At 37.9% G+C, this 72,089-nt stretch overlaps 2 protein-coding genes and 1 non-coding gene across 5 annotated transcripts; all 3 read left to right on the forward strand.

Annotated features, from left to right (window-relative positions):
- The first annotated feature begins 12,559 nt into the window (after positions 1–12,559).
- LOC148740788 (roundabout homolog 3-like) lies at positions 12,560–33,398 on the forward strand. Of its 3 annotated transcripts, XM_088736441.1 has the most exons (9): positions 12,560–12,656; positions 13,176–13,230; positions 27,789–27,950; positions 28,055–28,387; positions 28,752–29,048; positions 29,248–29,559; positions 29,924–30,226; positions 31,341–31,480; positions 32,050–33,398. In XM_088736441.1, the coding sequence occupies exons 3-9, from the start codon at positions 27,830–27,832 to the stop codon at positions 32,218–32,220; spliced, it is 1,677 nt and encodes a 558-aa protein (XP_088592567.1). In that variant the 5' UTR covers positions 12,560–12,656; positions 13,176–13,230; positions 27,789–27,829; the 3' UTR covers positions 32,221–33,398. The 3 variants fall into 3 exon arrangements, with proteins under 3 accessions (XP_088592567.1, XP_088592577.1, XP_088592573.1); XM_088736451.1 differs by lacking the exons at positions 12,560–12,656; positions 13,176–13,230 and adding an exon at positions 16,770–16,827; XM_088736447.1 differs by lacking the exons at positions 12,560–12,656; positions 13,176–13,230 and adding an exon at positions 25,460–25,547.
- Positions 33,399–33,893: 495 nt separating this feature from the next.
- Trnas-aga (transfer RNA serine (anticodon AGA)) lies at positions 33,894–33,967 on the forward strand. Its single transcript has one exon. It is a non-coding gene; the product is annotated as a tRNA-Ser (tRNA).
- A 12,601-nt stretch (positions 33,968–46,568) lies between these two features.
- LOC148740790 (roundabout homolog 3-like) lies at positions 46,569–52,277 on the forward strand. Its single transcript, XM_088740943.1, has 7 exons — positions 46,569–46,743; positions 46,874–47,206; positions 47,612–47,908; positions 48,108–48,419; positions 48,786–49,088; positions 50,211–50,350; positions 50,913–52,277. The coding sequence occupies exons 1-7, from the start codon at positions 46,623–46,625 to the stop codon at positions 51,081–51,083; spliced, it is 1,677 nt and encodes a 558-aa protein (XP_088597069.1). The 5' UTR covers positions 46,569–46,622; the 3' UTR covers positions 51,084–52,277.
- The last annotated feature ends 19,812 nt before the right edge of the window (positions 52,278–72,089 follow it).

Below are 72,089 nucleotides of genomic sequence, written 5' to 3' on the forward strand. Positions count from 1 at the left end.
GAGTTAAAATCGCCAGCAAGGACCGTAGGTATTGAATGGTTAATCTTCGAATGCAGGCCATCAAAGAGCTGATCCCGTGCAGGGTTGCAATTGGGGGCATAGAGACAAACCACCCTAAAGACCTTTTCATGAAAAGAGAATTCACATTGCAAATAGCGACCATCAGCAGACCAAGAATTAAGGAGAGAGAGACAAGCACGATAGAGCACGACGCAACCACAGGAATGGACAGAACCCGGAGCTAACACAGAAGAGAAACCAGACAAAGAAAACCACAAAGAACATTCAGCCCGAGTAACACAGTGCGTTTCTTGAAGGCAGACAACGTCAACCTTCACAGGGAGAGATCGCAACCACTGCACGAGACCAATCCTTTTAGACTGGTCCCGGATACCATTACAATTTAACGTAAGGATGGAAAGAACCATCACAAAGCATGAAAGAAACATCATCACTTTTTCTTAGCCGCACGACTTGCGTTAACCCTAGTAGCAGCCGAAGGGCCCACAGGCAATTGAGGAGTGCCCGGGGTCCTCTTAGCTGGACGGCGCCAAGGAGTCGAGGAGGTAGAGGGCCTTTTGCGTTAGCCAGAGGCCGGTGACATATTCACATCCTGAGAGTCAACAATGGAACCCCAGTCCTGAGGCTCATCTACATTGGGTAAGGTAGTATTTTCACTATTTGCATTAGGTTCATTTGCAATTTCATTAACTAAGATAACTTCCCCATTGCCAGCGCTGGCCTTATCGTTAATTATATCACTACTTGCATTGTTAATTATTTCACTACTTGTATCATTAATTATTTCATTATTTGTACTACTTAGTATATCACCATTGCTCAAAACACCCTGAACAACCGACGAGGTGACACTAGCAACTTCATCCAACTGACTGAAGTGCTCGTCATACAATTTAACACCAGACTCCGAGGAGTCTATATCACTAGAGGGAACACTAGCCCCTTGACCAGACACAACTACAATTGGGTCAACAACATCCTCATTTAAATAACCTTGAGAATCAAGTGGGCCCTGCGAGGCAGGAGGAAAGACATCACCACACTCCATCGCAGTGTCCACAGGCTCGGGAGGGGGGGTCAGCAACGTTAACATCCGTAGCAGAGAGGGCAGAAACTTCATCAACTGAACCAGCTGGAGGAGGGGGAACAACAACATCCGAGTCCAAAGGCTGTACCGCCTCATCACCAGGAGCTGCCACACTTGGGACAGTAGGAGCTGAGGCCTTGTTCCAGGCGTCGGGGCAAGTCCGAGCGAAATGACCTTCTTTGTGACACCTTAAACACCTGCCTCTATCAGGGCATGCTGCAGACTTGTGTCCAATCGCTCTACAAATATCGCAGCGGAGGGGCAGGCCACGGTACCAAACTTTTCGCACCATCGATACAATTCTAGAACCAGTAGAGACATCGGGCAAGCCCGGCCAAACCTGGTGCCTAACGCTTTTAACTACCCCATAACCTGACAGAGCGGTAGCCACCGCATCATTTGGCCACTCATAAGGGTACCAAGAAACCACAATATTAGTGAACTGGGGGGGAGGAGGGCAGGCTCTATGACTGAGCACTTAACCCCATTGAGGACAACAGAACCCTGTTCTTCAAAAAACAATTTAGCCACGCCCTCCGTAAAAGTGACCCTGGCTATACGGCCAGGACATTCTTGAATGGAAACTACTTTATGTTGTGATTCCACTGCAAAATAGTCATTGATGTACTTAACCACCTCAGATTGTAAAGTTCCAGCGGGGAAACCAGTACACCGAATGTCTATGGTCTTCTCCAAAGGCGGAGCCATGGAGAAAAAAAGAAAAAAGGGAGCAAAAGGGCAAAGCCCAAAAAGCCCCAAACGGCTGACTCACCAAGTTCGGACCCACCAAAAAAAACAAAAAATTGGATGGGTGACGAACAGCGAAAAAAGAAAAAGACAACTGCAAAGCTTTCCCTCCCGGCAGGTACTCACAAGTGCAGAAAAGGCAAAAACGACAAGATACTTACAATTGTCCTGACCAAAATGACCTCCTGACAGAAGAACAAAACCACCAACAAGAAAAATCCCGCGTCATGTGGGGTCTCGTCAGTGCAGTTTTTTTTTATGTTTAAGGTGGACGGCCGGGCCCCCGATGAAGGGAGGTGCAGTGCCCGCCGACCTACATGTCTAAGCCCAACCCATGGCAGGCGTGCAATGCCTTAGGGATGGGGTCCACCATAAACGAGGGTCACCAGACGCCAAACTCGCTGGGGAATCGAACCCCACCTCACCTAAAAATTACACACTCACTCCAAGGAAGAACGCACTCACAATAATAATAATAGACCAAACCGATAATAATAGCCCCTAGCCAGCCAAGGGGTGGCACTGGAAAAAAACAAAACGATAATCATAGCCCCTAGCCAGACAAGGGGAGTCACCAGAAAAAATCAAAACAATAATCATAGCCCCTAGCCAGCCAAGGGGAGGCGCAACAAAAACCAAAACAGCTAAAAAGCAAACCGAAGAGAGTCACCATGCGCGGATGCAATGACACCACGGGCACACCACTGCCGATAGAACACGCGACGACGCCTGTTAGAGTTGCACCGCCTGAAGGAGACTGGTAGGTAGTACAGTTTTTTTTTTTTGTTTAAGGCGGACGGCCAGGCTCCCGTGAGGGCGGTGCAATGCCTGCCGACCTAAATGTCTAATCCAAACCCGCCGCCAGAGTACAGTTTTTTTTGTTTTTCAGGCGCCCCCGGCCACGGACCCTTTAGTGCAATGGTCAGTGCTGCAACGGCCGGACGACATATATACTTAACGGAACCGGAGTGCAATGGTTCCGCCGAGTAACGCCTGAAGGAGGGTACACCAGTACGCCAAAATCGCCCAGGAATCGAACCTGGCCCCCCGGAAGCGCTCCCCGCCCAACGGGGCACCTGAACAGTCGGGGTGTGCAAGGACTGCTGTTGGGTAACGAGTCCCATAATGCAGAGAACTACATGCTATGAGACCCTAACCCGCGTCAGGTAATACACCCTTTCCTCCCCCCTCCCCTCCCCCCTTACACAATTTCTTAACTATCTGTTTGCTCCCTTATGCTCATGTATAAATGTGTGTTCCCGTTTTTTCTTGCATAAAAATGTGACCCTCTGTCCATTTACTTTAGCCCCCCTTTGAATAATGCCACCTCCTTATTTAATATCAATGCCAGAGTACAGTGCTGAACCCAGAATGGAGGAGAACCGAGACGGTCACCCCAAACGACCCAACCTTTGTGGTATCGTTTAAGCCATGCCAGAGTGCTCCAACTAGAGTAAACTGGCGAGCATGCGCAATTGCAGCAGCAATGACTCATCCTAGATAGAGTGCTCAATTTAGACATGAAAGCAAAGCTTTGTATGCCAAAGAGCTATATCTAACTTCCTCCTAGAGAACAAAAAAGACAACAACAAAAACAACAACAAAAACAACAACAAAAACAAAACAAAAGAAAGCTTAGAGGGTATTGACTGACGAAATAGAATCTCAATGTTTTCGAGATTACTGTCTGGCATGCTTTATTTGCTTTATTTGCTTTATTCGAGCACAAGAAGCCGAGTGAGGGCGAAAATTCTTTTGCTATTTTTATGGGTAGATATTCGATAAAAGGCAGCGATAAGATCAGTAGAATTAGATTAACCATCGGCAGATCACAACTTACACCGGATAGGAAACTGTCCGTGAATATTAATCATAATCTTGTAATCAGGGCGAAAGACAAAGCACTAACTCCTCTTGTTCAGTTATACTCATGAATACGCGTTAGGAAGTAGGCATCCCTGCGGATGGATCAATGAATATTTAACATATATTATTTAAAATTAAAGCAAATGCAAAGAGGTCGAAGCTGGTGTAATATGAGAGTATTATGGATCATTGCAAATTAGCCAAAGTTGTGATTTTTTTTTTTAGAGTCTGTAATTTGGCTGAGTGTATTGTGTAAATACGATTCTGAACAAATATGTCTATAAAAATCCAGTTAGTTTGTTGATAGAATTTTCTTAAAGCAGAAAAATGCCATCTTTTCCTCCTCGGCGAGAAGTTTGGGGATTCCAGTCGAGAGTTTCTGAAGTTCTTTCACTTTAATCGTGTAGCAAAAAATTAAGGTATGGAGCAACCAGTTAGTTAAAGTGCATTTGAAATTTTAAGTTTTGATAAAGTTCGAAGAATTAAATCTCTGTCCTATTTGTTGCGTTTAAAGCTTCCTCATCATTTCCTCTACGAACGCTTCTAACAAATCAAAAATCTGGGAACTCGCCTGGTGTGGCGCTATTCGACGGGAGGGGAAAATATTTCAGTTTTATTTGGGTTCACAGGCTTTTATGACATAACTTAGACACAACGTGCGCTCTGATCGGACAAACATCTGCGCGTCGTGGTTTACAAACTTTTCTCGTGTTTTCCGGTTTATCAGCAGGTAAACTGATGGAGAGTGGGGTTTGTCGCTTGATCCTTGACCAATCAGAGCGCGAATTTATGCTATAATATCACTTATGAATTCGCCATAAATTCAATTTATCAAACATTGGCACTTTAGAAAGATGATGACGTTATCATTTATTCATTTGCCCACCCAAACGGCCTTTGGCTCAGAAACTTGGGTTCCCAGGCAAACTGATTAGTCGTGTTTGTCGTTAGAGCCCTTTGCCCAGCTTACCTTATATATATCTAGAGTGAGATGCGTCAATGCAATAACGTCAGCATTTCTTTTGAGCAATAAATTTTTATCTATTATATTCCGTTGCGAGAGCAACGAGTTACTTTAAATAGCTGCGACACTTTGCTCAGAGACAAATTGTGTTGGTGGACTCTATGCCCCAGCCAAAGCCACGTTACAGTCAATGGTTGAGTACAACAAGCACAAAAAATTCTACTACATTGCCGCTTTTCCTTCTTATCTTGAGTTTAAATGCCGGCAGCACTATTTGACAATTTGACTGAACGATACAAAACAACTGTACGGGTAGGGTATCATTCTTAAACCACGCAGAACAACGAACATACTATTTTTCTTATCACTATATAGTAAGAAAAATCTCTTTTTAAATATTTATCGCACGACACATGAGGACATTTCCCCCTCAACCATATTTCATCTGGCTTTGCTTAGGGTTGGAGCCGTTTTTTCCAAATGCTTAGTGGCCACGGTCTATCTTATAGTCAAATTGTCATTATTACTTTAAAATTCTCAACTACCATTAATCATACAGTAAAGGTGTAAACTATCATAATAATAATAAATAAAACTGATCAACTAAAAAGGAAAATGATAATACCTATAATAATAATAGTTATAATAACAGTGACAAAAAATACATAAAAATGCACAAAGAACAAGCAAGCAGACACACGGGGCACCTTCTGCAAAACACAATATACACGATAAGGATAAACTAAGCTTTATAACATAGCGCGCGTGTTTGCCCTATATAAGTCCTATTGAGCCACAATGAACAACATCTTCATTTACGCACTTCCGTGCGTAAATAAGATGACGTGAGCTTTTTTTTGTTTTGTTTTGTTTTGTTTTGTTTTTTTTTTTACCTGGCTACAGAGTTGCCGTCCTTTTAAGTTGCAGTGCAGTTTTCCTTCCCTTTAAAATCTGGAAGAAACTAGCTAAGAACTGCCCAATTTTTGAAGTTTGAAGTTGAAGTTTATTTATTTGTTTAAGCAGGTTGATTAATTGGCAGCTGTAATAGCTGATGTGGACCTGCTGTCCTAACCCACCCATCCCATCCCAGGGGAGGACATCCATCACACAGTAATCTCGTGTGTGGGAAATTAACGTCTCCTGCCCCAACCCTGCAGGAGACGGGACCTCCATTTATTCGTCCCTATCCGAGAAGACTAGAATGTCTAACCATTTCTTGATGTTATAGAAAGGTAGCAAATTCTTCTCAATTATTTTAAGACCTTGAGTGTTGGTCCGGCCGGGGCTCGAACCCTCGACCTCCCGCACTACAGTCCAGCGCTCTATCCATTGAGCTAACCGGAAGGCGGTTTCTATCGGCATTGACTTTTTAGGTCCTGATCTAACAAGCAGAAAAAAGAAAGCCGAAAAAAACTCGCCCGTTGCACGTTTCACAAATTTGTTGGACCGTTGAGTTTTAAAACATTCTATAGTGACACTTGACTTCATTTAGCTTTGATTTTCTCCATTTTTCCCGGCCATTTATTTTGAGCTTTTTATTCACAGTTGTCGATTAACTGGATCAAATGCGCTCGCTTAAGGAGGCTCGAAAGGGTTTTCAACAATTAACAGCAAACGCCAATCAGTAAAAGATATCAGGACTGTCAAACTTATCATCAGGATAATAACTCGACATATGCATAACACTATGCTAGGGCAATCTGTTAAGGGGGTTCGTCAGGCATTATCTGTTGCCATGGCAACAGTACAGTAGTGCTAAAAGACCCTCTAAAACTCAGTTTTTGAAAGATATCTCAAAAACCAAGTCGGTGACCTGGTTTTTTTTTTTCAAATTTCTTAAACATCATCACATTCTCTACCTGTATACACGATATAAAAAAAAATACCTAGTAGAACTTGAATGATTTAGGAAAATGCTGTTTTAAAATGTAAAAAAATTGCCACTAGATAAATTTTTTTAAAATTTTCTTCAGGAATGCGTAATGATGTAAATAATTTGTATACAAAAAATCAGGGTAGGTCACCGAACCAATTTTCGAGATATTAGTTCATCAACTTAGCAAGGTTTATTTCCGGTTTTTCCAATTCTAGCTTACACTTTTATATCCGGTCACGCGTTTTTAACTATACCGCTGACTCACAGGCTCATTTTCGCGAGGACGAGTTCGTGTACGCGCGATTAATCGATGGATGCCCTCAGAGCGGAAAAAATCGTTCGTCCTGAAGATGGATTCACATTGTTTTGTAATTTTACACCTTCCTGAAAAATAAGTCATCATTTGAGACTCAGACTGCTTACTGTTACGACAGTTGGAAATGAACTCCGGAGAGAATTCTCTAGCGGAATTCGATATATGATGACAAGTTGATTTTGCAGATGGCGCCAATGCCAGTACTCCATTGAGGCCGGTAATGTTGAGTTTATGTATATGAGCACGATCCTTCGCAGTAAAGCACTATTTGAGCAATAGTGAAAATCAGACCTGAAAAAAATTTCAGGCCTGTACGGGATTCGAACCACTGACCTCTGCGATACTAGTGCAGCGCTCTATTCGAATCCCGTACAGGCCTGAAATTTTTTTCAGGTCTGATTTTCACTATTGCTCAAATAGTGCTTTACTGCGAAGGATCGTGCTCATATACGTCTCATAACCGCAGTTCACACATATGTTTCATATGTTTGTTGTTGAATGTTGAGTTTCTCGTACACAGATTGTAGTGTAACATGAGACAAACCAGCATCTGCCAGCTTCTGGACCATGTTTGTTGAAAGATGAAGCTTTCCATCGAACGTCTGGATGGTATCTTGTCGTTGTTCCGAGAAGATGGCTTGATCGAAGGCCTTATTCAGCGATGCACATGCATTTACCATGATTGACCGATATAATTATTGTTCATGTGCAATTTGAAGTGGAGGAGTGAAAATAATTTGTAGTTAAAAGAATTTGCTTTAACGTCTTCCAGATTGTCATGAGTGTCAAACTCAGTGGAAGTTAGGGTTTCGTATACGTCAGTAATTTGTTGGTCGTCGCAGATTTCGCGAATTTCTATAATTTGCGAGGTACTAGAGGTATGAACAAGACTTGGCTTCATTTTTCTTTTTTTTCTCTTTGCCACTGTCATAACCGTGAACTTTCATTATTCCATTTTAAATGGAAAACAAAACAAATTTTGCAATCCTTTCTTAACAAATGCGAGTTTGCCTTTTCGTAGTTGTAATTTACAGTTTATCGAGGGAAATATCAATCTTTCTCACAAGTTTAAGATGAATATTTTATTTTAATTTTACCGTCTGTAGTTGAATTAGAATTAATTTAAAGTCTCATCTACATTTTTACGATCCCTTGTTTACTGAAAATTATGTTTATTTTTATAGCAACATTTCCAGTTCTCCATTTCTGTTCATTAAACTGTCGATGTTTACAATCCTGGATCCAAGAATGATTTCATTTTCCTTTTCATCTTCCAGTGAGTTGTTTAGGAAAGTTCTCGGTCATTTCATTTTATTAGGAGTCAAATACAATGCGAAACAAATCGTAGCACTCAGAGGTATCCACTTAAATTTCTCGCGGAACAAAGTAAGACCTACCGAATGCACTCGACACGACTTTATTGATGGGGTGTCGACTTCACCATCCTCCTTTAGCTTGTTAAATAAAAATTTTTTGACCACTTTCGGCAAGAACCCTGCCATCCGAACATTTTCCTACCAACTTTCAAAAAGTAAACTTTCCATTTTTGTTTCTCAAATAACCACTTCCGCTGGAAACAATAGAGCTAGAGGTACCCGGCAATTTTGAAACGCTCATGGCGGCCATGTTTGTTTACAACTCGCCCGCGGATCTGATCGCGCGCGCCATCGCTTATTTCTCTCGCGAGTAATAAGCTTGCGTGTATCTTGGAATCCATTCTCCCCGCGGTCAAAAAAACCCTTTCGAGCCTCCTTAAACCAAAGGTTAAATGTGGCCTATTTTATGGCCAGCCAATAAGGACGTTTGTTTACTTTTTTGTGCGTTGTGCGAGTTTTGCACTCTATCACAATAGAAAAGATTCCTCGCACAGATCCTTGTTGTCGCTCTGTTATAAAAGAATCTGTTCATGCTATTAGCTGTGCGTATAACGAATTATGGATGCACGCGGGAAATCTGGAGAGCTCTCAAAAAGATAGAGTAGCACGAGGCGCACCAAACTTTCCGCGTGCATCCATAACTCGATAAACGCACACTAAGCATGACCAAATTCTTAAATGATAAAGCGTACAAAGGAAGGGCTAAGGGCATAATACATTAACTTATCCAACAAAATTTCGTGATTAATTAACACTGTCTAGATTTTAGATTAATCGATGAACATCCACACAGTAAACTCGATATTCATAACAAAAGATAAGATGTTATAAGTAGAATTAGAATATATTCGGTGGAGTGATGTTTGAAAAACCCAAATAAATTATCGCAGATTTTCTCGGGCTTTTTTAAATAGTCTAAAAGGCGATTATAAATGACTCCTTGCAACATTTATGAAATGAAACAGCCTGAACTACGGAAATAGGTCTATGATCAGTAAAAAAAGATATGACACGCATTTAAATAAAGATATGACATGAATAATTTCCATTTGATCGGAACAATTACAGAAATCATAAACAGATTATACAAGAGTTAATCAAAGGGCTGCAGATCATAATAGCACAATCCTAAACAGATCCATCGAAATATTGTTACACCCTGCAGCTGTTTCATACAGAGCACAAAGTGTTTTCGATAATTTCCTCATTGGATTTTCTTCCACAAAAAAAACTAAGTGAAGGAATTTAATGATAGAAAGGAGTCTTGGGACATACAAGATGGGGGTCATTATTAGCTTGGCTAGGGAGAATATAGATAGTGGCTTGGATCCGGAAGATCTTAGTTGCCAGGCTTAAATTAGATGATAACCCTGTATATCGCGTTTGGTTTTGAGAACCCCACTGAATAATTTCGAAGAGAATTTTAAGACCATTGATTTAGCATTTATACTAGTGCTTGTATCACTAAAGATAAGAAAAAAAGCTTTCCATTTTATTTCCACATCCTTCAAATAATTCGATAGTTATACACATGGTGATGTCGTGTACATATCTGAGAGGACCACCGGTAAGCATTATCAAGTCAATGGCTTTCGTTTCTTTATCTGTCTGGAATGCTCATATTCTAAATATAGAACGGATATTCATTCGCTCTTTTCTTTTCTTTTTCCTTTTTGGTTACTCCAAGTGTATTCGTTGATTTTCCATAATTCTGTTCCGCTTCCAAGATCTTTTTAGCTGTTGTTTATTCCAAAGTTTGAACATTTTACTAGTAAGGTCAGTAAAACGCTCTCACTCGTTGAGTTTCGAACGTGGTTTCGGGCGATTTCGTCCGTTTTGGGAATGTTTTGTCATGGGATGAGACGATTCGCAGAAATGTATATTCAACATTGATTTTTGATACGTAAACATGTCCATTATTCAATATTTGATCAATATTCTTGCTCGCTAATGACACTTCATCCATCGAGCGTAGCAAAGGGGACCTCTATTTATAGAAAAGGTGAACTACTGCGTTCCCTTGCCTTGTGATAATTTGATTTTGCTTCGGCAGACAGTTTCATCGAGATCATGATAATAGGTACTTGAATTTAGAGGTTTGGAGAACACTCACGTAGCCAGATCTGCTTACGGCTACGCCTCGAGTCGGAAAATCCTACTCTCCAGTTACCTGTTTGTTGGGTAGAAACGTGCAACAAAATTGTCTTCCCAATTTTTACTATGATGTAATGCTCGAATAGCAGGATCACGTCAAAAACTGTGTTATGGAGTACTATAAACGTACTGGACTCTTAAAGTTTCTGAAAGTTTTTAGAAAATCAGGAGATGCGAAAGATGTTCTAGAATTCTGTGTTGTTTATCGAATTTTCTAGAGCATTCTATCAATGACTTGTTTGTCTCGTAAAACTACCACGCGACTACCACGCAAAGTTTCCCGACTAAATAGACTTCGTAATTGCAAACTAGGACTGGATAGCCAGTACCAAGTAGTAAAGGTTGTTAATGTTATTGTCGGCAGACTGGACCTATTATTCGAAGCTCGATTCCATAACACTAAGTGAGATTGTTTTCGTTTGCCGTGTAAATTGATCCGGTATTGAGTCTGATCGAGTGGTTTTAAGAAGATACTTCAACCGAAGAAGATACTTCAGATCACAGCAGTGAAACTGGAAGGCTCATGCCAGACATATGCCTTTATAAAGGAAACATGCGACCCTCCAAAGCTTGCCTATAACAAAGCCCATATTTTATAGCAGCTAGACTGCTATAATAATTTCTTTTCCATTTGTTTGTTGCTGGACTAGAATCGCCTACCGCATAACATCTTTGTTGGCCTAGCATGCGATTAAACATTGACAGAGTGTCTTGTGTTTCAGGAATGGTGATGGAATAAATTTTGCATCACATGCTATTCTTAACAGCCTTTACATGTGCAAAATTGGCAAAATTTGTTTAAAAAAATAATAGTGATAAAATTGTAAGAAAATATCGGGCAGATAAAACTCGGGTTTCTTAAACGGGATCGCGTCCTTGATAGAGAGCCAAATAGTTAGCGGCTACCTCGCAATGTTAATATACCTCCAGCTTCTAGTATGATTCTAACTTGAAGTCTTCCTCGTTAAAGCTGTCCTGACTGCCCTTAAGGTCCCTACTTTCTCTTTTGTAACGAACATTCAATTCCTGCATTTGTGGTTTAGTCTCATGGAAAGAAGTATCCTTAATCAATTCGAATGTTTTCGTTGAAAAAGAATAGCTTGTTTGTCATTGGTAAAATGATACATGGATGTCCGTTTTTCGTGGTTTCCGGACTGGCAGTACATCTGTCGAAATGTTACGACCCTCATTGTCTGAACCCAATCGTTAGAAAATGATTCAAAGACTTATTTTGCATATTCCCATTAGATATCAACCCTGAAAGCCACAAGATTCTACACCGAAATCTATAATTATAATTCTAAAATTATCGACACTAAACGCCGCTACCACCAACGCCTTCGTTTGGGAGCTTGGCCCACACTCCTTTAAATCGTGATGATGGCGACTCACTAACTGACGCCTATTTACACCTCGTAAGAAAAAAGGGCAGCAAATTAGTGGGCAGGTAAAGGAGCTCTTCTTGCAACGATCATATCACTCCCGATGAAGGCACTAGACAGTGTCGAAACGTTGGGTCGATGAATTGTGATTTTACCGGTTACATTTATGAAATCTCTAAATCAGAATAGCATCAAACCATGTCTGATTGTCCACCTGGTTGTTGTGTGAACTTTAAATTATATCCCAAGTCTAGCTCATTACTGAAGTTGCAATCTAAATTTCTACAAATCTCTATGATAGTAACATCTGGTAAACACCATCATTGACACGATAGTCGATTTTGAAACGGAAATCTTGGAACGAGATCACAAGCGAACATTGTAGTCATAATTAGATGCGGAAATTTTAGGATTATTAAAAACTTTGTTGTCAGGAAGATCGCCATGCGAACTTAACGGAAAGTGCACGCAAAGGAAGTGAAATTCTTGTGAAGTTTCAAATTTCCTATGAAACTGTTTATTCGCAGAGTTTTCAACAACAACGGACGGTTCCAGAGATGTTAAGACAGTTGTAGCGAAAAGTGTAACAGCAGATCGTACCATGATACCTTTTCATGCGTTCTTATTTCTGAAACGCAAATAGAAAATGACTCTCCTTTTCCTAATTACGTCATTTGGAATCTTCGAGTCGATGTCTACAACGGAACTTCTTTTCCGAAAACGCGTCTAAATCTATGTAAAGTGAATTGGGAAGGTGTTTTTTTCTGAGTCGCACAGCGATTGGTTCATAATTTCCATACATCATGGCAAATAGAGAAATTTAGGAATTCAAAAGACTGTTGTAACAAGGTGAAAAACTGTCGCAAGGTAAGTCTTTAGCTGAAATGAGATTCACGAAGTGCGATAATATTTACCGACATTCTTTTTAAGTAGGTGCATATCAAACGCTGCACATCTATTTACGTCAAAGGTGTCTTTGTTTTATTTTTAATTTCTCATTGATAAACAGTTTACATGCTTCCAGAATATTCGGAAGTATATGATAAAGCACTATTAGATATAAGAATATGTAGGATATCTAAAAAGTCGACGTAGAATCCGCTGAAGGCTGCCACTAAAAATCCTCGTTCGTTCACTGTTCTTTCCAACTCGTCGTCCCCAAAGTAAGGTTATAAATATTTTTACCTTCTTTCTCTAGTTATTGCGATAACCCTATCATCTTGAATTCCCAACGCGTAGTCCTGTCTGTAACGTTCTTGTTTGTCAAATTTGTCACATATAAGTAGAATTATGTTCTCTTTAAGTGGTCAAATTAGGCACAATGTCAAATGTTTTCGTATTACTTTCGTTTTTTCTTATCTTACTTAATTGCTTAATTCTCTCTAGCTTTGTCACAGAACGTTGAAGCCGACAAATTTTTTATCACCTGTCACACTCTAACGTAAGTAGCACTTACTAACTCATGGTACAAATATTGCTGCTCTCACTTTCCATTTTATTGCTGCAACAAAGATTTTGAAAGGGAGAGACTACGTTTTGTCTCCCTTGCGAATCTACTCTACGATCATTCGCGAAAAGAGAAATGAAATCGCCCTCATTTCTGAAAAGTTCTTTTTTATCATAGAGATTACTTGAATCGTTGTTTTCAAGTTTGTCACAGTCATCACTCCTAGAAAGAACATTCCTCGTGATTCGGCTACTTACAAACATGATTTATATATCTTTAAATGTAAAACATAATACTGATTCTTAACCACTGCTCCATGCAAGCATCGATGGCGAAAATGAAATGACAAGATAAACCTTTTCGTTTACTGAAAGATGGCGAAAATTATATAAACATTTACTTTACCAACCTTGTCGAGGTATACCGAGTAGATAAACCTTAGGTAGAAAAGACTACATTCATAATCAAGCATTGCTAAAAGAGGCAACTAAAAATTTGTTAATTTTAAAATTTCCTAAACTTGCCGCTAACGGTGTTCACGGAGACAAATTCGCATAAAATCTTTCGAAATCTTTAATCAATCCCTTGTTGATATCGAGCGTAGTACGAGCTGAATGCCCTCAAGACAAACATATCTGGCAGGCCAAACACACCAGAGAATTTGCGGAGCACTGAGGCGTAACATTAGCTTTCTGCGTTTTTCAGTCGAACGGAGGAATGAATCCCGCCGTCAAGGTAGACATTATGCCTGCCTAAAAATGTGTTGAAATTTCCAGGACGTTTTTAGAAGTAAAAACACGGTCTTAGAGACAGAGTCAAGCTTCAGATTGAAAAGTTGAAATCCCAGTTAAAAACTGTCTTCTAGACGGATTGCCGCACCCAAACACTCACGATAACGGCGGTAAGTGACACGTAAGTGCGAGACACACTAGGAGCTGCTGAGATACCAAACGTCATTAAAATACGTCTGACAATTTTTTTTTTGGGGTGAGCCATGTGATTTGGTTGTACGTTATGTGCTAAAATTCTGGGTATCTTATGACTGTTTTTACCACAGTAACGTTTGCACAGGCTCTGGCAAATGCCAGCTTTCATAGTTTTCTTTTTTTGAATTGTGTTTCGCTAGTTTTGCCCGATATATTTTGAATAATTCACTAGGTGATTGTTATCTTGATGGCAGCTTCAGATTGACAAACGTTAAAATTGATTGATTGATAACTGGTAGATAAAATATTCTTTGCCAAAATTGCCAAAGGTGAAGATGCTAACATTGCGTATCAGCATAGCAATGGCCTCACTAGTTAATAAAAATTTGCCTTCCCTCCAGGAAAACGTCTTATGCAAATCATATGACAGTGTGTTTGAAAAGCTTCCTCTTCATTCTTCATTCTTGAGTAAAATCTAAACGCTAACCAGAACTTTTAAATTTATTAGGTTTTAAAAGCGTACCCAAAAGATCGTCTTCAACTGACAGTTGGTAGAAAGTTTGTGATTAAATTTGTCCAGAAGAACCCCTTTAAAAGGGATAAGGCCTAAAATTAGGTTAAAGAAAAAACAGCAAAATGTCCGCTTCCTGTGCCTTTTTACTGGAGCTGGCGATGCTCAATGCCGTCGTGCTACCGTAACAGGCAGGAAGATCATAAGCGAAGATTTTTGTGGTCGTATGTGCATCTATTCATTCCTAAATGAGTTCCTTTGATGAACCGGCCGAAGTTTCCCGCTTGAGTAAAACCTAAACGACATAAACCGGCTGATAACTTTTAGACAAATTTCAAAATCGTTGAAAATGTCGTTATGTTTGAAACAAATATCTTGAAATTGCGTAATCGAAAAATACAATAGCAGGATGAATCGTCTTTTTACAAGCTAGCCCTAATATGATGATTAACAATTATTCCACGAGCGCGCGTTGGATATGAATTGATAGATAGCCAACGAGGCGCGTAGCGCCGAGTTGGCTATAATTATCTCATATCCAACAAGCGCGAGTGGAATAATTGTTTTATTAAAAAAAAACGCCCCCAAGATATTACACAAATCTTCTCGACTTTATTTTGTAAGTAGAAAGCCGATGTTACAATGTACAGATATTAGATTATGGTATATTGGCTCATATCTCATAATGGCTAAGCCAATAAAAAGTCTTGAATTGCATTATCCAATGATCCAGTTTTTAATAATTTCATTTATTAAAAACTGGATCATTGGATAATGCAATTCAAGACTTTTCATTGGCCTAGCCATTATGGTATATGAGCCAATATACCATAAAATACGATATGGTAAGCGTACGCATAAGCTTAAAATTGAAAGGGAGCTAAAAATGTAATAAAATTTAATAATTTAATGTAGCGTTTTTAATAAAACAATTATTCCACTCGTGTTTGTTGGATATGAGATGATTATAGCCAACGAGGCGCGTAGCGCCTCGTTGGCTATCTATCATCTCATATCCAAGGCGCGCTCGTGAAATAATTGTTAAATATTCGTTGTGTATGATAACAACAGTTAAATAATTTATGCCTATGAAAATGGAAGCTTTTGTCAAAATATTTACTCAGCAGTCAAGTTTTGATGAAAAAAATAAGACAAGAGACAGAAGCTTTATTTCAAGAAATGCTAAATATGTTATGTAGAAGCGAGCAATGTCATAATTACTTGCGTGGAAGAGACCCAGTCAAGAAATTCACCATCTTCCGTGTGAATCGTTGTTAAGGAAAATTTACGGACAAAATTTACCTTTATATTCGTATTGCTTTTGTGAATGGAAGTATTGTAGGATCGAAAACTGATTTTGTCACTTTTAAGAAATGAATGTATACCTTTTTTTTCCAAATCGAGTATCATTTTTCATGTTGAGCTCCTACAAGTCGATTTTAATAGGGACGGAAAGGAAAAACCATCTCGAAAACTTTTAAAACGTGCGGCGAAACGGGAACTTTGCAATCAATAGTGGTAAAAAAAGCTTCTTCTAAAGGCACATGTTTCATGACCATTGAAATAGATTCCAAGTTACCACGCGTCTGTTTGTTAATATAGATCACACGCAAAATCAAAAGAGTGGCATAACACGCACAACAGGCCCACGGAATGAGGAAAAAAATATTTTTAGATTGTAGATCTGTCCTCCAGGCTATGATCGAAAGAAAAAATTAATCAAACTTCGAATATAGTTAAGTTTTTCATACAATGGAAGATGTCTTACGTTAGCACAATTGGATTTGAATGCACCAAAGTTTAGCTAGATGATAGAGATAACTCCTCGACTAATGTTATTTATTTCTCCGTAAAAAAAAAATGCAATTTAACATGATGGAAGGACAGTTATCGGCGTCCTTCGCTCTGAAATGATTTGCTTCCCCACGATTTCGTTGAATACAATCAAAACACGCAATTCTTGCGTGCTGGTGACGAATAATGCTTTGAGGAATTCGCGTGGGATAATACTTCATGAAGCACGTAGCTCTTAAAAGTGATTTACGTTAACGGAAGTCACTAAAAGTTATCAGGTCAGCTCGCCTGCCCATCCGCTACCATCAATAAACGGTTGGCTCATCACTTCGTGTCTTCTTTGAACGATTCATCACCAAAGTAAGATTTTATCCTTTTCCTGTTTCTTGTTATTAATCACAGTGACGTTAACCTTAAAGGGAAATAGCTAGGGATGGCAAAAACAGCCACCTATAGGTTCCCGCTTCTGGTCAAAATAACATATGACCTATAGAATAAAAATCAGGCTTTGTCAACAGAACTGCAAGAGGCTATTAAAATGTTTTGAGATTAAAGATGCTCGAAACGAATAAGCGTTTACTTCAGTGGCCGCTTATTCTAGAATATTGACTGATATATTAAACCCTGAGCCTTCAGGGGAAAATTTCCTTACCTAAAAAGTTATTTTTGTTTTTGTACATATTTGGTTGATACTGAATATGAACCTGAAATATGAATCTCAATGACTGCGACTAATGGATGCGCTAAGAGTTTTCGTCCCGCTAATAACTCCCGAGAAAGAACCCAGAGAAAGGGAAAACAAAACAATCAACGGCTTCATCTCTTTTCGCAAGTAACTTCATTTCCACGCATGAATTCACCCGTCAGTTTTTGACCAATCTGAGACAAGATCATTGAAGCATAGCGAAATAATTTTCCGAAACAAAATAAAAAACGCATTGAACGGTTGGAGAGGGAATTTATGCCCTTTATACATAAACTACAGCGTTGAAAATGTTATAAAAAAATTGGTTTATGTGTCAACTATGCGTTCATCGAGACTTGAAACACTTGGGAAGTTTGGAGAGCATTCAAGAAGCTAGAGTTGCTCTCGGCAACTCTTAGGCATTTCTTAGGCAACTCTTAGGCATCTTTCGTGCTCTCCAAACTTCCCGCGTGCTTCAACTCTCGATGAACGCACGCTAACGCATGAACCAATTGTTAATAGTGACTATGTGCGAAATACCAAATCGTACTTTACAAGTACTGAACCCAATAAAAACCAATTACAGAAACAGGATATTTACTATTAAAGTTGCTTCTGTCAGTATCATTATCCAATTCGCTGTTGTTAGCGCCACCTTCGAAATTGTGTTCGCGAACATTCTTGATTTTTTCAGGAAGTGAGGTGTTCGTCTCAGCGTCATAGTTTGTTGCTAAATCGGCCGTCATAGTTTTGCCAGTATTTCGTAGTTTGAACTCACATATGGCTCCCTTGTTATCTCGTGAGAACTTGTATGAACTTTCCATATTTGGCTAGCTTTCAAGCCATTTCGAAAACAGTCGACATCATTGCATGTGGGATGAGCTTAAAAAACAGGAATCTTTGCAAAGCGGTCTTCAAAGCGGCATCGTCAAATCAGCTCATTTTATCCAACTTTAAAATTTGATTAAATCGCACTGAATCATTTCCCCAAAAAATCCTTTTGAGATCGAAAAGAACCACACTTCATCTTTAAAAAAGTCAAATTTTCAGTCGATTATTTTCTATAGCACATAGTTAAATAACAGGTTACTTTTGACCTATTTTTAATCTTGTCAGAAGAAGGTGGGATAATTTCAATTACGTTGTGTAAATAAATGATCAAGAATTGCTCAAATTGCTGTCTAATTATGTATTGATTTTGTTTTCAAGATTTGGTAGTTTTTATCGGTCCAAGTGTTTTCAATTCGTGGCGCGACGCTCCGAGATTCGTCTGAAATTTTGAGCTTCAAAAGTGGCATTTGGACGAAATTCAACTTTTGTTGATTTTTGTCGAAAATAAATCGATATTCAGCCAAACAAAGTATGCAGTGCTTTGTTTCACCATAAGGCCTACCTAACTTGAGAATATGAGCCGAATCGATTTTTCGGCTGTTGCCACCATATTTTGAAAATACATATGATGCACGATCCTCGCAGTAGATAGCGCTATTTAAGCAATAGCGAAAATCAGACCTGATAAAAAAAATCAGGCCTGTACGGGATTCCAACCACTGACCTCTGCGATACTAGTGCAGCGCTCTACCAATTGAGCTGACAGGCCAACTGGGAGCAGGCCGTTAAGTTGATTCGTAATAAACCCGTGAAAGTGATAAATGAGATAAAATGAAATATATGAAGTTCATATATTTTGTACTGCGGTATTAAATACATATGATGCATGATCTTCGCAGTAGATAGCGCTATTTAAGCAATAGCGAAAATCAGACCTGAAAAAAATCAGGCCTTTACGGGATTCCAACCACTGACCTCTGCGATACTAGTGCAGCGCTCTACCAATTGAGCTAACAAGCCAACTGGAAGCAGGCCGTTAAGTTGATTCGTAATAAACCCGTGAAAGTGATAAATGAGATACAATGAAATATATGAGGTTCATATATTTTGTACTATATTTTGAAAATGTTCGATTTTTGGCCACATTTCCTCTTAACTGCAAATCGTAATCTTAATCCTGCAAATCGTAAGCAAATTTTAACCTTTTATTTTTACTAGTCTGTTTCTCTTCTTAACCGTCTGACTCTGTACTAAACACCATATCATGCTAAATTGTTTTCTATTGTTTGGTTCAACCATTTTATTTTTTCACACAACTTCAAAGCTCAATGAAGGTTTCGCAGCCTATTGTTACATTCCAAAGACAATAGCTCGATTTTCCTCTGAGCTAAACCAAAAGCATCGCTGCTTTCGCATTCCATTTTCCTGCCTCAGCAACGATTTTTGTTTTTAATAAAATATTCAGTGCGCAGCCAGACATGTTTAAACATTTTTGGTAAAAAGAATTAAAAAGTTGACACTGCCTAAAAATATACTTTTTCAGGACGTTTCGCTTACTACGGTTGCCTTCTTCGATCAGCAAAGATAAAAATGCAAATGTCCAAAGGCGTCCTGCATGGTATATGTACACGATGTGTGATAAAACTAAATCTCGAAGGAATTTTGTAAGTGTAACATTAGTCTCTAGAGTATTCTTAATGGCTCTAAAAATTCTTAATGTTTTCGTATGTGTATGATAGCGCTATGAGTCCATTTCTAGCGTTCCAATCTCGCACGGGATGCCAAGATTCAAGGATTAGTATTTGTCAACACGCTGATGACCTGTCAACAATTTGAACATTCTCAAAATCTCTTTGATGATAGTGTTTAGCCAACAAAGAGTTTTCATCCAATGTTGCTATGGCCTGTGTCTGTTCTTTGAAGCGTTCTTTTTAGTTTTTAGCTCGTGTGATGTCTCGCCAACGCTCTAAATGAACACATAACGCTATCAAACATAGACAGCAACATTAGGAATTTTTAGAGCCATTAAGAATACTCTAGAGACTATTGTTACACTTCCAAAATTCCTTCAGTCACCCCATCGACTCTGGTATTTGAGTTGGAAGAAGGAGGGACTTTTGCTCAATTCCCGAACATCGTTTGGTTATGCAGCCTACTTGTTCCTTTGCAAGCAACAGAATCATTATCTCTGGATCTGTCTTTTGTTTAATTCGATCAGCTACGGGTTTTTTTAGATTTTTTTGATGTTGTTTTGTTTCCTTTTTTAATCTTTCTTTTTAAACCCTTGTCGCCTGACCGATTTTTTACGGAAGCCGAAAGGAACAATCCAGATATATTTTTCAAATCCCGAAAAATATTTCAAATCGCAATATTTATTTTAAACTTACTGTCGAAAAGTTTGACAAATCCAAAGATATTTTGCAAATCCAAAAAAAACAGTTAGAAATCCAAAAAAATATTTTGAAATCCAAAAAATTTTGTGTTAAATAGGAACACTAAGAACTGTAGTACGATCGAATCAGCGCGCGTGGCGCAATCTGAAAGCAATCAAGACAACTTAACGATCGAGACAGTGAAAAAAATAGCTGTACATCTACAAAGGCGAACGATTTAAAAAAGACGCAATCCCTGATGTGCGTACTCATTTTAAACAAACTGAGAAATTTTAGTATACACACTATAGTTCCTGTCACCCACAAGGATTAATTATGCATTCAGTCTTTGTTCAATTAAAACAATAGCGATAACAATAGAACTCCGCAGAGACTAGCAGTCTTTGTTTTCAAAATTTGGATTTTTTTCCTAAGTCTTTTTTGAAACAGGGTAAATTTGGCGCGTTTTGGCTTTGCAAAACGGAAAACTCAAGTAATTTTCTAGAGGTTTTTAAATTTGAAATATAACTGAATGTTCAGTTTCGCTTTGAAAGCGTAAAATTGGCCGGAAAATAACGTTAAGTCTACGGTCAGGCTTTGAAGTTTGTCAATGCAAAGTTTAAATAAATGTTGTGTCTTACCTGTTCTTGTGGTTTTGGTTGATTCTTTCATTATCCTTTCGTGTCCTAGTGATGAAAATTGTTCGTGAAGGCCGGTGCATACAGCGATGCAAAGAAACCTTTGTATCTAGTCTTTCTGGACTTCACAAAGTTGGGCGATATGTTCGATAATGTTTCCAAAGGGATCGTTTTCGTAGTGCTGACGCCACATATATTCTTGTAGGTAGCCATCGAAAAGTCCTTTGGATGTTCCTGTTTGGGGCAAACCTCGCTTGATTCCCCACCATGTATTTTCGATACCCTGTGTGGGCGCACCGGTGAATTCCGGCGCATTGAAGCCATTCCATCGCAACGCTTTTTTGAACATCGCCACTCGTACCCGTCTCGCGATGAAGCACGTCGCGTCCAGCTAACTTCATTGCTGCACCCAGCTCGAGGACATTTTACCAACGTCACAAGCAGGTTGTGATCCTTACACCTCTGTATGCACCGGTCGTGATCCGATAATATTCGAGAAAGTCTCCCCATCTCCGAGTTGTTGTTGTTGTTCTTCCTTCTATCTTCTTCTTTCGTTGATGTTATTAGAAAGAGGTATGAATAAATTTTGTTTTTATGTGGTATTTGGCCAATCGTAGAGAAGAAAAAATGCATTCTTTAGTGCAAAGGGGACCTTTGGTGCATTATATCAATGCACATATATTGTTATGAAAATTTTTTTACTGAAAGGTAAAAGAAAATTTAGCTTTTGGAGAGGAACTCCTAACTAGTTTGCGTAGCATAGTGGTAAGGCTATGGTTTGATAATTGTCTGATAATAACGCGTTGCCTGAGGAGCGATGGTTCAAGGCTCAGCAGAACTGCCAACAAGGTAAAAAGGAAAGGAAAGGAAAGAAAAAAAAAAACCGAGGAGAAGTTAGGAACAAAGGGTAGAAAGGAGAAAAACGTGAGAAAGGAATGGAGACGAAAAAGCCGCTTTCAATCAATTTCTCTTTTATTGAAGCAGTAAGTACTTATTAGTAATGAATATATGCTAAACCCGTGGGAATAAGTCATTGTCTTAAAAACAATAGGGTGCATACATAATTAATGGCATTGAATGCATAATTAATGTATGGGGTTATATGGTACTCTCATGTGTCCTTGTCATTCCTTTCCACGTCTCGAAGGTGTTCTCGGAATCGGTCACCTACTTTTCTGCCTGTTTCGCCGATGTATATCTTTTTGCAATAAGTGCAAGTTATGCAATAGATTACACTGGTGGAGGTGCACGTGAAGTGATCGGTGATGTTAATGGTCCCGACATTTTATCAGCGTTGTGAATGAAAGGACACGTTTTGCATCGTGCACGAGCGCATTTAAAAGTGCCTGGTTGGTCATTAGTCTGAAAAGAACTTCTGACCAAAAAATTGCCTATGTTTTTGTCGCGTTTGAATGAAATGAGCGGAGGCTGCGAAAAGATAGTGCTTGTCTCTGGATCGTTTTGAAGTAATTTAAAGTTTTTAAGAGTGATGGATTTAACTGAGTGGTTGTGAGGGTGAAACGTGAGAGTGAATGGAATGCGGTCGGAATCACCCTTATGCGACGTTTGTAGTGCTGAATGTCGATCAATAAGTTGCGCGTGGTGGTAACCCGCTTGAACGACAGAAACAGGGTAACCACGTTTATCGAAAAACTGGCACATTGACTCTGATTTGTGGTGGAAATCAGAGTCATCACTGCATAAACGACGAAGTCTTAGAAACTTCTGAATGAAGGTGGTTTCTTCTTTGTAACCCATAGTGACGTAGCCTTCTCTTAAAAGTCCTCAAGTTCATTGAAATCTCATGGTATTCTGCCAGAAAGTGAACAATGGTTTCGTAACGAAATCCCTTATTAAAGTAATGTTCTATAGCCAATCTTTCGCCTCCCGCGCTGGACGAGACACTTTCCTCTTCACGCCATTTTAGTGTTCCACAACAACGGCAGAATGCTTCATTGTTCCCACATTCTCTTCCACGTTTATGACAGAACATGTTCTAACCTCGTTCCGTCGTCATTTTGTATGCGGGATGACGCGGGATATGGCAAGAAAACGCCGGTGTAACACTGGGTGACTGCTGGCGCAAATAGCACGTGAGAAAATGTTTTTTCTGGATTTGCAAAATATTTTCGGATTTTGAAAACATTTTTTTGGATTTCAAAATATTTTTTTGGATTCGCAAAATATTTTCGGATTTTGAAAAAAATTTTTTGGATTTCTAAATATTTTTTTGGATTTGCAAAATATCTTTGTATTTCTCAACCTTTTCAAGAGTGAGTTTAAAATAAATATTGCGATTTGAAATATTTTTCGGGATTTGAAAAATATTTTTGGATTGTCCCTTTTCGGCTTCCGTAATTTTTCCCACTTCACGAGGTCGAGGCGATTAATACCAACGATGATACAAATATTTTTTTACCAAAAATATTTACACTTAACTGAAAATGCAAATCTCGCATTTTTCTCCTATTTAACTGTGTTTCGCTCATTTTTCCCGATATATTTTGAATGATTCACGGGTGGTTGTTATCTTGTTCGCAGCTTCAGATTGACAACCGTAAAATTGACTGATTGTTTACTGGCAGATAAAATGTTCTTTGCCAAAATTGCCAAAGTTGAAGATGCTAACATTGCGTATAAGCATAGCAATGGCCTAATTAGCTAATAAAAATTTGCCTTCCCTCCAAGAAAACGTCTTATCAAGTATGTCAGTGTGTTTGAAAAGCTTCCTCTTCATTCTTTTTTGTCAATGCTAAAACCCTCAGCCAGAATTTTTAATTTCATTAAGTTTTGAAAGCGTACCTAAAACATCCTCTTCAATTGCTAGTTGGAATGAAGTTTGTGTTTAAATTTGTCCAGAGGAACCCTTTTAAAAGGGATAAAACCTAAAACTAGGTGAATGCAAAAAAAAAAAAAGCGAAATGGCACTACGTGTGCAATTTTTGCTGGAGCTGGTGATGCTTAAAGCCGTCGCTACCATAACAGGCAGGTGGAAGTTCGTAAGCGAATTATTTTTGTGGGCGTATGTACATCTATTCATTCCTAAACGAGTTCCTTTGATGGGCCGGCCGGAATTTCCCGCTTGAGTGAAACCTAAACGACATAAGCCGGCTGATAACATTTAGACAAAGTTTCAAAATCGTTAAAAATGTCGTTATGTCGTCATGTTTGGAAACAAATATATTGAAATCGCATAGTCGAAAAAAGAAAACAACAGAGTAAATCATCTTTATACAAGCTAGCCCTAATATGATAAGGTAATTTGGTTATATCAACTAAGTTGAAATTATAATTTGGCCACCGTAACGAGTTTAAAAGCTGACGTTTCGAGCGTTAGCCCTTCGGTCGAAACGTCAGCTTTTCAACTCGTTACGGTAGCCAGTTTGTAATTTCATCTTAGTCGATATAACCAAATTACCTTGTTACCCCCAATGACGAAGTGGGGGTTACAAGGTAATTTCTTTGAAAACTTTCAACCTTTTATGAAAATGGAAGTTTGTGTCAAAATATTTACTCAGCAGTCAAGTTTTAAGAAGAAAATAAGACAAGAGACAGAATCTTTATTACAAGAAATGCTAAATATGTTATGTAGAAGCGAAAAACGTCATAATTATTTTCGTGCAAAAGACCCACTTAAGAAATTAACCATCTTCCGCTTGAATCGTTGTTTAGTGAAATTTACGGCCAAAACTTACCTCCATATTTGTATTGCTTTTGTGAATGGAAGTATTGTATGATCGAAAGCTGATTTTGTTACTTTTAAGAAATGAATGTCTATCTTTTTTTCCAAATCGAGTATAATTTTTCATTTTGAGCTCTTAAAAGTCCATTTAAATAGGGACGGAACGGAAAAAACCATCTGGAAAACTTTGAAAACGCGCGGCCAAACTGGACGGGAACTTCGCAATCAATGGTGGAAAAATAAGCTTCTTCTCAAGGCGCATGTTACATGACCATTAAAATAGATTCCAAGTTACTATGCGTCTACTTGTTAATGTAGATCACACGCAAAATCAAAAGAGTGGCGTAACATGCACAACACACCCACGGAGGAAAAAATATATTGTTAGCTTGACGTTAATTATATGTATGTCCCCTAGGCTATGATCAAAAGCAAAAATCAATCAAACTTCGCATATAGTTAAGCTTTTCATACAGTGGAACATGACTTACGTTCGCGCAATTGGATTTAATTACACCGAAGTTGAGCTATGTGATAGAGGTAACTCCTCCACTGATCTTCTTTATTTATCCGTAAAAAACATGCAATTTAACTTGATGGCAGGGTAGTCATCGGCGTCCTTTGTTCTGAAATAATTTGCTTCCCTACGATTTAATTGAATACAAATCAAACACGCAATTCTTGCGTGCTAGTGACGAATAATGCTTTGAGGAATTCGCGTGGGATACTTCATGAAGCGCGTAGCTCTTAAAAGTGCTTTACGTTAATAAAAGTCACTAAAAGTTATCAGGTCAGCTAGCCTGCCCATCCGCTACCATTCAATAACTGGTTGGCTCATCACTTCCCGTCTTCTTTGAACGATTCATCACAAAGTAAGAATTTATCCTTCTCCCGTTTCTTGTTATTAATCACAGTAACGTTAACCTTAGAGGGAAGTAGCTAGGGATGGCGAAAACAGCCACCCATAGGTTCCTGCTTCTGGTCAAAATAACATCTGACCCATAGAATAGAAATCAGGCTTTTTCAAACAGAACTGCAAGAGGCTATTCCAAGGTTTTGAGATTAAAGATGCTCAAAACGAATAAGCGTTTATTTTAATGGCCACTCATTCTAGAATTTTGCCTGCTGTATTAAACCCTGACCCTTCAGGGGAAAATGTCGTTCCATTAAAAATTTTTCTCTGTTTTTGTACATATTTGGTTAGTAAGAAATATGAACCTGAAATATGGAAATATGAGCCTGAAATATGAATCTCATTGACTGACACTAAGGGATGCGCTAAGACTTTTCGTCCCGCTAGTAATTACCAATATTACCATTAACATATTGGTAAACTTCCTCAATTTTGAAGTCTCTGAAAGAAACTTCAAAACTAAGGTAGTTTTAAATTTTCTTTCACGCCTGTTCCGATATAAAATGCCTTTCATTGCATGGAAATTTAACACGTCATCAAAAAAGACCACGTAGCTGTGAAATTATAAAGCGATTTGCAACAAACATGTGGCTGCGGTAGATTGTCCAGCCTACCCGCATGCTACAGCTTCTTCTATGGCTGCTTTATCGCATTCTTGAAAGAGCTGTTACCAAAGTAGGACTTGATGTTTTTCCAGTTTTTAATTGTGTATTGTTTATTCTATTTTATTTTATTTTATTAGCTTCGCCCTGAAGATAACCAAAAAAAAAAAGAAAAAAAAAAAAGAAAAAAAATGAGGAAATACAAGCCTAGTAATAAGTAATAAGAGCATATAATACAATTATAAATAACTTCAAAATTTGGGCAAGGACACCGCAACAGCTGAGGCCAATTACTACGGACCCAGAAATAAAAGTATTTAAAAGTATATAAATAATATATAAAGTATATATAATAGATATTTATAAATATATGAAGTATATAAAAAAGTAGCAATTTAAAGCACATGTAGCAGCTAATTTCTTGGTCTAAAAGCCTGGCTGTGTTATATTTCAAACAAATGCTTTTGAAGCTCCTTGAAGAATCGGGGTCATAGTTTATTGCTAGAGCCCGCGAGTAATAACCGTAAAGAAAAGATTTAAATTCCTCGAGGGTAACGTTATCTAGGTCAAGTCTACTAATAAGCAGGCTCCAGGTTCTAGTGGCTCTAACGAAAAAATATTTCTGAAAGGTAGAAGTCCTGCATTTTTTAGGCACAAAGGATTGAGAGCTGATTACGGATGTACGGGTCCTATGCGCGCATTCGCGCACGAAGGGAACAACGGACGGATCTAAGTGAATCATATTCTGTGTAGCCTTGTAAAAGTAAACTAGATCTAGTAATTCGTGCCGGTAGCACACAGGAAGTTGGCTTACAGACATTAGTCTTTCTTTGTAACAGATATTTGTTGAAAAAGGTAAGCAAAGAATGAATTTGGTGGCACGTCCTTGGATACTTTCCAGTTTAGAAATTAGTTTAATGCTTTGGGACGCCCAAACCTGGGTTGCGTCGCCACGATGAGCACGAACTAGCCCGAGGTATAATGTGCGCCTTACGGATTCTTTGTCGCTCTTTGTTAACTATTGAATGCCGACGTGTTTGACTCAAACGACAAAGTATTTTCGATATGCAGTCGTCTTCGACTTGATTGAGTGTTTGGGTGCTAGTAATAGATTAGCCCGAGGTACAGGCTTCTTAATAGAGCGACTGCAATCACTTCCTCGGCTGGGCCATCTTTGAATTAGAACTATAGTTGGCGTTTTGGGGAGGGGGGGGGGGTGGTGGGGTAATTGCCCACCCACTCCTTTTTCCTTATTTTTGACTGTCGCTTACCCGCTTTGTACAAATTTACTTCTCTTCCCAGCCTTCCGCTGCTTTAAAAATCAAAGATGGCGTTATAACCTTTACGTTAATAGTACTGAGCATTGGCCCGCCAAAATTACACCTGTTTTGTTGGCTACTGAAAGATGTCTCTTTATAGCAGATTAAATATAACATCATTGGAAGTTGTTATTATCCGTAGTTCCATACAAAATCCTTTTGATAAGCCTTGAGATAGAAAACATTTTGTTAGTGTGTCAGATCCTTTCCGATCAAGTAAAACCTTTCCTTTGCTGATTTTCATACTGTTTTTTTTGCAATGGGCAATCCCTTTTACAGGCTCTAGGAACCACCACGACACTGACACTGTTTAACGTTTCATGATGACTCCAGACTCTTGGTTAGGAGAAGTGGCAAAGTGCATATTATTATTGACTCTTACCGGCGTTTTATGGAGTCTTCCTTTGGTCAGAGGCGAAACGTGTAATTCCAACTTAAGAAGTAAGTAATGAGCATCTCTATCTTTTTTTAAAAAGATAGAGTGCTTAATCTATTTCTTGATTTAAGCATTTTTTTTTGATCCACGAGTTTTCTCTCTTGCACAGTTAGACCCGTTGTCGATATATCTTCAAGTCCAGAAAACAACAAATTACACATTGGTGCCTCCATAACCCTGACTTGTACAGCGGAGCCCAGGAAGATAGACTCAGGATATATGGATAGATGGGTTGATTATATCGAGTGGTACGATCCACAGGGTAGACACGTTGGAGCTAAATGCCTACAGCCCTCAAACATACATGCTTATAAACTTAAGTTAAGCTGTCTAATGGTGCTTACAAATTTGACACTTGAAAACTTTGGATCTTACACTTGCCAAGCGGGAAATGGTTATGCAAAACACTGCACAAGGAGTTCATTTGAAATAAGGATCCCAGGTAAGCAAACCAGGCTTATCAGAAATTTACATAAAAATAGACATCCCGTTTTCTTTAATACAAAGGTAGATGCTGTGTTTCGCTGCGATAGAAGATTGTTTTGTTTTGTTTTGTTTTGTTTTGGTTTGGTTTGGTATTTTTGGTGAGTTTTTTAATTAAGGAAAAGGGAGCGCCAAATAATCAGCATTTAAGAAACTCCTGGAATTTATGGACACGCAATTCCAATATGTATTTCATTGCTAAAGGAAATTCTGCAAAGCTCCTTTCTGTGACTATTGGCTGACAGCAATTGAAACGCACTGCTCAAAGAAAGAAATCACTGCACCACATGCATCCAAATAAATAGATCGATATTAATTTGCAGATGTCCATATACCTGAGATTCTTGAAGGTCCAAGGAACCAAAGTGTCCTGATCGGCTCCAATGTTACTTTTAGCTGCACTGCCAAGGGTCTTCCGGGGCCAACTATCCATTGGATAAAGGTCAATACTTCACACATTTTACGAACCAACCCCAGAGCACGAGTTATTCAAGACGGCCGAACGAATCGCAGCCAGCTGTTGATTATAGGCGTAGAGATGGAAGATTATGGAATATACCAGTGCATTGCAAACAACAGCTTTGGAAGAACTCAATCAGGAGTGGTTGTCTTAAACATAGGTTAGATGCTTTTTAAATAAGAGGGAAAATAAGGATCTTGACGAGGGTTGCTCCTAGGACTTACTTTTGAGATCAAAATTGCGAAAGTCTTCTACACCTCTTTCTTCATCATAAGCTTTTTCCCCTTTTTTTTTTCATCCCTATCTATAAATCATCGCGTCACATAAACTCAAATAGTTGCTTGGATGTGTATTTGCAGATGTCCAAAAACCTGAGATTGTCGAAGGTCCAAAGAACCAAAGGGCCTCGATTGGTTCCAATGCTACATTTAGCTGCACTGTTAAGGGCCTTCCGAGGCCAACCATTTATTGGATAAAGGACAATGCTTCATACCCTTTACAGTCCAACCCCAGAGCAAGTGTCATTCAGGAACGCAACTCTAACGACATTCGTAGCCTGCTCTTAATAACAGGAGTACAGAGAGAAGATTATGGAATATATCAGTGCATTGCAAAGAACAGCGCTGGGAGAAAAGAATCAGGAGTAGTTTTTCTAATCCCAAGGAATTTAGGTGAGATTTATATAATAAATGAATGTAGATACTCGCTTTAGCTTGTGCCTTTGGCTAACTTCATTCATACAAGTGAATATTCGCAAAAAAAAAGCTATTTCAAGAAATTCCAATGAAAAGGGCACGATTTTCCAAATAAAGCAACTTCATTTGGCTCATTTTATAGTGCGTTTTGCTTTTATCTTCCCATGGAAGCAAAAATTATGATGATAACTTAGGTTGAACGCCTTGAGTACATTTAAAAGAAACAGTGTCACATTTACTCCTCTTATCTTAATTACCTTGAGAAATCCCCTCTCAACATAATATTAATTTATTCTCACCTTTGCAATAATATTTGTGTTTTTTTATTTTATAATCACAGAAAAGCCAGAGATAGTCGAACATCCAAAAAACCAAACTTATTCTATTGGTTCCGACCTAGTTTTCAGCTGCACCGCCACGGGTCTTCCACAGCCAAACATTACGTGGATTAAGAACAATGATCCAAATGTTACAAAAACCAATCCAAGGTTAAGAACCATTCTTGATTTAGATGACACAAAATCCCACAGCGTGCTGCTGATAACAGAGGCGACGAAGGAAGATGCAGGCACATATCAATGCTTTGTAAATAACAGTGCGGGAGAGAGGACGTCAAATGTGGCTTCTTTACACATAAAGGAAGGCGAGTTATTAAAATTAAGGGAACAAATCGTATTCTTTCCTGAAAAAAAATTTATCGAAGTCATCAAAATTGAAATGCAGACCGTATAATCAAAACGCATGAATGTGCACTGACAAAACAATGCGTAAACATTTTCAAACTTCGTTTTGTTAGACTAGCTACAGATTTAACACTTGATTACACGTTTGGATTGCCTTACCTCAATATTCTTCATGCGTGCAAGTTACAATTGACTTTCGCAATAATATTTCCCACCCTACGTCGCGGTCTCGACTTCGACTGGAGGGAAACTATCGAGGGAACGCCATTAAAATCAAACTGCCACGCTTGAACAGTTCACACGTGATGGAAAGAAACTTAAAATGAAAAATTAAGTTTTACATAAATATAATGATCAAACAGACTGAAAAAGAAAACGAAAATACCATTGGAAATAACTGAATTATGCTATTCAACTCGTACGACTCAAAATACGAGGTATCTTTGCCATACAATATATTCTGTTAAATCGTTCTTCCCGTGCTATCTACAATTATGTGCATATTAATACCCAACGTTAAAACATCAACTCAAATTAGAACGTTCGAGCGTGACTCGGGTGTTACTCTCGACTGTCCTGGTTACACAAGTGGTGGTAACAACCATTACATTTTGTTCAAGTATGATTGATGAAGGGACTGCCTTAACTTTTACGATTCGGTAGTGTTGTCAGCGGACATTTGGTTGAAATCGAACACTCGTGATGGAACAGTCCATCACCCAATCACATAACATATAACTAGATAAATCCAATAATCACATAATTGATTAGATTGACGATAGCCATGGCATGGCATTCCAAGCAGGGAATTTACCACAATGTGAAAAGCTATCATTTCTAGAGCTTTTAGGTGTGTATTTTTCAAAAACTGTAATGGTTAAGCATTAGAAGACCGAAACTACAAGGCCCTCTTTCAGCGATCTGAATACATTTTGGTTTTCCTGGAAGCTGTAGCAGTTGTAATTAATTGATCGAATTGGACTTTACATGGTTCTGTTTTTTAGCATTTTAAATCACTGTCATGAAGGTTGTAGGCCATTTAGTTTCTAACTTCGTTTGAATTGTATCTTACAGCAATTACACCAGTAAGACTACAAGAAAGCTCAACCATTTACATGGCGATAGCAGTCGCAGTATCTTGTGCTGTGATAACTGTGCTTATCAATGGTGTTTTGGGGCTTTGGTGGTACATGCGCTGTAAACGTGGTAAAAAGGTAAACGTTCTTTCTATTTTTTTTTCTTTTTCCTTTTTATGGAATGGACAAATGGAAACGGAGGCTCTTGAAAACGTCGAAAATCGTATATGTACTGTTTCTTTCATTTACATTTTTAACGTCTTATCGTGGACGACAGACGAACACGGTTCAATAGGGATACTTTTTCAATGAGAACGGAGTAGCGTGGACAATTGAGATAAAAAAGAAAGCGCTACTATGGGTGGAAAATAGTTTGCTTCACTTAGTTTGAGACAAAAAGGACACGTTTGAAAACGCCTAAGTGTGCCTGGCACCCAAGTATGCTTCTTTGAGGTGTATGTAGTTGTTTACAGTTCTCTAAAACTTCTCTAAAAAAAAAAAAAAAAAAAAAAAAAGAACTATTTTATCCATCACTCATTCGCTTCCCTTTTACTTTGAGAACTACTGGAGCGCTCTTGGCCGTAAATAAAAATAAAAAAAAAAAAACAGGATTTGAGGAAGATAGACAACAACAAATAATCAAACAATGCTCAAACACGCCTCTTGGGTTACTCGTCACAATTTTTTTTTCCTTTGATAAACCGCAGCTGGAAGGGCAAAAGAAAGTCGTGAGGGTCCATATGAGCAACGGCAAATGCGAAACAGTCTTCTTTACTCAGGATGCTGTAGAGGCCCCGTCACTTGAAACCAAGAGCGTGGGAAAGGTCGAAGAAAAGTTGCTTGTGTTCCCAATGAATAACGGTTTGGAGGAACTGTGATCGTCCGGGCGACTATTTCTAATAACACATGGAATTTTCCATTTCTTTTTTCTATTTCTATTTTCGGTTTTTTTTTTCTTTTGCCTTTCCTTATTGAAGTTCGTTTTCTTTTGTTTCTGGACTTGAATGAATTCATGTAAATTCGTTTACTTGCTGTCCTCATGTCCAAATGAGCCAGATTGTAAATCTGCGTTATCTTTTGAGTTAAAATATATGAGTATCGGTATGTGGGCTCGGTATGTATGCATGTATGTATGTATGTATGTATGTATGTATGTATGTATGAATGTATGTATGTAGGCCTCTGACTCCAAGACTGATGTAGGTGACAATGAAGAAACTAATGCCAGGAAAGAGCTGTTTTATCATTCAGATATCATATCTAAGCATGCCTTGTTCGTTGTAATTACTGCAGATTTGATGTGTTTCCGATGTGTTCCTGATCGCCTGACAAAAGAAACATTCTTCTCGTATGCTTAGTTAGTCTCGATCTGGTGTTGCTACAAGTTGCCGACATTTCTTTGGAAGTCCAATCGTTGTCTACAAGTCAGATAAGGTGGTTGAAACGATATAAAATCTAGTGATATATTATAAAATCTAGACCATTGTAATCAAACTCGAGTAAAGTTTCAGCTACATTTGTTGGCTTGCCGGTCTGTCTGAACTTAAATGAAAATGGCTTAGGCGATGCTTTAAGGAATTCCTAAACAGTCGGGTACTTCCGTCGTGCTGCGAGCTGTCTAGACAAAGTAAGGTACAGAAGGGTGTGTGACTTTACTACTAAAAAGGATGACACTTCTTATATGCGCCTGCGCAGAACGGCGCTCAAAGGTCTCTTAAGGCTTTACTTACACAAGCCCAGTTTGCTCTGTACCCCACAACGATTCAACGGATAGAATGCTTAATGATGTATTAATAATGCACCTAGAGCTACCTCACCCTAAAGAAAATTAGATTAACACACGAGATACACCTCAATGCAGGGTATAACTATCAAAGCTAAAACTTGTTTAGAAAGTAGTACAAATGCGGCAAAAAAATCATTTTCGTTCCATAAGGGACAAGAACGCCTTGAACAAGTGTCATGGAGTATTAACTATTCAGTAAACAACATCACAACATCGCATTATCTTCTACAGAAATATCGAATATCAATAAATGCAAATTGCTGTACAAGAGCACAATCGCTCGCTGAAATGTCTGAAAGGTCTCTTTAGTATTTCCGTGTTTTTCGAATATCTACCAACCGCCATAAAGTCAATACTGACGATTGTACAGGAATGTGCCGGCTCCTGTCGATTCTTTTCACCCCTTCCATCCCTTCCATCTCTTTCCCTCATTCTTCTTTCTTTTTCTATTTTGCGTTTTCTTTGTTTGTATCTTTTGTTGTTGTTGTTGTTTCTTGTTGTACATTTGTTGCTTTCAAGTAACTCAAACTAATGTAAATAAAAAACCTACTTTGAACCAAAGAAGTTGAAACTATCGCATTAAATAAAAAATACATTAACCTGGGTCAGGAAAACTTTTATCGATTCACACGGGGTAAACAATATTAACACATCCAAATCGGAGTAGCGAGCAAATCTAAACTCTACATATTCCTACATAAACTCTACATAAACTCTACATAAACTCTAAATAAACTCCACAAATTGACCCTTGCTCACCATAGAGTCTCCGGTAGCTCAGTGGTTAGAGCATCCGTCTAGATCACGGAGGGTCGTGGGTTCAAGTCCCATCTGGGGCACGGATTTTTTCTATTACACAAAAAATTGTTTCATCTTTACATGCTCACTTTGGAGGTTGGTTGGCCGCATCTTGATATGCCTTAATGTGACAGCGTGATGCTGTTAGGGAGTTTTCACAGGTGCTTACCAATACATCAGTTTTGAATAAACAATTCATTTTCTGCTATGCTCACCATGATTTTGAGCACTACATGCACTACTTTACACATAAATCCACGATTTCCCCATTATGAGCACTAACTCCAGGTGTACCGTAATTACAATCTTGTAGACTTGCATGAACCTGTACATGCGCAAGTAGCGTAAGCGGCGCGTAGTCTCAGAATCGCCTTTCTAGGGCATTAATGAACAACAACTAAACAGCTAGTCATTTCACTCCCAAGATCTAATCGGTTAACTCTTGTTACTGACTCTGGTACAATTTTTATGATATTAGTTGCTATAATCTGGTAATTGCTCACTGAACAAGAATTTCCATTGTATGGAATTTTCTTTAACCCCTTCATTTGTCTGCTTGATATCGTATTGATAATGTTGGAGAAATTTTGTGCTAGTCACTCATGGGAGTTGAAAGGCTAAACAAGTTAATAGATCCCGACTAGAAATTACACTTCTCAATTACTGCTCTCGGTCTCCCTGCCTGTACATGTCTTCAACACATAGAACTCTCTGCCTTTACAATAAGAAAAACTGAATTCTTAAACAAATTCAAAGATCGCTTAAAATCCTTTTTACATCTGAAGGATGCTAATACATTCCTATAATTTACTAGTTTGATAAATATTGGTGCTCGCTAAAGACACTTCGTCCGTCGATTGTAACAAAGGAAACTTCTCTTTATAGAACAAGTAAGCTACTGCGATTCGATGCTTGGTAAAAATTAGATTTTGCTTCAGTAGTGTGTTCATCGAGAGCATGATAATAGGTACTAAATTTAGGAGTTTGGAGAACACTTGCGTTGCCAGATCTGCATACGGCTACGCCTCGAGCCAGAACTCCTACTCTCCAGTTACCTGCTTGTTGGGTGGAAACGTACAACTAAATTGTCTTCACAATTTTTACTATGATGTAATGCTCGAATAGCCGGATCACGTCAAAAACTGTCGGTTATGGAGTACAATAAACGTACTTGACTCTTAAAGTTTCTGAAACGGTTTTTAGAAAACCAGGAGATGCGAAAGAAATTCTACAACTCTGTGTTGTTTATCAAATTTTCTAGAGCATTCTATCAATGACTTCAGTTGTCTCGTAAAACTACCGCGCAACTACCACGCAAAGTTTTCCAACTATATTAATACACTTCGTAATTATAAGCTAGGACTCGATCGCGAGTACATACCTACATACATACATACATACATACATACATACATACATACATACATACACCTCCACATACATACATACATACATACATACATAGATACATACATACACCTCCTAGAGAACAAAAAAGACAACAACAAAAACAACAACAAAAACAAAACAAAAGAAAGCTCAGAGGGTATTGACTGACGAAATAGAATCTCAATGTTTTCGAGATTACTGTCCGGCATGCTTTATTTGCTTTATTTGCTTTATTCGAGCATAAGAAGTCGAGTGAGGGCAAAAATTATTTTGCTATTTTTATGGGTAGAGATTCGCTAAAAGGCAGCGACAAGATCAGTAGAATTAGATTAACCATCGGCAGATCACAACTTACACCGGATAGGAAACTGTCCGTGAATATTAATCATAATCTTGTAATCAGGGCGAAAGACAAAGTACTAACTCCTCTTGTTCAGTTATGCTCATGAATACGCGTTAGGAAGTAGGCATCCCTGCGGAGGGATCAATGAATATTTAACATACATTATTTAAAATTAAAGCAAATGCAAAGAGGTCGAAGCTGGTGTAATATGAGGGTATTATGGATCATTGCAAATTAGCCAAACTTGTGACTTTTTTTTTGAGAGTCTTTGTAATTTGGCTGAGTGTATTGTGTAAATACGATTCTGAACAAATATGTTAATAAAAATCCAGTTAGTTTGTTGCTAGAATTTTCTTGAAGGGTAAAATGCCATCTTTTCCTTCTCGGCGAGAAGTTTGGGGATTCCAGTCGAGAGTTTTTGAAGTTCTTTCACTTTAATCGTGTAGCAAAAAATTAAGCTATGGAGCAACCAGTTAGTTAAAGTGCATTTGAAATTTTAGGTTTTGATAAAGTTAGAAGAATATTTGTTGCGTTTAAAGCTTCCTCATCATTTCCTCTACAAACGCTTCTAACAAATCAAAAATCTGGGAATTCGCCTGGTGTGGCGCTATTCGACGGGAGGGGAAAATATTTCAGTTTTATTTGGGTTCACAGGCTTTTATGACATAACTTAGACACAACGTGCGCTCTGATCGGCCAAACATCTGCGCCTCGTGGTTTACAAACTTTTCTCGTGTTTTCCGGTTTATCAGCAGGTACACTGATGGAGAGTGGGGTTTGTCGCTTGATCCTTGACCAATCAGAGCGCGAATTTATGCTATAATATCAGTTATGAATTCGCCATAAATTCGATTTATCAAATATTGGTACTTTATAAAGATGATGACGTTATCATTTATTCATTTGCCCACCCAAACGGCCTTTGGCTCAGTAACTTGGGTTCCCAGGCAAACGGATTAGTCATGTTTGTCGTTAGAGCCCTTTGCCCAGCTTATCCTATATATATCTAGAGCGAGATGCGTCAATGCAATAACGTCAGCATCTCTTTTGAGCAATAAATGTTTATCTATTATATTCCGTTGCGAGAGCAACGAGTTACTTTAAATAGCTGCGACACTTTGCTCAGAGACAAATTGTGTTGGTGGACCCTATTCCCCAGCCAAAGCCACGTTACAGTCAAAGGTTGAGTACAACAAGCACAAACCATTCTACTACATTGCCGCTTTTCTTTCTCATCTTGATTTTAAATGCCGGCAGCGCTATTTGACTATTTGACCGAACGATACAAAACAACTGTACGGGTAGGGTATCATTCTTAAACCACCCAGAACAACGAACATATTATTTTTCTTATCACTATATAGTAAGAAAAATCTCTTTTTAAATATTTATCGCACGACACACGTGGACATTTCCCCCCTCAACCATATTTCATCTGGCTTTGCTTAGGGTTGGAGCCGTTTTTTTCAAATGCTTAGTGGCCACGGTCTATCTTATAGTCAAATTGTCACTATTACTTTAAAATTCTCAACTACCATTAATCATACAGTAAAGGTGTAAACTATCATAATAATAATAAATAAAACTGATCGACTAAAAAGGAAAATGATAATACCTATAATAATAATAGTTATAATAACAGTGACAAAAAATACATAAAAATGCACAAAGAACAAGCAAGCAGACACACGGGGCACCTTCTGCAAAACACAATATACACGATAAGGATAAACTAAGCTTTATAATATAGCGCACGTGTTTGCCCTATCTAAGTCCTATTGAGCCACAATGAACAACATCTTTATTTACGCACGCCCGTGCGTAAATAAGATGACGTGAGCTTTTTTTGTTTTGTTTTCTTTTTTTTTTTTTACTTGGCTGCAGAGTTTCCGTCCTGTTAAGTTGCAGTGCAGTTTTCCTTTCCTTTAAAATGTGGAAGAAACTAGCTAAGAACTGCCCAATTTTTCTATCGGCATTGACTTTTTAGGTCCTGATCTAACAAGCAGAAAAAAGAAAGCCGAAAAAAACTCGCACGTTGCACGTTTCACAAATTTGTTGGACCGTTGAGTTTTAAAACATTCTATTGTGATACTTGACTTCATTTAGCTTTGATTTTCTCCATTTTTCCCGGCCATTTATTTTGAGCTTTTTATTCACAGTTGTCGATTAACTGGATCAAATGCACTCGCTTAAACCAAAGGTTAAATGTGGCCTGCTTTTGGCCAGCCAATAAGGACGTTTGTTTACTTTTTTGTGCTTTGTGCGAGTTTTGCACTCTATCGCAATAGAAAAGATTCCTCGCACAGATCCTTGTTGTCGCTCTGTTATAAAAGAATCTGTTCATGCTATTAGCTGTGCGTATAACGAATTATGGATGCACGCGGGAAATTTGGAGAGCTCTCAAAAAGATAGAGTAGCTCGAGGCGCACCAAACTTTCCGCGTGCATCCATAACTCGATAAACGCACACTAAGCATGACCAAATTCTTAAATGATAAAGCGTACAAAGGAAGGGCTAAGGGCATAACACATTAAGTTATCCAACAAAATTTCTTGATTAATTAACAGTGTCTAGATTTTAGATTAATCGATAAACATCCACATAGTAAACTCGATATTCATAACAAAAGATAAGATGTTATAAGTGGAATTAGAATATATTCGTTGGAGAGATGTTTGAAAAACCCAAATAAATTATCGCAAAGTTTCTCGGGCTTTTTAAATAGTCTAAAAGGCGATTATGAATGACTCCTTGCAAGATTAATGAAATGAAACAGCCTGAACTACGGAAATAGGTCTATGATCAGTGAAAATAGATATGACACGCATTTAAAAAAAGATATGACATGAATAATTTCCATTTGATCGGAACAATTGCAGAAATCATAAACAGATTATACAAGAGTTAATCAAAGGGCTGCAGATCATAATAGCACAATCCTAAACAGATTCATCGAAATATTGTTACACCCTGCAGCTGTTTAATACAGAGCACAAAGTGTTTAATTTCGATAATTTCCTCATCGGATTTTCTTCCACAAAAAAAACTAAGTGAAGGAATTTAATGATAGAAAGGAGTCTTGGGACATACAAGATGGGGGTCATTATTAGCTTGGCTAGGGGGAATATAGATAGTTGCTTGGATCCGGAAGATCTTAGTTGCCAGGCTTAAATTAGATGATAACCCTGTATATCGCGTTTGGTTTTGAGAACCCCACTGAGTAATTTCGAAGAGAATTTTAAGACCATCGCTTTAGCATTTATACTAGTGCCAGTATCACTAAAGATAAGAAAAAAAGCTTTCCATTTTATTTCCACATCCTTCAAATAATTCGATAGTTATACACATGGTGATGTCGTGTACATATCTGAGAGGACCACCGGTAAGCATTATCAAGTCAATGGCTTTCGTTTCTTTATCTGTCTGGAATGCTCATATTCTAAATATAGAACGGATATTCATTCGCTCTTTTCTTTACTTTTTCCTTTTTGGTTACTCCAAGTGTTTTCGTTGATTTTCCATAATTCTGTTCCGCTTCCAAGATCTTTTTGGCTGTTGTTTATTCCAAAGTTTGAACATTTTACTCGTAAGGTCAGTAAAACGCTCTCACTCGTTGAGTTTCGAACGTGGTTTCGGGCGATTTCGTCCGTTTTGGGAATGTTTTGTCATGGGATGAGACGAAAGTACTGGCTATTGTTGTGACAGCAAAATATTCAGTCTTCCATAGTCAGTTGGCCAGCGTGCCCAATCCTCTTTGCCAATAGTGGCACTATAGAATTCGCAGTAAGTCAAAGAGCCTCTTACTTACACTTATTAATCAACTCTAGTCAACTCTCTCCGAAAATTCTGTTCGATATATATGGTAAATTCCGTAGCATACGACGGTCATTTAGAGTCGGAGAAGAGAGGTTAGAGAAGTGAATTTGCGAGAACAGAGATTGCAGATGACTGAGAAAGAATTGTCGATGGAGAGTCTTATTTCTGATGCCTTTCAATAAGCGTGCTATGCTCTACAGCTACTTTTCAGCTAAATACACGCTACCGACACCGCGGAAATACGTTTTGGTGACGTCACAGTGGTCAGTGGTCATCAACATTAGGCTGCCAAGCGCTTCCATGTGTTTGTGGACTGAGTTCGATGAAAACATCGGCCTTTTGCATGGTTTTAAGTCGGAAAATATCCATGATACTTCTCCCTGTTTATTATGGTTGATCTTTTGAATGCCTTTTTAATACTAAAACCACTTCTTAACGAATAGCGGTACAGGGGAGTCTTTTTGTTTGGAGTTTTGTGCTGTTTGCTGACTTTAGCTGGCCGTCGTTACGAAGTGCGATAGTGGTTCGTCAGTCGCCCTCGCCTTCAGAATTGTCAAAAACAGCGATAGTTTTCCAGACAAAGCAAGAGATTAGTTCTGTAAGATAATTTTCCGGCGAGTCTGAAGACTGGTTGGATTTTTAAGTGTTATTAGCATGAAGCGATACACGTAACTATTGAGTTGTGAAAATATTCACACTCACTTTGCGCCGACGTGCGGTGCCTTTTCATTTTGGAAATCATTCGCTTCGTTGAAAATTTACTTTTCTAGACTGATTTTTCGCCATTCCACCTTTCTGATTTTCTGTGCTATTAAGAACGGGTGTCCGTAACGCTCGAAACGTCAACTTTTGTCATCGTTACGGTGGCCAATTTACCATTTCAACTTTGTTGATATATCCAAATTAAAATAGGAAAACATTTGTTCTTTTTATATACTTGCAGTTTTATTAACAAGTTATCTCTCATGACAGAATAACGCCTGACTTAAGCTCATATAATCGTAATGTTTATAAAGGGAGTGGAAATCGAAGAAATTGTGACTTGTTTGTATTTGAGACTGCCCAACATGATTGGTTCATTTACAATTTATCTTTAATTAAGTCTTTATTGATATTAATCGATTGTAGATCTCCATTACTTGTCCTTGGTACGTTTGCTTGTACTTGTTACTACAACTGCTACTTTAATTTCCCAAACAGCTCTATTTGTTTTACACGAAAGCATTTTCAATGAAACCCACTTTTTTATTATGATTATTATATTATTATTTACATATGATACACGATCCTCGCAGTAGATAGCGCTATTTAAGCAAAAGCGAAAATCAGACCTGAAAAAAATCAGGCCTGTACGGGATTCGAACCACTGACCTCTGCGATACTAGTGCAGCGCTCTACCAATTGAGCTAACAAGCCATATATTCATATATCTCATTGTATCTGATTTATCACTTTCATTTTCGCGCGTTCTTATTTTAGAAACGTAAATAGAAAATGACCCCTACCTTTTCCTCATTACGTCATTTAGAATCTTCGAGTCGATGTTTTCAACGGAACTTCTATTCTTAAAACGCGTCTTAATCTATGTAAAGTGAATTGGGAAGGTGTTTTTTTCTGAGTCGCACAGCGATCTTGGTTGATAATTTCCGTACATCTTCAATATCTAATGATAAAAATAAGCGAAAGAAGTTTTACACTACGTTTCGATGACGCCATGTCATCATTTTCAAGTGAAAAGAGAATAAAATTTTGACAATTTAATATATACCGTGCAAGGCGATAAAGCGTAAAGTATGCATGCAAAAAGTGATTATTTAAATAAAATTTAAATAAATAGTTTTGGGCGTATGGAGTCTGATTGTGTATTCAAGCATGGCCTTTTCTTCTTTATGAATAACATTTCATAAATCGATGAGACAGTCCAGTTTCCGTTACACTTCTTTATCACTATCAATATAATTAACAGTGGCAAAAAGAGAAATTTAGGAATTCAAAAGACTTTGCTGGAACAAGGTGAAAAACTGTCATAAGGAAAGTCTTTAGCTCAAATGTAATTCACGAAGTGCGATAATTACGTTGTTTTTAAGTAGGCGTAGGTCAAACAGTGGCCCTCTTTGTCTATTTACGTCAAAGGTGTCTTTGTTTTATTGTTAGTTCTCATTGATAAACAGTTGTTTTTTATGCTTCCAGAATGTTTGGAGGTATGTGATAAGATATTATAAGGTATAAGTATATGTAAGATATCTAAAACGTTGTAGCAGAATCAGCTGAAGACTGCTGCTAAATCATGGTTCATTGACTATTCTTTCCAACTCGTCGTCAACAAAGTAAGATTATAAATGTCTTTTATATTCTTTTCTAGTTGTTATGATAACCCTGTCAGCTTGAATTTCCAACGCGCAGTCCTGTCCTTAACATTATTTTTTGTTAAATTTGTCATGTATAATTATAATTGTGCTTTCTTTCAGTGGTCAAATTGAGTACAATATCGATGTTTTCCCTATAACTTTCGTTGTTTTCTTATCTCAATTTATTGCTTTCTTATTTTCTCTCTGTCGCACAACGTTGAAATCGACTAATTTTTCATCACCTGTCACATGCCAACGTTGGTAGCACTTACTAATTCGCGGTCCAAATATTGCTGCTGTCACTTTCCATTTTATTGCTGCAACAAAGATTTTGAAAGGGAGAGTCTACGTCTTGTCTCCCTTGCGAATCTACTTTTCGATCTTTCGCGAAAATAGAAATGAAATTGCCCCCTTTCTAAAAGTCCTTTGTCACAGATATTACTTGAATCTCTGTTTTCAAGTCTGCTACAGTCATCACTTCTAGAAAAAACATTCATCGTGATTCGGCTAGTTACCAAAAATATTTATATATTTTTAACTGTAAAACGTAATATTCTTAATCACTGCTCTATGCATGCATCGATGGCGAAAATGAAATGGCAAGATAAACCTTTTCGTATACTGAAAGATGGCGAAAATTACATAAAGATATTTACTTTACAACCTTGTCGAGGTATATCAAGTAGATAAACCCAAGGTAGAAAAGATTACATTTATAATCAAGCACTGCTAAAAGAAGGCACTACATTTTTTTTTTAATTTTATAATTTCCTGAATTTACTGCTATTGGTGATCACGGTGACAAATTCGCATAAAATCTTTCCAGATCTTAGATCAACACAATAACGTTTGGACAAGCTCTGGCAAACGCCAGCTTTCCTAGTTTTCTTGTTTTGAATTGTGCTTCGCTAATTTTGCCTGATATATTTTGAATAATTCACTAGGTGATTGGTATCTTGACGGCAGCTTCAGATTGACAAACGTTAAAATTGATTGATTGATAACTGGCACATAATATGTTCTTTGTCGAAATTGCCATGGTTGAAGATGCTAACATTGTATGAGCATAGCAACGGCCTATTTAGTTAAATAAAAATTTGCCTTCCCTTCGGGAAAACGTCTTATGCAAATATGTCAGTGTGTTTGAAAAGCTTCCTCTTCGCTTTTTTTGTCAACGCTAAAACGCTCAGCCAAAGTTTTAAGATGTAGCGCGCCAAATACATCGTCTTCAGTTGACGGTTGACATGACAGTAAGGATAAAGTTTGTGTTTAAATCTGTCCAGAGGAACCCTTTTAAAAGGGATAAGGCCTTAAGTAGTAGGTTAATGTACAAAACAGCGAAATGTCACTTCCTGTACATTTTCACTGGAGCTGGTGATGCTTAAAGCAGTCAGTGTAGATCACACGCTACGATCAAAGTCAAGAATCAATCAAACTTCGCATATAATTAGGATATATCAACAAAGTTGAAATGGTAAATTGGCCACCGTAATGATTACAAAAGCTGACGTTTCGAGCGTTAGCCCGACGAAGGGCTAACGCTCGAAACGTCAGCTTTTGTAATCATTACGGTGGCCAATTTACCATTTCAACTTTGTTGATATATCCAAATTATTTCGTTACTCCCACCGACGCAGCCCCAAACAGTTTCTTTCGAAACTATCAGCCTTTATTCATTCGCATATAATTAAGCTATGTGATAAAGGTAACTCCTCAACTGATCTTAAAATTTATTCATAAAAAAACATGCAATTTAACTTGATGGCAGGATAGTTATCGGCGTTATGCTCTCTGAATGATTTGCTTCCCCACGATTTAATTGAATCCAAATCAAAACACGCAATTCTTGCGTGCTAGTGATGAATAATGCTTGGAGAAACTCGCGTGGGGGTATTTCATGGAGCACGTAGCACTTAAAATTGCTTTGCGTCAACGTAAGTCACTTGAAGGTTTCAGGTCAGCTAGCCAGTCCATCCACTATCCTTCAGCAACCGGTTGGCTATTCACTTCCTGTCTTCTTTGAACGAGTCATCACCAAAGTAAGATTTTATCCTTTTCCTGTTTCTTGATATTAATCACAGTGACGTTAACCTTAGAGGGAAGTAGCTAGGGATGGCAAAAATATAACCACCCATAGGTTCCTGCTTCTAGTGAAAATAACATACGACCTATTATGTGATAGAGGTAACTCCTCCACTGATCTTCTTTATTTATCCGTAAAAAACTTGCAATTTAACTTGATGGCAGGGTAGTCATCGGCGTCCTTTGTTCTGAAATAATTTGCTTCCCTACGATTTAATTGAATACAAATCAAACACGCAATTCTTGCGTGCTAGTGACGAATAATGCTTTGAGGAATTTGCGTGGGATACTTCATGAAGCGCGTAGCTCTTAAAAGTGCTTTACGTTAACAAAAGTCACTAAAAGTTATCAGGTCAGCTAGCCTGCCCATCCGCGACCATTCAATAACTGGTTAGCTCATCACTTCCCGTCTTCTTTGAACGATTCATCACAAAGTAAGAATTTATCCTTCTCCTGTTTCTTGTTATTAATCACAGTGACGTTAACCTTAGAGGGAAGTAGCTAGGGATGGCGAAAACAGCCACCCATAGGTTCCTGCTTCTGGTCAAAATAACATCTGACCTATAGAATAGAAATCACGCTTTTTCAAAAAGAACTGCAAGAGGCTATTCCAAGGTTTTGAGATTAAAGATGCTCAAAACGAATAAGCGTTTATTTCAATGGCCACTCATTCTAGAATTTTGCCTGCTGTATTAAACCCTGACCCTTCAGGGGAAAATGTCGTTCCGTTAAAAAGTTTTCTCTGTTTTTGTACATATTTGGTTGGTAAGAAATATGAACCTGAAATATGGAAATATGAGCCTGAAATATGAATCTCATTGACTGACACTAAGGGATGCGCTAAGACTTTTCGTCCCGCTAGTAATTACCAATATTACCAATAACATATTGGTAAACTTCCTCAATTTTGAAGTCTCTGAAAGAAACTTCAAAACTAAGGTAGTTTTAAATTTTCTTTCACGCCTGTTCCGATATAAAATGCCTTTTATTGCATGGAAATTGAACACGTCATCAAAAAAGATCACGTAGCTGTGAAATATTAAAGCGATTTGCAACAAACATGTGGCTGCGGTAGATTGTCCAGCCTACCCGCATGCTACAGCTTCTACTATGGCTGCTTTATCGCATTCTTGAAAGAGCTGTTACCAATGTAGGACTTGATGTTTTTCCAGTTTTTAATTGTGTATTGTTTATTTTATTTTATTTTATTTTATTAGCTTCGCCCTGAGGATTACCAAAAAAAAAAAAGAAAAAAAAAAAGAAAAAAAATGAGGAAATACAAGCCTAGTAATAAGTAATAAGAGCATATAATACAATTATAAATAACTTCAAAATTTGGGCAAGGACACCGCAACAGCTGAGGCCAATTACTGCGGACCCAGAAATAAAAGTATTTAAAAGTATATAAATAATATATAAAGTATATATGATAGATATTTATAAATATATGAAGTATATAAAAAAGTAGCAATTTAAAGCACATGCAGCAGCTAATTTCTTGGTCTAAAAGCCTGGCTGTGTTACATTTCAAACAAATGCTTTTGAGGCTCCTTGAAGAATCCGGGTCATAGTTTATTGCTAGAGCCCGCGAGTAATAACCGTAAAGAAAAGATTTAAATTCCTCAAGGGTAACGTTATCTAGGTCAAGTCTACTAATAAGCAGGTTCCAGGTTCTAGTGGTTCTAACGAAAAAATATTTCTGAAAGGTAGAAGTCCTGCATTTTTTAGGCACAAAGGATTGAGAGCTGATTACGGATGTACGGGTCCTATGCGCGCATTCGCGCACGAAGGGAACAACGGACGGATCTAAGTGAATCATATTCTGTGTAGCCTTGTAAAAGTAAACTAGATCTAGTAATTCGTGCCAGTAGCACACAGGAAGTTGGTTTACAGACATTAGTCTTTCTTTGTAACAGATATTTGTTGAAAAAGGTAAGCAAAGAATGAATTTGGTGGCACGTCCTTGGATACTTTCCAGTTTAGAAATTAGTTTAATGCTTTGGGATGCCCAGACCTGGGTTGCGTCGCCACGATGAGCACGAACTAGCCCGAGGTATAATGTGCGCCTTACGGATTCTTTGTCACTCTTTGTTAACTATTGAATGCCGACGTGTTTGACTCAAACGACAAAGTATTTTCGATATGCAGTCGTCTTCGACTTGATTGAGTGTTTGGGTGCTAGTAATAGATTAGCCCGAGGTACAGGCTTCTTAATAGAGCGACTGCAATCACTTCCTCGGCCGGGCCATCTTTGAATTAGAACTATAGTTGGCGTTTTGGGGAGGGGGGGGGATTGGTGGGGTAATTGCCCACCCACTCCTTTTTCCTTATTTTTGACTGTCGCTTACCCGCTTTGTACAAATTTACTTCTCTTCCCAGCCTTCCGCTGCTTTAAAAATCAAAGATGGCGTTATAACCTTTACGTTAATAGTACTGAGCATTGGCCCGCCAAAATTACACCTGTTTTGTTGGCTACTAAAAGATGTCTCTTTATAGCAGATTAAATATAACATCATTGGAAGTTGTTATTATCCGTAGTTCCATACAAAATCCTTTTGATAAGCCTTGAGATAGAAAACATTTTGTTAGTGTGTCAGATCCTTTCCGATCAAGTAAAACCTTTCCTTTGCTGATTTTCAAACTGTTTTTTTTTTTCAATGGGCAATCCCTTTTACAGGCTCTAGGAACCACCACGACACTAACACTGTTTAACGTTTCATGATGACTCCAGACTCTTGGTTAGGAGAAGTGGCAAAGTGCATATTATTATTGACTCTTACCGGCGTTTTATGGAGTCTTCCTTTGGTCAGAGGCGAAACGTGTAATTCCAACTTAAGAAGTAAGTAATGAGCATCTCTATCTTTTTTTAAAAAGATAGAGTGCTTAAAAACTTTTTTTTTTTTATCTAATTAATCTATTTCTTGATTTAAGCATTTGTTTTTGATCCACGAGTTTTCTCTCTTGCACAGTTAGACCCGTTGTCGATATATCTTCAAGTCCAGAAAACAACAAATTGCACATTGGTGCCTCCATAACCCTGACTTGTACAGCGGAGCCCAGGAAGATAGACTCAGGATATATGGATAGATGGGTTGATTATATCGAGTGGTACGATCCACAGGGTAGACACGTTGGAGCTAAATGCCTACAGCCCTCAAACATACATGCTTATAAACTTAAGTTAAGCTGTCTAATGGTGCTTACAAATTTGACACTTGAAAACTTTGGCTCTTACACTTGCCAAGCGGGAAATGGTTATGCAAAACACTGCACAAGGAGTTCATTTGAAATAAGGATCCCAGGTAAGCAAACCAGGTTTATCAGAAATTTACATAAAAATAGACATCCCGTTTTCTTTAATACAAAGGTAGATGCTGTGTTTCGCTGCGATAGAAGATTGTTTTGTTTTGTTTTGCTTTGTTTTGTTTCTTTTTGTTTTGTTTTTGTTTTGTTTTGTTTTGTTTTGGTTTGGTTTGGTTTTTTTGGTGAGTTGTTTAATTAAGGAAAAGGGAGCGCCAAATAATCAGCATCTAAGAAACTCCTGGAATTTATGGACACGCAATTCCAATATGTATTTCATTGCTAAAGGAAATTCTGCAAAGCTCCTTCCTGTGACTATTGGCTGACAGCAATTGAAACGCACTGCTCAAAGAAAGAAATCACTGCACCACATGCATTCAAATGAGTAGATCGATATTAATTTGCAGATGTCCATATACCTGAGATTCTTGAAGGTCCAAGGAACCAAAGTGTCCTGATCGGCTCCAATGTTACTTTTAGCTGCACTGCCAAGGGTCTTCCGAGGCCAACTATCCATTGGATAAAGGTCAATACTTCACACATTTTACGAACCAACCCCAGAGCACGAGTTATTCAAGACGGCCGAACGAATCGCAGCCAGCTGTTGATTATAGGCGTAGAGATGGAAGATTATGGAAAATACCAGTGCATTGCAAACAACAGCTTTGGAAGAACTCAATCAGGAGTGGTTGTCTTAAACATAGGTTAGATGCTTTTTAAATAAGAGGGAAAATAAGGATCTTGACGAGGGTTGCTCCTAGGACTTACTTTTGAGATCAAAATTGCGAAAGTCTTCTACACCTCTTTCTTCATCATAAGCTTTTTCCCCTTTTTTTTTTCATCCCTATCTATAAATCATCGCGTCACATAAACTCAAATAGTTGCTTGGATGTGTATTTGCAGATGTCCAAAAACCTGAGATTGTCGAAGGTCCAAAGAACCAAAGGGCCTCGATTGGTTCCAATGCTACATTTAGCTGCACTGTTAAGGGCCTTCCGAGGCCAACCATTTATTGGATAAAGGACAATGCTTCATACCCTTTACAGTCCAACCCCAGAGCAAGTGTCATTCAGGAACGCAACGCTAACGACATTCGTAGCCTGCTCTTAATAACAGGAGTACAGAGAGAAGATTATGGAATATATCAGTGCATTGCAAAGAACAGCGCTGGGAGAAAAGAATCAGGAGTAGTTTTTCTAATCCCAAGGAATTTAGGTGAGATTTATATAATAAATGAATGTAGATACTCGCTTTAGCTTGTGCCTTTGGCTAACTTCATTCATACAAGTGAATATTCGCAAAAAAAAAGCTATTTCAAGAAATTCCAATGAAAAGAGCACGATTTTCCAAATAAAGCAACTTCATTTGGCTCATTTTATAGTGCGTTTTGCTTTTATGTTCCCATGGAAACAAAAATTTTGATGATAACTTAGGTTGAACGCCTTGAGTACATTTAAAAGAAACAGTGTCACATTTACTCTTCTTATCTTAATTACCTTGAGAAATCCCCTCTCAACATAATATTAATTTATTCTCACCTTTGCAATAACATTTGTGTTTTTTTTTCTTTTATAATCACAGAAAAGCCAGAGATAGTCGAACATCCAAAAAACCAAACTTATTCTATTGGTTCCGACCTAGTTTTCAGCTGCACCGCCACGGGTCTTCCACAGCCAAACATTACGTGGATTAAGAACAATGATCCAAATGTTACAAAAACCAATCCAAGGTTAAGAACCATTCTTGATTTAGATGACACAAAATCCCACAGCGTGCTGCTGATAACAGGGGCGACGAAGGAAGATGCAGGCAGATATCAATGCTTTGTAAATAACAGTGCGGGAGAGAGGACGTCAAATGTGGCTTCTTTACACATAAAGGAAGGCGAGTTATTAAAATTAAGGGAACAAATCGTATTCTTTCCTGAAAAAAAATTTATCGAAGTCATCAAAATTGAAATGCAGTCCGTATAATCAAAACGCATGAATTTGCACTGACAAAACAATGCGTAAACATTTTCAAACTTCGTTTTGTTAGACTAGCTACAGATTTAACACTTGATTACACGTTTGGATTGCCTTACCTCAATATTCTTCATGCGTGCAAGTTACAATTGACTTTCGCAATAATATTTCCCACCCTACGTCGCGGTCTCGACTTCGACTGGAGGGAAACTATCGAGGGAACGCCATTAAAATCAAACTGCCACGCTTGAACAGTTCACACGTGATGGAAAGAAACTTAAAATGAAAAATTAAGTTTTACATAAATATAATGATCAAACAGACTGAAAAAGAAAACAAAAATACCATTGGAAATAACTGAATTATGCTATTCAACTCGTACGACTCAAAATACTAGGTATCTTTGCCATACAATATATTCTGTTAAATCGTTCTTCCCGCACTTTTCTGCTATCTACAATTATGTGCATATTAACACCCAGCGTTAAAACATCAACTCAAATTAGAACGTTCGAGCGTGACTCGGGTGTTACTCTCGACTGTCCTGGTTACACAAGTGGTGGTAACAACCATTACATTTTGTTCAAGTATGATTGATAAAGGGACTGCCTTAACTTTTACGATTCCGTAGTGTTGTCAACGGACATTTGGTTGAAATCGAACACTCGTGATGGAACAGTCCATCACCCAATCACATAACATATAACTAGATAAATCCAATAATCACATAATTGATTAGATTGACCATAGCCATGGCATGGCATTCCAAGCAGGGAATTTACCACAATGTGAAAAGCTATCATTTCTAGAGCTTTTAGGTGTGTATTTTTCAAAAACTGTAATGGTTAAGCATTAGAAGACCGAAACTACAAGGCCCTCTTTCAGCGATCTGAATACATTTTGGTTTTCCTGGAAGCTGTAGCAGTTGTAATTAATTGATGAAATTGGACTTTACATGGTTCTGTTTTTTAGCATTTTAAATCACTGTCATGAAGGTTGTAGGCCATTTAGTTTCTAACTTCGTTTGAATTGTATCTTACAGCAATTACACCAGTAAGACTACAAGAAAGCTCAACCATTTACATGGCGATAGCAGTCGCAGTATCTTGTGCTGTGATAACTGTGCTTATCAATGGTGTTTTGGGGCTTTGGTGGTACATGCGTTGTAAACGTGGTAAAAAGGTAAACGTTCTTTCTATTTTTTTTTTCTTTTTCCTTTTTATGGAATGGATAAGTGGAAAAGGAGGCTTTTGAAAACGTCGAAAATCGTATATGTACTGTTGCTTTCATTTACATTTTTAACGTCTTATCGGGGACGACAGACGAACACGGTTCAATAGGGATACTTTTTCAATGAGAACGGAGTAGCGTGGACAATTGAGATAAAAAAGAAAGCGCTACTATGGGTGAAAATAGTTTGCTTCACTTAGTTTGAAACAAAAAGGACACGTTTGAAAACGCCTAAGTGTTCGTGGAACCCAAGTATGCTTCTTCTGAGGTGTATGTAGTTGTTTACAGTTATCTAAAACTTAAAAAAAAAAAAAAAGAACTATTTTATCCATCACTCATTCGCTTCCCTTTTACTTTGAAAACTACTGGAGCGCTCTTGGCCGTAAATAGAAATTAAAAAAAAAAAAAAAAAACAGGATTTGAGGAAGATAGACAACAACAAATAATCAAACAAAGCACAAACACGCCTCTTGGGTTACTCGTCACAATTTTTTTTTCCTTTGATAAACCGCAGCTGGAAGGGCAAAAGAAAGTCGCAAGGGTCCATATGAGCAACGGCAAGTACGAAACAGTCTTCTTTACTCAGGATGCTGTAGAGACCCCGTCACTTGGAACCAAGAGCATGGGAAAGGTCGAAGAAAAGCTGCTTTTGTTCCCAATGAATAACGGTTTGGAGGAACTGTGATCGTCCGGGCGACTATTTCTAATAAGACACACGGAATTTTCCATTTCTGTTTTCTATTTTCGGTTTTTTTTTTTCTTTTGCCTTTCCTTATTGAAGTTCGTTTTCTTTTGTTTGTGGACTTGAATGGATTCATGTAAATTCGTTTGCTTGCTGTCCTCATGTCCAAATGAGCCAGATTGTAAATCTGCGTTATCTTTTGAGTTAAAATATATGAGTATCGGTATGTGGGCTTGGTATGTATGTATGTATGTATGTATGTATGTATGTATGTATGTATGTATGAATGTATGTATGTAGGCCTCTGACTCCAAGACTGATGTAGGTGACAATGAAGAAACTAATGCCAGGAAAGGGCTGTTTTATCATTCAGATATCATATCTAAGCATGCCTTGTTCGTTGTAATTACTGCAGATTTGATGTGTTTCCGATATGTTCCTGATCGCCTGACAAAAGAAACATTCTTCTCGTATGCTTAGTTAGTCTCGATCTGTTGTTGCTACAAGTTGCCGACATTTCTTTGGAAGTCCAATCGTTGTCTACAAGTCAGATAAGGTGGTTGAAACGATATAAAATCTAGTGATATATTATAAAATCTAGACCATTGTAATCAAACTCGAGTAAAGTTTCAACTACATTTGTTGGCTTGCAGGTCTGTCTGAACTTAAATGAAAATGGCTTAGGCGATGCTTTAAGGAATTCCTAAACAGTCGGGTACTTCCGTCGTGCTGCGAGCTGTCTAGACAAAGTAAGGTACAGAAGGGTGTGTGACTTTACTACTAAAAAGGATGACACTTCTTACATGCGCCAGTGCAGAACGGCGCTCAACGGTCTCTTAAGGCTTTACTTACACAAGCCCAGTTTGCTCTGTACCCCACAACGAATCAACGGATAGAATGCTTAATGATGTATTAATAATGCACCTAGAGCTACCTCACCCTAAAGAAAATTAGATTAACACACGAGATACACCTCAATGCAGGGTATAACTATCAAAGCTAAAACTTGTTTAGAAAGTAGTACAAATGCTGCAAAAAAATCATTTTCGTTCCATAAGGGACAAGTACGCCTTGAACAAGTGTCATGGAGTATTAACTATTCAGTAAACAACATCACAACATCGCATTATCTTCTACAGAAATATCGAATATCAATAAATGCAAATTGCTGTACAAGAGCACAATCGCTCGCTGAAATGTCTGAAAGGTCTCTTTAGTATTTCCGTGTTTTTCGAATATCTACCAACCGCCATAAAGTCAATATTGATGATTGTACAGGAATGCCGGCTCCTGTCGATTCTTTTCACCCCTTCCATCCCTTCCATCTCTTTCCCTCATTCCTCTTTCTTTTTCTATTTTGCGTTTTTTTTGTTTGTATCTTTTGTTGTTGTTGTTTCTTGTTGTACATTTGTTGCTTTCAAGTAACTCAAACTAATGTAAATAAAAAACCTACTTTGAACCAAAGAAGTTGAAACTATCGCATTAAATAAAAAATACATTAACCTGGGTCAGGAAAACTTTTATCGATTCACACGGGGTAAACAATATTAACACATCCAAATCGGAGTAGCGGGCAAATCTAAACTCTACATCAGTTTTGAATAAACAATTCATTTTCTGCTATGCTCACCATGATTTTGAGCACTACATGCACTACTTTACACATATATCCACGATTTCCCCATTATGAGCACTAACTCCAGGTGTACCGTAATTACAATCTTGTAGACTTGCATGAACATGTACATGCGCAAGTAGCGTAAGCGGCGCGTAGTCTCAGAATCGCCTTTCTAGGGCATTTTTGAACAACAACTAAACAGCTAGTCATTTCACTCCCAAGATCTAATCGGTTAATTCTTGTTACTGACTCTGGTACAGTTTTTATGATATTAGTTTCAAGAATCTGGCAATTGATCACTGAACAGGCATTTCCATTATATGGACTTTTCTTTGACCCCTTCATTTGTCTGCTTGATATCGTATTGATAATGTAGGAGAAATTCCGTGCTAGTCACTCATGGGAGTTGAAAGGCTAAACAAGTTAATAGATCCCGACTGCAAATTACACTTCTCAATTACTGCTCTCGGTCTCCCTGCCTGTACATGTCTTCAACACATGGAACTCTCTGCCTTTACAATAAGAAAAACTGAATTCTTAAACAAATTCAAAGATCGCTTAAAATCCTTTTTACATCTGAAGGATGCTAATACATTCCTATAATTTACTAGTTTGATAAATATTGGTGCTCGCTAAAGACACTTCGTCCGTCGAGTGTAACAAAGGAAACTTCTCTTTATAGAACAAGTAAGCTACTGCGATTCGTTGCTTTGTAAAAATTTGATTCTGCTTCAGTAGTGTGTTCATCGAGAGCATGATAATAGGTACTAAATTTAGGAGTTTGGAGAACACTTGCGTTGCCAGATCTGCATACGGCTACGCCTCGAGCCAGAACTCCTACTCTCCAGTTACCTGCTTGTTGGGTGAAAACGTACAACCAAATTGTTTTCACAATTTTTACTATGATGTAATGCTCGAATAGCCGGATCACGTCAAAAACTGTCGGTTATGGAGTACAATAAACGTACTTGACTCTTAAAGTTTCTGAAACGGCTTTTAGAAAACCAGAAGATGCGAAAGAAATTCTACAATTCTGTGTTGTTTATCAAATTTTCTACAGCATTCTATCAATGACTTCAGTTGTCTCGTAAAACTACCGCGCAACTACCACGCAAAGTTTTCCAACTATATTAATACACTTCGTAATTACAAGCTAGGACTCGATCGCGAGTACATACATACATACATACATACATACATACACCTCCACATACATACATACATACATACATACACCTCCAAGAGAACAAAAAAGACAACAACAAAAACAACAACAAAAACAAAACAAAAGAAAGCTCAGAGGGTATTGACTGACGAAATAGAATCTCAATGTTTTCGAGATTACTGTCCGGCATGCTTTATTTGCTTTATTTGCTTTATTCGAGCACAAGAAGCCGAGTAAGGGCAAAAGTTCTTTTCCTATTTTTATGGGTAGATATTCGATAAAAGGCAGCGACAAGATCAGTAGAATTAGATTAACCATCGGCAGATCACAACTTACACCGGATAGGAACTGTCCGTGAATATTAATCATAATCTTGTTACCAGGGCGAAAGACAAAGCACTAACTCCTCTTGTTCAGTTATGCTCATGAATACGCGTTAGGAAGTAGGCATCCCTGCGGAGGGATCAATGAATATTTAACATACATTATTTAAAATTAAAGCAAATGCAAAGGGGTCGAAGCTGGTGTAATATGAGAGTATTATGGATCATTGCAAATTAGCTAAACTTGTGATTTTTTTTTTTAAAGTCTGTAATTTGGCTGAGTGTATTGTGTAAATACGATTCTAAACAAATATGTTGATAAAAATCCAGTTAGTTTGTTGATAGAATTTTCTTGAAGCGGAAAGATGCCATCTTTTCCTTCTCGGCGAGAAGTTTGGGGATTCCAGTCGAGAGTTTCTGAAGTTCTTTCACTTTAATCGTGTAGCAAAAAATTAAGGTATGGAGCAACCAGTTAGTTAAAGTGCATTTGAAATTTTAAGTTTTGATAAAGTCAGAAGAATTAAATCTCTGTCCTATTTGTTGCGTTTAAAGCTTCTCATCATTTCCTCTACGAACGCTTCTAACAAATCAAAAATCTGGGAATTCGCTTGGTGTGGCGCTATTCGACGGGAGGGGAAAATATTTCAGTTTTATTTGGGTTCACAGGCTTTTATGACATAACTTAGACACAACGTGCGCTCTGATCGGACAAACATCTGCGCGTCGTGGTTTACAAACTTTTCTCGTGTTTTCCGGTTTATCAGCAGGTAAACTGATGGAGAATGGGGTTTGTCGCTTGATCCTTGACCAATCAGAGCGCGAATTTATGCTATAATATCAGTTATGAATTCGCCATAAATTCGATTTATCAAACATTGGTACTTTATAAAGATGATGACGTTATCATTTATTCATTTGCCCACCCAAACGGCCTTTGGCTCAGAAACTTGGGTTCCCAGGCAAACTGATTAGTCGTGTTTTTCGTTAGAGCCCTTTGCCCAGCTTACCTTATATATATCTAGAGCGAGATGCGTCAATGCAATAACGTCAGCATTTCTTTTGTGCAATAAATTTTTATCTATTATATTCCGTTGCGAGAGCAACGAGTTACTTTAAATAGCTGCGACACTTTGCTCAGAGACAAATTGTGTTGGTGGACTCTATGCCCCAGCCAAAGCCACGTTACAGTCAATGGTTTTCTGAGTACAACAAGCACAAACAATTCTACTACATTGCCGCTTTTCATTCTCATCTTGATTTTAAATGCCGGCAGCACTATTTGACAATTTGACTGAACGATACAAAACAACTGTACGGGTAGGGTATCATTCTTAAACCACGCAGAACAACGAACATACTATTTTTCTTATCACTATATAGTAAGAAAAATCTCTTTTTAAATATTTATCGCACGACACATGAGGACATTTCCCCCTCAACCATATTTCATCTGGCTTTGCTTAGGGTTGGAGCCGTTTTATTCAAATGCTTAGTGGCCACGGTCTATCTTATAGTCAAATTGTCATTATTACTTTAAAATTCTCAACTACCATTAATCATACAATAAAGGTGTAAACTATCATAATAATAATAAATAAAACTGATCGACCAAAAAGGAAAATGATAATTCCTATAATAATAATAGTTACGATAACAGTGACAAAAAATACATAAAAATGCACAAAGAACAAGCAAGCAGACACACGGGGCACCTTCTGCAAAACAGAATATACACGATAAGGATAAACTAAGCTTTCTAACATAGCGCGCGTGTTTGCCCTATATAAGTCCTATTGAGCCACAGTGAACAACATCTTTATTTACGCACGTCCGTGCTTAAATAAGATGACGTGAGCTTTTTTTTGTTTTGTTTTGTTTTTTACCTGGCTACAGAGTTGCCATCCTGTTAATTTGCAGGGCAGTTTTCCTTCCCTTTAAAATGTGGAAGAAACTAGCTAAGAACTGCCCAATTTTTCTATCGGCATTGACTTTTTAGGTCCTGATCTAACAAGCAGAAAAAAGAAAGCCGAAATAAACTCGCGCGTTCCACGTTTCACAAATTTGTTGGACCGTTGAGTTTTAAAACATTCTATAGTGACACTTGACTTCATTTAGCATTGATTTTCTCCATTTTTCCCGGCCATTAATTTTAAGCTTTTTATTCACAGTTGTCGATTAACTGGATCAAATGCGCTCGCTTAAACCAAAGGTTAAATGTGGCCTATTTTTGGCCAGCCAATAAGGACGTTTGTTTACGTTTTTGTGTTTTGTGCGAGTTTTGCACTCTATCACAATAGAAAAGATTCCTCGCACAGATCCTTGTTGTCGCTCTATTCTAAAAGAATCTGTTCATGCTATTAGCTGTGCGTATAACGAATTATGGATGCACGCGGGAAATTTGGAGAGCTCTCAAAAAGATAGAGTAGCACTAGGCGCACCAAACTTTCCGCGTGCATCCATAACTCGATAAACGTACACTAGGCATGACCAAATTCTTAAAGGATAAAGCGTACAAAGGAAGGGCTAAGGGCATAATACATTAAGTTATCCAAAAAAATTTCGTGATTAATTAACAGTGTCTAGATTTTAGATTAATCGATAAACATCCACATAGTAAACTCGATATTCATAACAAAAGATAAGATGTTATAAGTAGAATGAAAATATATTCGGTGGAGTGATGTTTGAAAAACCCAAATAGATTATCGCAGATTTTCTCGGGCTTTTTTAAATAGTCTAAAAGGCGATTATAAATGACTCCTTGCAAGATTTATGAAATGAAGCAGCCTGAACTACGGAAATAGGTCTCTGATCAGTGAAAATAGATATGACACGCATTTAAATAAAGATATGACATGAATAATTTCCATTTTATCGGATCAATTACAGAAATCATAAACAGATTATACAAGAGTTAATCAAAGGGCTGCAGATCATAATAGCACAATCCTAAACAGATCCATCGAAATATTGTTACACCCTGCTGCTGTTTAATACAGAGCACAAAGTGTTTAATTTCGATAATTTCCTCATCGGATTTTCTCCCACAAAAAAACTAAGTGAAGGAATTTAATGATAGAAAGGAGTCTTGGGACATACAAGATGGGGGTCATTATTAGCTTGGCTAGGGGAATATAGATAGTGGCTTGGATCCGGAAGATCTTAGTTGCCAGGCTTAAATTAGATGATAACCCTGTATATCGCGTTTGGTTTTGAGAACCCCACTAAGTAATTTCGAAGAGAATTTTAAGACCATTGATTTAGCATTTATACTAGTGCTAGTATCACTAAAGATAAGAAAAAAAGCTTTCCATTTTATTTCCACATCCTTCAAATAATTCGATAGTTATACACATGGTGATGTCGTGTACATATCTGAGAGGACCACCGGTAAGCATTATCAAGTCAATGGCTTTCGTTTCTTTATCTGTCTGGAATGCTCATATTCTAAATATAGAACGGATATTCATTCGCTCTTTTCTTTACTTTTTCCTTTTTGGTTACTCCAAGTGTTTTCGTTGATTTTCCATAATTCTGTTCCGCTTCCAAGATCTTTTTGGCTGTTGTTTATTCCAAAGTTTGAACATTTTACTCGTAAGGTCAGTAAAACGCTCTCACTCGTTGAGTTTCGAACGTGATTTTGGGCGATTTCGTCCGTTTTGGGAATGTTTTGCCATGGGATGAGACGAAGGTACTGGCTACTGTTGTGACAGCAAAATATTCAGTCTTCCATAGTCAGTTGGCCAGCGTGCCCGATCCTCTTTGCCAATAGTGGCACTATAGAATTCGCAGTAAGTCGAAGAGCCTCTTACTTACACTTATTAATCAACTCTAGTCAACTCTCTCCGAAAATTCTGTTCGATTTATATGGTGAATTCCGTAGCATACGACGGTCATTTAGAGTCGGAGAAGACAGGTTAGAGAAGTGAATTTGCGAGAACAGAGATTGCAGATGACTGAAAAAGAAATTTCGATGGAGAGTCTTATTTCTGATGCCTTTCAATAAGCGTGGTATGCTCTACAGCTACTTTTCAGCTAAATACACGCTACCGACACCGCGGAAATAGGTTTTGGTGACGTCACAGTGGTCAGTGGTCATCAACATTAGGCTGCCAAGCGCTTGCATGTGTTTGTGGACTGAGTTCGATGAAAACATCGGCATTTTGCATGGTTTTAAGTCGGAAAATATCCATGATACTTCACCTTGTTTATTATGGTTGATCCTTTGAATGGCTTTTTAATACTAAAACCACTTCTTAACGAATAGCGGTAGAGGGGAGTCATTTTGTTTGGAGTTTTGTGCTGTTTGCTGACTTAAGCTGGCCGTCGTTACGAAGTGCGATCGTGGTTCGTCAGTCGCCCTCGCCTTCAGAATTGTCAAAAACAGCGATAGTTTTCCAGACAAAGCAAGAGATTAGTTCTGTAAGATAATTTTCCGGCGAGTCTGAAGACTGGTTGGATTTTTAAGTGTTACTAGCATGAAGCAATACACGTAATTATTGAGTTGTGAAAATATTCACACTCACTTTGCGCCGACGTGCGGTGCCTTTTCATTTTTGAAATCATTCGCTTCGTTGAGAATTTACTTTTCTAGACTGATTTTTCGCCATTCCACCTTTCTAATTTTCTGTGCCTTTAAGAACAGGTGTCTGTAACGCTCGAAACATCAGCTTTTGTAATCGTTACGGTTGCCAATTTACCATTTCAACTTTGTTGAAATATCCAAATTAAAATAGGAAAACATTTGTTCATTTCATATACTTGCAGTTTTATCTACAAGTTATCTCTCATGAACAGAATAACGCCTGACTTAAGCTCATATAATCGTGATGTTTATAAAGGGAGTGGAAATCGAAGAAATTGTGACTTGTTTGTATTTGAGACTGTCCAACATGATTGGTTCATTTACAATTTATCTTTAATTAAGTCTTTATTGATATTAATCGATTGTAGATCTCCATTACTTGTCTTTGGTACGTTTGCTTGTACTTGTTACTACAACTGCTACTTTAATTTCCCAAACAGCTCTATTTGTTTTACACGAAAGCATTTTCAATGAAACTCACTTTTTTATTATGATTATTATTATTATTATTATTTACATATGATACACGATCCTCGCAGTAGATAGCGCTATTTAAGCAAAAGCGAAAATCAGACCTGAAAAAAATCAGGCCTGTACGGGATTCGAACCACTGACCTCTGCGATACTAGTGCAGCGCTCTACCAATTGAGCTAACAAGCCAACTGGGAGCAGGCCGTTGAGTTGATTCGTAATAAACCCGTGAAAGTGATAAATCAGATACAATGAAATATATGAAGTTCATATATTTGAACTGCGGTATTAGATACATTTGATACACGATCCTTGCAGTAGATAGCGCTATTTAAGCAAAAGCGAAAATCAGACCTGAAAAAAATCAGGCCTGTACGGGATTCGAACCACTGACCTCTGCGATACTAGTGCAGCGCTCTACCAATTGAGCTAACAAGCCAACTGGGAGCAGGCCGTTGAGTTGATTCGTAATAAACCCGTGAAAGTGATAAATCAGATACAATGAAATATATGAAGTTCATATATTTGAACTGCGGTATTAGATACATATGATACACGATCCTTGCAGTAGATAGCGCTATTTAAGCAAAAGCGAAAATCAGACCTGAAAAAAATCAGGCCTGTACAATTTACAATTGAGCTACAAGCCATATATTCATATATCTCATTGTATCTGATTTATCACTTTCACGGATTTATTACGAATCAACTTAACGGCCTGCTCCCAGTTGGCTTGTTAGCTCAATTGGTAGAGCGCTGCACTTGTATCGCAGAGGTCAGTGGTTCGACTCCCGTACAGGCCTGATTTTTTTCAGGTCTGATTTTCGCTATTGCTTAAATAGCGCTATCTACTGCGAGGATCGTGCATCATACGTATCTAATACCGCAGTTCAAAATACATCAACTTCATATATTTCATTATAACCAAAGTGATTTCCATAAGTTTGTTAGAAGATATATATAGTATAACAGAGAGTACAATATGGTTTCTTTGTTATTGCCATTTAGTTCGCGCCGCAATTAGTTATCACAACTGCTATCACTGCTATATCACTACTACTATATTAAAAATTTTCTGTGGATCGACACGTTGTTTTCGTCTTATTATAAGTTTGTGCGCTTGGGCAGTGCGTTCGAGTTGGCTCCTAGAGCTCTTGGCTTCCCCTGTAACCCTTGCAGGTCACACTCTCACTCTATTCAAGATCGGTGGCAGATGCTAGATTTCGCACGCCATCGCAAAATGAGATTCATAAAAATCCTCCTACTTAGTCTTATAATGTAGGACTGTGAGATGAAACTCGTGCTCGAAAAGCTGTAGGTTATGCCAAGGAGCTGAGATTGATCTCGAAATTCTCCTTATGCTTCTCGTTGCTAGTATACCCTGCACCAGACCCCACTCTAACACGAAAAGTCAACTGGACAGCACAGAATGGAACACAACGTTGCAGCCTCAATTAAAACAACTTTTGTTAAATGAAAATTTTTTGGCAAGAAATATATTCAACTCTCCTTTTCAAGCGTTAATTCAGATTCCAAGCAGTTTCCTTAGCGGCAGACAGGGATACGCTGTTCCCCGGCGTAGAACAGTAGAGATGGGATCTGGTATCATTTGCTTCACGATAATTTGCTTACATTTATTTCTCGTAAACACATGCTATTTTGAGAGATTGTTTTCCTTTCCCAGTAACATAATTCAAAGATAAATCCAACAGATGAAAAGAGATCCTTCCCTCTAAACGCGAAGAAGAAAAAACTGTAGGTCATCAGCTTTCCTCTTTCCTGAGCCATTTGGAAACCCTCTCCGGACTTTCGCAGAAATGAATATTCAACATTGACTTTTGATACGTAAACATGTTCATTATTCAATATATTTGATAAATATTCGTGCTCGCTAATGACACTTCATCCATCGAGTGTAACAAAGGAAACTTCTTTTTCTAGAACAAGTAAACTACTGCGATTCATTGCTTTGTAAAAATTTGATTTTGCTTCAGCAGCGTGTTCATCGAAAGTATGATAATAGGTACTAAATTTAGAAGTTTTGGGAACATTAATATTCACGTGGCCAGATCTACATACGGCCACGCCTCGAGCCGGAAACTCCTACTCACCAGTTACCTGTTTGTTGGGTGCAAACGTACAACCAAATTGTCTTCACAATTGTTACTATGATGTAATGCTCGAATAGCAGGATCACGTCAAAAACTGTGTTATGGAGTACTATAAACGTACTGGACTCTTAAAGTTTCTGAAAGTTTTTAGAAAATCAGGAGATGCGAAAGATGTTCTAGAATTGTTTGTCTCGTAAAACTACCACGCGACTACCACGCAAAGTTTCCCGACTAAATAGACTTCGTAATTGCAAACTAGGACTCGATCGCCAGTACCAAGTAGTAAAGGTTGTTAATGTTATTGTCGGCAGACTGGAGCTATTATTCGAAGCTCGATTCCATAACACTAAGTGAGATTACTTTCGTTTGCCGTGTAAATTGATCCGGTATTGAATCTGATCGGGTGGTTTTAAGAAGATACTTCAACTGAAGAAGATACTTCAGATCACAGCAGTGAAACTGGAAGGCTCATGCCAGACATATGCCTTTATAAAGGAAACATGCGACCCTCCAAAGCTTGCCTATAACAAAGCCCATATTTTATAGCAGCTAGTCTGCTATAATAGTTTCTTTTCCATTTGCTTGTTGCTGGACTAGAATCGCCTACCGCATAACATCTTTGTTGGCCTAGCCTGTGATTAAACATTGATAGAGTGTGTTTCATTAATGGTGATGGAATAAATTTTGCATCACATGCTATTCTTAACAGCCTTTACATGTGCAAAGTTGGCAAAATTTGTTTAAAAAAATAATAGTGATAAAATTGTAAGAAAATATCGGGCAGATAAAACTCGGGTTTCTTAAACGGTATCGCGTCCTTGATAGAGAGCCAAATAGTTAGCGGCTACCTCGCAATATTAATATACCTCCAGCTTCTAGTATGATTCTAACTTGAAGTCTTCCTCGTTAAAGCTGTCCTGACTGCCCTAAAGGTCCCTACTTTCTCTTTTGTAACGAACATTCAATTCCTGCATTTGTGGTTTAGTCTCATGGAAAGAAGTATCGTTAATCAATTCGAATGTTTTCGTTGAAAAAGAATAGCTTGTTTGTCATTAATAAAATGATACATGGATGTCCGTTTTTCGTGGTTTCCGGACTGGCAGTACATCTGTCGAAATGTTACGACCCTCATTGTCTGAACCCAATCGTTAGAAAATGATTCAAAGACTTATTTTGCATATTCCCATTAGATATCAACCCTGAAAGCCACAAGATTCTACACCGAAATCTATAATTATAATTCTAAAATTATCGACACTAAACGCCGCTACCACCAACGCCTTCGTTTGGAAGCTTGGCCCACACTCCTTTAAATCGTGATGATGGCGACTCACTAACTGACGCCTATTTACACCTCGTAAGAAAAAAGGGCAGCAAATTAGTGGGCAGGTAAAGGAGCTCTTCTTGCAACGATCATATCACCCCCGATGAAGGCACTAGACAGTGTCGAAACGTTGGGTCGATGAATTGTGATTTCCCCGGTTACATTTATTAAATCTCTAAATCAGAATAGCATCAAACCATGTCTGATTGTCCACCTGGTTGCTGTGTGAACTTTATATTATATCCCAAGTCTAGCTCATTACTGAAGTTGCAATCTAAATTTCTACAAATCTCTATGATAGTAACATCTGGTAAACACCATCATTGACACGATAGTCGATTTTGAAACGGAAATCTTGGAACGCGATCACAAGCGAACATTGTAGTCATAATCAGATGCGGAAATTTTAGGATTATTAAAAACTTTGTTGTCGGGAAGATCGCCATGCGAACTTAACGGAAAGTGCACGCAAAGGAAGTGAAATTCTTGTGAAGTTTCAAATTTCCTATGAAACTGTTTATTCGCAGAGTTTTCAACAACAACGGACGGTTCCAGAGATGTTAAGACAGTTGTAGCGAAAAGTGTAACAGCAGATCGTACCATGATACCTTTTCATGCGTTCTTATTTCTGAAACGCAAATAGAAAATGACTCTCCTTTTCCTAATTACGTCATTTGGAATCTTCGAGTCGATGTCTACAACGGAACTTCTTTTCCGAAAACGCGTCTAAATCTATGTAAAGTGAATTGGGAAGGTGTTTTTTTCTGAGTCGCACAGCGATTGGTTCATAATTTCCATACATCATGGCAAATAGAGAAATTTAGGAATTCAAAAGACTGTTGTAACAAGGTGAAAAACTGTCGCTAGGTAAGTCTTTAGCTGAAATGAGATTCACGAAGTGCGATAATATTTACCGATATTGTTTTTAAGTAGGTGTATATCAAACGCTGCACATCTATTTACGTCAAAGGTGTCTTTGTTTTATTTTTAATTTCTCATTGATAAACAGTTTACACAGAATATTCGGAAGTATATGATAAAGCACTATTAGATATAAGAATATGTAAGATATCTAAAAAGTCGTCGTAGAATCCGCTGAAGGCTGCCACTAAAAATCCTCGGTCGTTCACTGTTCTTTCCAACTCGTCGTCCCCAAAGTAAGGTTATAAATATTTTTACCTTCTTTTTCTAGTTATTGCGATAACCCTATCATCTTGAATTCCCAACGCGTAGTCCTGTCTGTAACGTTCTTGTTTGTCAAATTTGTCACATATAAGTAGAATTATGTTCTCTTTAAGTAGTCAAATTAGGCACAATGTCAAATGTTTTCGTATTACTTTCGTTTTTTTCTTATCTTACTTAATTGCTTAATTCTCTCTAGCTTTGTCACAGAACGTTGAAGCCGACAAATTTTTTATCACCTGCCACATTCTAACGTAAGTAGCACTTACTAACTCATAGTACAAATATTGCTGCTCTCACTTTCCATTTTATTGCTGCAACAAAGATTTTGAAAGGGAGAGACTACGTTTTGTCTCGCTTGCGAATCTACTCTACGATCATTCGCGAAAAGAGAAATGAAATCGCCCTCATTTCTGAAAAGTTCTTTTTTATCATAGAGATTACTTGAATCGTTGTTTTCAAGTTTGTCACAGTCATCACTCCTAGAAAGAACATTCCTCGTGATTCGGCTACTTACAAACATGATTTATATATCTTTAACTGTAAAACATAATACTGATTCTTAACCACTGCTCCATGCAAGCATCGATGGCGAAAATGAAATGACAAGATAAACCTTTTCGTTTACTGAAAGATGGCGAAAATTATATAAACATTTACTTTACCAACCTTGTCGAGGTATACCGAGTAGATAAACCTTAGGTAGAAAAGACTACATTCATAATCAAGCATTGCTAAAAGAGGCAACTAAAAATTTGTTAATTTTAAAATTTCCTAAACTTGCCGCTAACGGTGTTCACGGAGACAAATTCGCATAAAATCTTTCGAAATCTTTAATCAATCCCTTGTTGATATCGAGCGTAGTACGAGCTGAATGCCCTCAAGACAAACATATCTGGCAGGCCAAACACACCAGAGAATTTGCGGAGCACTGAGGCGTAACATTAGCTTTCTGCGTTTTTCAGTCGAACGGAGGAATGAATCACGCCGTCAAGGTAGACATTATGCCTGCCTAAAAATGTGTTGAAATTTCCAGGACGTTTTTAGAAGTAAATACACGGTCTTAGAGACAGAGTCAAGCTTCAGATTGAAAAGTTGAAATCCCAGTTAAAAACTGTCTTCAAGACGGATTGCCGCACCCAAACACTCACGATAACGGCGGTAAGTGACACGTAAGTGCGAGACACACTAGGAGCTGCTGAGACACCAAACGTCATTAAAATACGTCTGACAATTTTTTTTGGGGTGAGCCATGTGATTTGGTTGTACGTTATGTGCTAAAATTCTGGGTATCTTATGACTGTTTTTACCACAGTAACGTTTGCACAGGCTCTGGCAAATGCCAGCTTTCATAGTTTTCTTTTTTTGAATTGTGTTTCGCTAGTTTTGCCCGATATATTTTGAATAATTCACTAGGTGATTGTTATCTTGATGGCAGCTTCAGATTGACAAACGTTAAAATTGATTGATTGATAACTGGTAGATAAAATATTCTTTGCCAAAATTGCCAAAGGTGAAGATGCTAACATTGCGTATCAGCATAGCAATGGCCTCACTAGTTAATAAAAATTTGCCTTCCCTCCAGGAAAACGTCTTATGCAAATCATATGACAGTGTGTTTGAAAAGCTTCCTCTTCATTCTTCATTCTTGAGTAAAATCTAAACGCTAACCAGAACTTTTAAATTTATTAGGTTTTAAAAGCGTACCCAAAAGATCGTCTTCAACTGACAGTTGGTAGAAAGTTTGTGATTAAATTTGTCCAGAAGAACCCCTTTAAAAGGGATAAGGCCTAAAATTAGGTTAAAGAAAAAACAGCAAAATGTCCGCTTCCTGTGCCTTTTTACTGGAGCTGGCAATGCTCAATGCCGTCGTGCTACCGTAACAGGCAGGAAGATCCTAAGCGAAGATTTTTGTGGTCGTATGTGCATCTATTCATTCCTAAATGAGTTCCTTTGATGAACCGGCCGAAGTTTCCCGCTTGAGTAAAACCTAAACGACATAAACCGGCTGATAACTTTTAGACAAATTTCAAAATCGTTGAAAATGTCGTTATGTTTGAAACAAATATCTTGAAATTGCGTAATCGAAAAATACAATAGCAGGATGAATCGTCTTTTTACAAGCTAGCCCTAATATGATGATTAACAATTATTCCACGAGCGCGCGTTGGATATGAATTGATAGATAGCCAACGAGGCGCGTAGCGCCGAGTTGGCTATAATTATCTCATATCCAACAAGCGCGAGTGGAATAATTGTTTTATTAAAAAAAAACGCCCCCAAGATATTACACAAATCTTCTCGACTTTATTTTGTAAGTAGAAAGCCGATGTTACAATGTACAGATATTAGATTATGGTATATTGGCTCATATCTCATAATGGCTAAGCCAATAAAAAGTCTTGAATTGCATTATCCAATGATCCAGTTTTTAATAATTTCATTTATTAAAAACTGGATCATTGGATAATGCAATTCAAGACTTTTCATTGGCCTAGCCATTATGGTATATGAGCCAATATACCATAAAATACGATATGGTAAGCGTACGCATAAGCTTAAAATTGAAAGGGAGCTAAAAATGTAATAAAATTTAATAATTTAATGTAGCGTTTTTAATAAAACAATTATTCCACTCGTGCTTGTTGGATATGAGATGATTATAGCCAACGAGGCGCTACGCGCCTCGTTGGCTATCTATCATCTCATATCCAAGGCGCGCTCGTGAAATAATTGTTAAATATTCGTTGTGTATGATAAGAACAGTTAAATAATTTATGCCTATGAAAATGGAAGCTTTTGTCAAAATATTTACTCAGCAGTCAAGTTTTGATGAAAAAAATAAGACAAGAGACAGAAGCTTTATTTCAAGAAATGCTAAATATCTTATGTAGAAGCGAGCAATGTCATAATTACTTGCGTGGAAGAGACCCAGTCAAGAAATTCACCATCTTCCGTGTGAATCGTTGTTAAGGAAAATTTACGGACAAAATTTACCTTTATATTCGTATTGCTTTTGTGAATGGAAGTATTGTAGGATCGAAAACTGATTTTGTCACTTTTAAGAAATGAATGTATACCTTTTTTTTCCAAATCGAGTATCATTTTTCATGTTGAGCTCCTACAAGTCGATTTTAATAGGGACGGAAAGGAAAAACCATCTCGAAAACTTTTAAAACGTGCGGCGAAACGGGAACTTTGCAATCAATAGTGGTAAAAAAAGCTTCTTCTAAAGGCACATGTTTCATGACCATTGAAATAGATTCCAAGTTACCACGCGTCTGTTTGTTAATGTAGATCACACGCAAAATCAAAAGAGTGGCATAACACGCACAACAGGCCCACGGAATGAGGAAAAAAATATTTTTAGATTGTAGATCTGTCCTCCAGGCTATGATCGAAAGAAAAAATTAATCAAACTTCGAATATAGTTAAGTTTTTCATACAATGGAAGATGTCTTACGTTAGCGCAATTGGATTTGAATGCACCAAAGTTTAGCTAGATGATAGAGATAACTCCTCGACTAATGTTATTTATTTCTCCGTAAAAAAAAAAATGCAATTTAACATGATGGAAGGATAGTTATCGGCGTCCTTCGCTCTGAAATGATTTGCTTCCCCACGATTTCGTTGAATACAATCAAAACACGCAATTCTTGCGTGCTGGTGACGAATAATGCTTTGAGGAATTCGCGTGGGATAATACTTCATGAAGCACGTAGCTCTTAAAAGTGATTTACGTTAACGGAAGTCACTAAAAGTTATCAGGTCAGCTCGCCTGCCCATCCGCTACCATCAATAACCGGTTGGCTCATCACTTCGTGTCTTCTTTGAACGATTCATCACCAAAGTAAGATTTTATCCTTTTCCTGTTTCTTGTTATTAATCACAGTGACGTTAACCTTAAAGGGAAATAGCTAGGGATGGCTAAAACAGCCACCTATAGGTTCCCGCTTCTGGTCAAAATAACATATGACCTATAGAATAAAAATCAGGCTTTGTCAACAGAACTGCAAGAGGCTATTAAAATGTTTTGAGATTAAAGATGCTCGAAACGAATAAGCGTTTACTTCAGTGGCCGCTTATTCTAGAATATTGACTGATATATTAAACCCTGAGCCTTCAGGGGAAAATTTCCTTACCTAAAAAGTTATTTTTGTTTTTGTACATATTCGGTTGATACTGAATATGAACCTGAAATATGAATCTCAATGACTGCGACTAATGGATGCGCTAAGAGTTTTCGTCCCGCTAATAACTCCCGAGAAAGAACCCAGAGAAAGGGAAAACAAAACAATCAACGGCTTCATCTCTTTTCGCAACTAACTTCATTTCCACGCATGAATTCACCCGTCAGTTTTTGACCAATCTGAGACAAGATCATTGAAGCATAGCGAAATAATTTTCCGAAACAAAATAAAAAACGCATTGAACGGTTGGAGAGGGAATTTATGCCCTTTATACATAAACTACAGCGTTGAAAATGTTATAAAAAAATTGGTTTATGTGTCAACTGTGCGTTCATCGAGACTTGAAACACTTGGGAAGTTTGGAGAGCATTCAAGAAGCTAGAGTTGCTCTCGGCAACTCTTAGGCATTTCTTAGGCAACTCTTAGGCATCTTTCGTGCTCTCCAAACTTCCCGCGTGCTTCAACTCTCGATGAACGCACGCTAACGCATGAACCAATTGTTAATAGTGACTATGTGCGAAATACCAAATCGTACTTTACAAGTACTGAACCCAATAAAAACCAATTACAGAAACAGGATATTTACTATTAAAGTTGCTTCTGTCAGTATCATTATCCAATTCGCTGTTGTTAGCGCCACCTTCGAAATTGTGTTCGCGAACATTCTTGATTTTTTCAGGAAGTGAGGTGTTCGTCTCAGCGTCATAGTTTGTTGCTAAATCGGCCGTCATAGTTTTGCCAGTATTTCGTAGTTTGAACTCACATATGGCTCCCTTGTTATCTCGTGAGAACTTGTATGAACTTTCCATATTTGGCTAGCTTTCAAGCCATTTCGAAAACACTCGACATCATTGCATGTGGGATGAGCTTAAAAAACAGGAATCTTTGCAAAGCGGTCTTCAAAGCGGCATCGTCAAATCAGCTCATTTTATCCAACTTTAAAATTTGATTAAATCGCACTGAATCATTTCCCCAAAAAATCCTTTTGAGATCGAAAAGAACCACACTTCATCTTTAAAAAAGTCAAATTTTCAGTCGATTATTTTCTATAGCACATAGTTAAATAACAGGTTACTTTTGACCTATTTTTAATCTTGTTAGAAGAAGGTGGGATAATTTCAATTACGTTGTGTAAATAAATGATCAAGAATTGCTCAAATTGCTGTCTAATTATGTATTGATTTTGTTTTCAAGATTTGGTAGTTTTTATCGGTCCAAGTGTTTTCAATTCGTGGCGCGACGCTCCGAGATTCGTCTGAAATTTTGAGCTTCAAAAGTGGCATTTGGACGAAATTCAACTTTTGTTGATTTTTGTCGAAAATAAATCGATATTCAGCCAAACAAAGTATGCAGTGCTTTGTTTCACCATAAGGCCTACCTAACTTGAGAATATGAGCCGAATCGATTTTTCGGCTGTTGCCACCATATTTTGAAAATACATATGATGCACGATCCTCGCAGTAGATAGCGCTATTTAAGCAATAGCGAAAATCAGACCTGATAAAAAAAAATCAGGCCTGTACGGGATTCCAACCACTGACCTCTGCGATACTAGTGCAGCGCTCTACCAATTGAGCTGACAGGCCAACTGGGAGCAGGCCGTTAAGTTGATTCGTAATAAACCCGTGAAAGTGATAAATGAGATAAAATGAAATATATGAAGTTCATATATTTTGTACTGCGGTATTAAATACATATGATGCATGATCTTCGCAGCAGATAGCGCTATTTAAGCAATAGCGAAAATCAGACCTGAAAAAAATCAGGCCTTTACGGGATTCCAACCACTGACCTCTGCGATACTAGTGCAGCGCTCTACCAATTGAGCTAACAAGCCAACTGGAAGCAGGCCGTTAAGTTGATTCGTAATAAACCCGTGAAAGTGATAAATGAGATACAATGAAATATATGAGGTTCATATATTTTGTACTATATTTTGAAAATGTTCGATTTTTGGCCACATTTCCTCTTAACTGGTTACTCCTTGGAAATCTTTGAATTTCTGCCATCTTTCCTGCAAATCGTAAGCAAATTTTAATCTTTTATTTTTACTAGTCTGTTTCTCTTCTTAACCGTCTGACTCTGTACTAAACACCATATCATGCTAAATTGTTTTCTATTGTTTGGTTCAACCATTTTATTTTTTCACACAACTTCAAAGCTCAATGAAGGTTTCGCAGCCTATTGTTACATTCCAAAGACAATAGCTCGATTTTCCTCTGAGCTAAACCAAAAGCATCGCTGCTTTCGCATTCCATTTTCCTGCCTCAGCAACGATTTTTGTTTTTAATAAAATATTCAGTACGCAGCCAGACATGTTTAAACATTTTTGGTAAAAAGAATTAAAAAGTTGACACTGCCTAAAAATATACTTTTTCAGGACGTTTCGCCTACTACGGTTGCCTTCTTCGATCAGCAAAGATAAAAATGCAAATGTCCAAAGGCGTCCTGCATGGTATATGTACACGATGTGTGATAAAACTAAATCTCGAAGGAATTTTTTTAAGTGTAACATTAGTCTCTAGAGTATTCTTAAGGGCTCTAAAAATTCTTAATGTTTTCGTATGTGTATGATAGCGCTATGAGTCCATTTCTAGCGTTCCAATCTCGCACGGGATGCCAAGATTCAAGGATTAGTATTTGTCAACACGCTGATGACCTGTCAACAATTTGAACATTCTCAAAATCTCTTTGATGATAGTGTTTAGCCAACAAAGAGTTTTCATCCAATGTTGCTATAGCCTGTGTCTGTTCTTTGAAGCGTTCTTTTTAGTTTTTAGCTCGTGTGATGTCTCGCCAACGCTCTAAATGAACACATAACGCTATCAAACATAGACAGCAACATTAGGAATTTTTAGAGCCATTAAGAATACTCTAGAGACTATTGTTACACTTCCAAAATTCCTTCAGTCACCCCATCGACTCTGGTATTTGAGTTGGAAGAAGGAGGGACTTTTGCTCAATTCCCGAACATCGTTTGGTTATGCAGCCTACTTGTTCCTTTGCAAGCAACAGAATCATTATCTCTGGATCTGTCTTTTGTTTAATTCGATCAGCTACGGGTTTTTTTAGATTTTTTTGATGTTGTTTTGTTTCCTTTTTTAATCTTTCTTTTTAAACCCTTGTCGCCTGACCGATTTTTTACGGAAGCCGAAAAGGAACAATCCAGATATATTTTTCAAATCCCGAAAAATATTTCAAATCGCAATATTTATTTTAAACTTACTGTCGAAAAGTTTGACAAATCCAAAGATATTTTGCAAATCCAAAAAAAAAGTTAGAAATCCAAAAAAATATTTTGAAATCCAAAAAATTTTGTGTTAAATAGGAACACTAAGAACTGTAGTATGATCGAATCAGCGCGCGTGGCGTAATCTGAAAGCAATCAAGACAACTTAACGATCGAGACAGTGAAAAAAATAGCTGTACATCTACAAAGGCGAACGATTTAAAAAGACGCAATCCCTGATGTGCGTACTCATTTTAAACAAACTGAGAAATTTTAGTATACACACTATAGTTCCTGTCACCAACAAGGAATTAAAAGAGACTTCATAAAAGGGGAGACCCATAGACTTCTAACTCCTCTCAAACAATATTTGAGGAGAAAATTACAAATAAAGCGCATTTGCTAAAGAGAGGCTACCGAGAGGACCTCAATAGCACAACCCTCTCAGAAGTGAATTAAAAAACAGGAAATTAGCTCTTCAACAGAAACAAAAGACGCACCAACGAATCTTGCCTTTTGTGTTACACAATACCAACCATCAGTGCCAAACATAAAGCAAATTCTCATGATACACTGGCATTTAATAGAAACACAACCACTACTCAACGAAATATACAAAAATCCGTTTCTCGTATCTTACAAAAGAGGACGGTCGCCCAAAGACATACTCAATGGGGCCAAACTTTGAATAGGCTACTCTAAACACGCGCTGGGGAGTCGTGTAGGCCTGTCAACCCCATTTTACAACAATTTCTCGTCTAACTATTTCCTGGACAGTATGTTCTGAACGAATAAAGGCTTATAGTTTCGA

The sequence above is a fragment of the Stylophora pistillata genome, chromosome 1 (genome assembly GCF_964205215.1).
Source record: "Stylophora pistillata chromosome 1, jaStyPist1.2, whole genome shotgun sequence".
Taxonomy (NCBI): Eukaryota; Metazoa; Cnidaria; class Anthozoa; order Scleractinia; family Pocilloporidae; genus Stylophora; species Stylophora pistillata.

Excerpts from the sequence above, each read along its gene's own strand:
- LOC148740790 (XM_088740943.1), top strand. The coding sequence starts at position 46,623 with ATGATGACTCCAGACTCTTGGTTAGGAGAAGTGGCAAAGTGCATATTA. Across the intron at positions 46,744-46,873 it reads GTGTAATTCCAACTTAAGAA|TTAGACCCGTTGTCGATATA; the intron begins GTAAGTAATGAG and ends TCTCTTGCACAG. Across the intron at positions 47,207-47,611 it reads ATTTGAAATAAGGATCCCAG|ATGTCCATATACCTGAGATT; the intron begins GTAAGCAAACCA and ends ATTAATTTGCAG.
- LOC148740788 (XM_088736441.1), top strand. The coding sequence starts at position 27,830 with ATGATGACTCCAGACTCTTGGTTAGGAGAAGTGGCAAAGTGCATATTA. Across the intron at positions 28,388-28,751 it reads ATTTGAAATAAGGATCCCAG|ATGTCCATATACCTGAGATT; the intron begins GTAAGCAAACCA and ends ATTAATTTGCAG. Across the intron at positions 29,049-29,247 it reads AGTGGTTGTCTTAAACATAG|ATGTCCAAAAACCTGAGATT; the intron begins GTTAGATGCTTT and ends GTGTATTTGCAG.